The sequence below is a fragment of the Suricata suricatta genome, chromosome 14, assembly GCF_006229205.1.
Source record: "Suricata suricatta isolate VVHF042 chromosome 14, meerkat_22Aug2017_6uvM2_HiC, whole genome shotgun sequence".
Classification (NCBI taxonomy): Eukaryota; Metazoa; Chordata; class Mammalia; order Carnivora; family Herpestidae; genus Suricata; species Suricata suricatta.
The window spans coordinates 68,286,547-68,348,199 of record NC_043713.1 but is presented as its reverse complement, the minus strand read 5'-3'; the positions used below and the strand labels follow the sequence as shown (position 1 = coordinate 68,348,199).

At 50.0% G+C, this 61,653-nt stretch overlaps 2 protein-coding genes and 1 pseudogene across 4 annotated transcripts; all 3 read left to right on the top strand.

Annotated features, from left to right (window-relative positions):
• The first annotated feature begins 1,652 nt into the window (after positions 1-1,652).
• Positions 1,653-15,940, top strand: PES1 (pescadillo ribosomal biogenesis factor 1). The gene is made up of 15 exons (XM_029922526.1): positions 1,653-1,756; positions 4,217-4,296; positions 5,086-5,239; positions 6,427-6,536; positions 8,840-9,011; positions 9,096-9,185; positions 11,712-11,828; positions 11,945-12,019; positions 12,243-12,329; positions 12,466-12,596; positions 12,970-13,095; positions 13,215-13,399; positions 13,861-14,024; positions 14,163-14,324; positions 15,442-15,940. Exons 1-15 carry the CDS (start codon positions 1,733-1,735, stop codon positions 15,523-15,525), a joined length of 1,761 nt encoding a protein of 586 aa, XP_029778386.1. The 5' UTR covers positions 1,653-1,732; the 3' UTR covers positions 15,526-15,940.
• A 1,850-nt stretch (positions 15,941-17,790) lies between these two features.
• On the top strand, positions 17,791-33,145 carry GAL3ST1 (galactose-3-O-sulfotransferase 1). 3 transcript variants are annotated; one of them, XM_029922880.1, is made up of 4 exons: positions 17,791-17,935; positions 25,282-25,454; positions 30,790-30,929; positions 31,717-33,145. In XM_029922880.1, exons 3-4 carry the CDS (start codon positions 30,799-30,801, stop codon positions 32,858-32,860), a joined length of 1,275 nt encoding a protein of 424 aa, XP_029778740.1. In that variant the 5' UTR covers positions 17,791-17,935; positions 25,282-25,454; positions 30,790-30,798; the 3' UTR covers positions 32,861-33,145. The 3 variants fall into 3 exon arrangements, with proteins under 3 accessions (XP_029778740.1, XP_029778741.1, XP_029778738.1); XM_029922881.1 differs by lacking the exon at positions 25,282-25,454; XM_029922878.1 differs by lacking the exons at positions 17,791-17,935; positions 25,282-25,454 and having other exon boundaries at positions 30,773-30,929; positions 31,720-33,145.
• A 5,293-nt stretch (positions 33,146-38,438) lies between these two features.
• Positions 38,439-61,653, top strand: part of LOC115277474 — a 35,779-nt pseudogene continuing 12,564 nt past the window's right edge.

The window sequence follows — 61,653 nt, the reverse complement described above, 5'->3', positions numbered from 1 at the left end:
GGAGGGGACATCTGTACACCCCTATTCAGCAAAAAGTTACAGAAGATACGACCTTCCACCCTCAGCAACCTTAAAGATTTTAGGGTCAAGATTATTCAGGGGGCAGGGATGATGCAGAGAACAAAGGCAAAACAAAAAATTTAAATTTCTTTATACCTTACAGCCCACTGACAAGTACTTGGACAGGCAGAGTGACTGTTTTCCAGGAACTCAACTGCCTCTATGTTAATACTTTGCTAGAGGCAAAAGGCAACCTTATCTTAACATTAGTCTGATCTCCAGGATCCTGTAAGTCTTCTTTAACATATAAAAATCTCCATGGAAACTGCATTTTTCTCTACCCCCCATACATGTTAGCAATCATCCTCCAAGCATATGGCCCACTGATATACATCTGAAGGGTCTCATGACTAAGGGTTTACTAGACTGTAGTAAATGATCTTAATAGCATAAGGTCCTAGAAACCCTGCATCCAAATTCCTTAGAGACTTACACTATCCCTAACTGCCTCCCAACTTGAAAGTATATAATCAGTCAGTCACTCCTCACAAACCCAGTGCAGCTCTTTCTGCCCACCGGTCCTGTCCCTGTGCTTTAATAAAACCATCTATTTACACCAGACATCTCAAGAATTCTTTCTTGACTGTTGGCTCCCAGATCCCAATATTTCATATCACACACCACCTTCAGGATATTTGTATAAACCTTGTAATTATCCCTTGAGGAACACATACGGAAGACATGTACAATTTAAAAGCTTAAATGTGGGGCGCCTGGGTGGCTCAGTCGGTTGAACTCCGACTTCGGCTCAGGTCATATTCTCACAGTTCGTGGGTTCGAGCCCCGCATCGGGCTCTATACTGACAGCTCAGAGCCTGGAGACTGCTTCTGATTCTGTGTGTCCCTCTCTCTCTGACCCTGCCCTGCTCATGATTTGTCTCTGTCTCTCAAAAATAAATAAATGTTAAAAAAAAAAGTTAAAAAAAAAAAGTTCAACGTCCTGAATGTACATTTAAAATACCACGAGTTCCATTAACTACCTTGGCCTTTTGTCATTTTTCAATCCACCGCTAAGGCTCAGTATATATGAGTGGCTTCTCGAGTCACTATACTTCTGTGAGGAAAAGAGTAAGCTTTTCATCTACTTTATCCCCACTAAAAGCCAAAGAACCAAAAGGAAAAGCCACACAGGCCAGCGGGAAACAGAGCACAGCTTCACTGAGCGCCCCTGGCGGCCGCTTTTCCACCACTGAAGCCAAATTCCCAAGTTCCCGCGACGCCTAGCAACCGTTACCGGGACAACGCCACTCCCGCTCGCGCAACTCAGAGTGTAGCTGTCCTTGGCATCCCAGAAGGTACTGCGCTCTGCCACTGCTGAGTCTTCCGCCTCCCTCCATCCCAACATGCAACGCAGCTCATGAGGTCAAGCGACTGTCATCGGGATGGTTATGGAAATGCCTGAAAATCTTCTTCGCTTAAAGATTAAAACTGTCTATGATTGGTCCGCATATGGAAAAAACTCTAAAAGAGGTCTCAGTGAATTTTTTCAGACAGTTTAGTAATAAATTTCGGAGAGGAAAATAAAATAATTCCCCAGACTTGCTCAGGCACCTTATCGGGCAGCCCGCGCAGACTCGCAGGGTAGGGGCCTCGGGGCCCTAGGCTGGGCACGTGCGGGAGGAAGTGGCGGTGTCTGCCCACGGGGCGCTCGTAGGCCCTTCAGCGTGGAGTCATGGGAGGCCTGGAGAAAAAGAAGGTAAGTGGGGCGTCTGATCCGGCGGGGTGCCCTGGGGGAGGGGGAGCGAGAGGGAGACGCGGCGGGAGGTGGAGGCGACGCACCCCGGGGACTGCTCCTTTCCCGGCCTCAGCCCCTCATGCTTACGGAAACGGCTGGGATCAACTCGATGAGGAGCCACGAGAAGGGGCCCGAGGATGGGCGAGGAAGGCTATTTGTCCGATTAAGTTCGGGAAAGAACCTTGGAGTAGGGCTGTAAAAGAAAGTTGGGGTTGCCAAGAAAGCTTCATCCCAAATGCAACCCTGGTCGAAGGACAACTATTTACTGACACAGTAATAAACATTATGTAAGGCTTACCGAATGGTAAATTTATCATTTCCAGAACTTGTCATTTCCCTTTTTTGTTGAACTTGCCCTGGACACTGGAGAGGGAAACGTAAACAATTGGATGTGGACACCACAAAAAACGATCACAAATTGTTAAATGTGATGTAAAAGATAAGGGTAGAGAGTAGAAAAAGCTACTTTAGTTAGTGTTGTCTTGGAAGGTCTCTCTTCTATTCAACACGTAGGTCGCAATCAGAAAGTTCAGAAGATCTCACTTGGGTTTTGGGCCACCGGAGTGCTTAGGGATCAGAGGTGGCAGGGGAAACTCAGTGCCAAGACCCTTAGGTGGGAAAAGCTTTCTGTGTGTGAGGAATTAAGACATCAAGATGGCTTGGAGTATAGTAAACTAAGGGAATAATGGCATTTGGTGAGGTCGAGGTTAGACAGGGGCCAGATGTACAAAGCCTGTAGCCACAGTGAGGAGCTTGGATTTTATTCCAAGTGCAGTACGACTCAGGTAAAGGGAAAGTACCATGATACAGTTTTTCAAGGATTTCTTGTTGCCGAATGGAGAATCACCTTAGTGGCATGAAATGATGGGGGAAGGGATGAAGGTGAGGTATATGTAGTCTTGTGTTTTCTTCAGATTGAAAGTTTTTGTTGCCTGTTTATGTTTGACTCAACACACTGTTGAACAACCAGTAAGTGTTTGTGTTTAGAATTACAAAGATTTAAGATGGAAAATCTTCCATTGGCAGATATGTAAAAACTATCACGATAGTTTTTAAAGCTGGGTTTCACAACTATTTTGAGCCAGATAATGCTTTGTTGTGCACCTATCCTGTGCATTGTTGGATGTTTAGTATCATCCTGACCTCTTACACACTAGATGCCAGTGGCACTCAACAACCCAAAAAGCTTAATTTCCTTACCTCTATCCCACACACACCCAGGGGGTAAAATCACCACAGTTGAGAACTACTTACCACTTGCTATTTAAAAGGATAAGCATAATGACAGACCTGTATGTAAATCAATGGAAAACACTTTTAGTGAAGACTCAACTCTCCAAGACAGTCTGAAGCTCATCTTTGTATCCCCAGTGGACAATGACCAGGAAGAATAAATGAAGGTGTGTTTTATGATGGGTGATCATAAACCTCTTGAGGGGCTACAGGTTTATCTATGTAGAGCTGGACCTGGCCATCAGGTCCCTGCTGTCTCACCGCAGAGGATGATCTTGTTTGGAAAGGACATGTTTGGTACTCTTTATCAGGAATACAGAGATATGAGCATGAGGCAGCATCTTGGCACTACAGACATCCACATGGTTGCATCAGACGGTATGCTCCATGGGGGCAGGTAGAGACCAGGCCTTTTTTGTTTTCCTTGCCCCCATAGCATCTCACTTAATACTTGGAACACAGTAGAAGTCCTTTTATTTTCTGTTAAATTGATGAATGGTGGAGGGGAGAGACTTTGGCTTAGAGCATGCATTTTCAACCAGATATCACCCCCAAGGGAACAAAAATTAGTTGGAAGGGATCTTAGATATTCCAGTGGTTTGTGGCTCTCTAAAAGACCACTTTGAACAGATCTTTGGTATGTCTATAGTATTAACATTTTGTGGGGCTGCAAGAGGGGATGGTTAAGGGGAGAAGCAGTCTAAAAAGGCTTCTGGTGGTAGGAATTGGTTATAATGAAAACGTTGAGAAAACTGGCTTAGTGGATTAGGCACCGAGGCTCAGGACTCAGATCTGTGTTTGAATCCCAGCCCTTAAAAATCTATGTGACTTGGACACATGCCTTGGTTGTTGTGAGGGTTAAATGAAATAATGTGTGGAACTAACTAATCAATCAAAATAGCCAATACTTAGAGCCACTATTAAGTGCTTGGAATAGCACCTGATCCATAGCAACCTCATAGTCACCAGCCTCATGCAGATATGTGTGTCCTTTATGCTGATTACCACAAGGACAGTGCAGGAGGACTTGTTCAGGTGGATGGACTCCCTCCCTATAGCATTTCCTGTCCCAGAAGCCTCTCGGCTACTTACGCACAGTATTAGTTGCCCCTAGCACGAGGCATGCCCAGAGATTGATGTCATCACTGCAATCATTGCTAATGGTCACTTGTTTTTTCTCTCCCATAGTATGAACGAGGCTCCGCCACCAACTACATCACCCGAAACAAAGCCCGAAAGAAGCTGCAGCTGAGCCTGGCTGACTTCAGGTGAGGTTGGAGGGCAGTGGCATTGGGGGGGGGGGCACTAGAGGGGCCCCTGGGGCTGCCTGAGCAGTGAATCACACTCAGTGATGGTGAAAACTCAGCCACATCCCTGTCTTCCCTGTGCCACCACAAACTGTATCCAGAATTCCGACATTTTTCATCTTTCTTATCCTCTTTGTCATCTGACTTTGCTTCAGTGAGCTGTGCCTTGCCAGGTGTGGTCTCTGGGGAAGCTGGAGAATGGGTTTTGCCACCCTGAGTCATCAGAATGGGTCCACAGGTACAAGGCATTGCAACTCTCTGGCTGGGTCTTTGTCACCCAACCCGTCGTTCTGGCAGAAGAGACCCCTGATCCTGGAGCTAGGGGTCTCAACTCCTCCTACAGTCAAATCCATATCTTTCCACAGCCTGTGGGCCCTGCCACATGGCCCACTTTTAGTCACCCAGCACTTTTCACTTTTACAGCCTCTGTCCTTCCCGGGATGCCTTTCCCTCCACCTTTTATGTGGCTAAAGTGTGGGTTTCTTAGCGAGGCCTTTACTGACTCCCTTTGCGAAAAGGGATACCTGCCATCTGGCCCCTTTCAGCATTCTGATTGTTCCCTTTCTGGTGCTTGTGACAGTCTACACGTTAGGTGGTTTTTGGGGAACTTGGCTTGTGAGATCCTGCACTAGGATGTGAAATTCTCCAAGGGCAAGGTCCCCATTTTCCTTGTTCACTGCTGTTTTGCTGGCCTGGTGTGGCCAGTGTGTGGTACATTAACTGACAGAAGGAATGATTTTTATCTTCCAGGCGACTGTGCATCCTGAAGGGCATTTATCCCCATGAACCCAAACACAAGAAGAAGGTTAACAAGGGCTCCACGGCGGCCCGAACTTTTTACCTTCTCAAAGACATCAAATTCCTCCTCCATGAACCCATTGTCAACAAGTTTCGGGAATACAAGGTGAGGCCTGGCCTCTAGGGTCTTGATGGGGTCCATTGCTGCTCTGTGACCCACGAATTGTGACCTTGGGCAGATTGTGTAATCTCTCTGAGCAAGCGAGTGGAAGGGTGAAGTAATTCTCCCTCAAAGGAATGTCTTGAGGATTAACCAGATGAAATCACATGTGGAAATTATTTGCACAGAACCTGGCAAATGATTAATGCTTTACCAGTTGTACCTTTCCCCTGGTTCTTTTGGAGGAATAAATTTATTGCTTTTGAAGCAAAGGTGGTACTATTTCAGGGCTTTTTGGTGTATTCTTCTCTGCCCAAAGAAACTGCTCCTTTTCTAATTCTTTCTGGAATTGCTCCTAGAAGACCAACCTTTTCCTTCCACATAGAAGCTGTTAAATGCTTAAATACCACAGGGAAAGTAGAAGCCTCATAGACCAAATGCAGATAATTGAGAGTAGACTGCTGTTACTGAAGCCTTCACTGAGCTGCAGGGCCAGGCCCAGGCCCTGTGCTCGGAGGGGCGAGGCGCCACCTGGTGACCACAGGAGACTGGCCAGCACCTGCTGCTGGCCCCCTGTCCAAGTGCACTGAAGCTCACTGCATTGGAGGTGGACCTCTGGTGGGAAATGGCTGTCTTGGAGCTGCTGTTCACGACCCCAGCAGAGGCAGCCTTAGAGCCTCTGAAAGCACCAAGGGCAGGCCTGATCAAAAGTGCTTATAAGGAAGAAATCAGGTGACTTGGAGGATTCTGGGCCCATGACTGGCCTCAGCTGCACTTTCCTGTGTGACCTAGCCCCATACGTAGATCCCTGGCTTGTTTCATGCCCATGCAGACTGGTGCTGAGAATGAAGGCCAGCCTTCCTGACCCTGAGCTGCTTTGCTGGCAGGTCACTTGGCCTCAGTTGGAAAATAGAGCTGAAAACATGTTTTCACGTAAACGTGTGGAGTCAACACATCTAAGTGGTTATCTCTGGTCATCCCATTACCTCATCATCAGTGTGGGTCAGTTCTGATGTTTTTTGGAGTTTGCTGTTTTATACATACGGGGCTGGAAGGATCAAAAAGCACAGTCTGACAGCTGTGGTCAGCTTCAGAAGGCCTTAAGAGTCCTCCTGCCCCATGCAGCCGTCTTCAGTGGGAGAGGGGTCTCCAGGAGCCTTTGGCCCCAGCGTCAGTGATCTTCTCTCACCCAGGTGTTCGTCCGGAAGCTCCGGAAGGCCTATGGGAAGAGTGAGTGGAACACTGTAGAGCGGCTGAAGGACAACAAGCCAGACTACAAACTTGACCACATTGTCAAGGAGCGGTGAGTTGGGGACACGGTCCTAACACCGGGATTAAGACCAGGACCCTGCTTACATTGTTGGCATCCTTTGGAGGAAGCAGACCCAAAAAAAACCCCAAACCAAATAAATTGCCATAATGATCTCAAGTCATAGCGAGAGGCATGTGGGATGCTAACCCTGTAAAGGGACCTGGGGAACATATGTTACTTACAGGCTTGTCAGATAGGTCTGGGGGGCAGACATTTCAGCCAGCCAAGGAAAGCCTGGTCAAAGCAGGGGAAACAGTAGGTGCAAAGGCCCTGTTGTGATTGAGAGCCAGAGTTTTGGGAGTGCTCACCAGGCACATGGTCACACCTGGCAGACGTGACTGGGTGCCTCTGATCTTAGGTGTTTCTTGCCCGACCTTCTCAGCAATCCTACTCCTCCATTGGCTAAGTCATTGGTTCTTAATCAAGCAGTTTTGGCCCCCAGGAGACATTTGGCAATGTCTGGAGACACTTGTTCTTATGACTCAGACCTGGGCTTGGGGGGGTGAGGGGCAGGCAAGGAATCCTACTGATTTTTAAAGGAAAAAGGCCAGGGATGCTGCTAAACAGGACAGTCTCCACCACACAGAACAACCAAATAGTGGTCAGGTTCAGAAACTTTGGGCTAGTGAATGTCCATTTTCTCTTGAGGGCTGATGGCCTGGGAACACTTAGTTCCAGGCTGGATGGACTTGGCTCATCGAGTCAGGCCAGCCATGGGCTAGCATGGGAAGAGCCCTGGCCTCAGAGCCCAGTATGTGTTTTCACCATAGCTCTGCAGCCTGCAGGCTGGGTGGCCTGAGAACAGTTCCTGCTCCAAGCAAGCTCTCCTCTCAGAGAGAGGCGGTAGCTCCTGCCCCGCCTGTGACGCACAGCTGTGGTGTGGAGCAGACTTAAAAGTACCCACACACGAAAGCAAGTGTCTGGATTCATGCTCACACCAGGTGTCTGTGTGGTTGTGGTGTTCCAAGTCTGTGTTCCCCTCAGTCTCCTTAGCCAACCCTTAAAAAAAAAAAAGGCGGGTAGCTCAGGTGCTGTTTCTACAGAGGCCCAGGGGTGGTGGGTTTGTCCATGAGGTGTAGGGAGAGGAAAACTTTGAGGCACCAGAGGGGACCAGTTGAGATTCCCACCTACACACAAGAAAACCAGATGCCTCTCTTCCTGTTGTCTTTGGAGAGGCCCCTGCAGCCTTTTTTCCTACCTTGCTATCGTTTGGAGACTGGCAGTTCCTCCTGATGCGTTGCCGGGAGTGTTGCCCTGCAAGGACCCTGGCCACTCCGGTCTCCTGGCTTCAGAGTCCCTTTTTGAAGCAGCAGAACCCTTTCTGCAAAAGAAAGCTTTCTGTAAGGCAGTTAGGGTGCCGGAGGCTCTGACAGCCACTTTGGCTGGGGGAGGGAGACCTGAGGCCCTGTCTGTCCACTTGTCCCCAAGCATTTCCAGTGAACTACAAGAGCCCAGTTTTAAACCAGTAGTCTGCTCCAACAAGGTCATTTTCCACATGATATCACTGGGGTTGGGTGAGGCAAAGTGACCCATTCTGGGTCACAGTTGAGACGAATCCAGGTGTCCTCTCCATGACACAGGCCCCCATCCCTCAGTAGGGTGGATGCGGTAGTGGGTCCTACCAAGGATGGCTCGTTCTCCTTAGCTTCCTAATTTACCACAGGATTCCTGGAAGCACTTTCTTGCTCTGGCTTTTCCTGGCCCAGGACTGAAAAAATTCCAGCATTTTTATCACCTGATTCTAATTGGTTCTGCAAAGTTAGAAGTCTGGGTGGTGAGGCACACGACATAACCCACTCTAGGGACCTGTGGCTGGGCGAAGCCATAAATGCTGCTGATGCGGGCAGGCCCCCACCCTCCACCTTGGTCTACTAGGTCAGCCTCACATTTTTCTGCTTTCTGTTTTGGACGTCCAGTTACATTTGCTTTGAACTACAGTTTCCACCTGGAAAAAGAGAGCCACTGACTCGGTCTACCCTCTGGCCACAAATAGAAATGGGTCCAGGCTGAGTCTCTGGTAAGCAGTGGGTGTCTTCAGAACCTCCACTGGGATTTTTCTGATTCTCAGAGCTAAATGGGCATGTCCTCATCCCATGGTTTCTTCCAAGGCTATGGGAAAGCTGGCACTGCCAGGCCCCTGGGCATTGCCCAACTTTGTGGTCAGGAGATGGGAGTGGCAAGGCCTGATTGGGAATGTGGCTCTAGGGTGACCTACAGGGTTGCAAAGGAGTTCAGGGTCCTCCTTGGAACCCAGGCTGACCAAGCCTGTGGGCACTGTCCTCTTGGCCATGCAGGTACCCCACGTTCATAGACGCTCTGCGGGACCTGGACGACGCCCTCTCCATGTGCTTCCTCTTCTCCACCTTCCCACGGACTGGCAAGTGCCACGTGCAGACCATTCAGCTGTGCCGCCGGCTCACTGTGGAGTTTATGCACTATGTCATTGCTGCCCGTGCCCTGCGCAAGGTGAGCCCAGGACTTCCTGGGTGAGGGGGACGGCTCTACTCCCTCCTCTGCCTCCGCTTTTCACCATACTGTCCCCTCCCCAAGGTCTTCCTGTCCATCAAAGGCATTTACTACCAGGCCGAGGTGCTGGGGCAGCCCATCGTGTGGATCACACCTTATGCCTTCTCCCATGACGTGAGTATGCCCACGGGGATGGCAGGGGCCTGTCCTGGGTCATTGTTCCTTTTCTGGCTCCTAGACAAAGATAAGGGCTTGGGCAGGATGGGGGTTTTGTTGTCCTGCATGGTCCAGCATGTGCTGGGTTCCTGCGTGTGGCCGGGGGTAGGATATGGGTTGAGGAGTGTCCTGCACAGCATCATAGTAAGAGCTGGAGCTAGCCTTTCTCCAGCATCTCCCAGCTGGGTGACCTTGGACGTGTTCCTACACCTATCTGTGCCTCCATTAATGATGTGCTTTCACTTTCTAAGCTTTGTCCTGAGAATTTAAGGGAAAAAATCTTTCAGAGTGCTTGGTGTCTGGCCCTTTGGGGTTGCTAAGTGACCAGTGAGCAGCTGCCAAGGCTTGAACAGTAGCCGAGCACAGCCCTGCCCTCAGACTCGTGGGGTCAGCATCTCACTTTGGCGCTAGTGGCTGCCAGACCTTGCTCATCTCCTCAGCTTCCCCCGACTCCTACCCAAGGCTGGGGGGACTAGGTGAGATGGAGGAGGATGAGTATATGAGAAGCTTTTAGCACATGGCACTACTTATTTATCTTGGTTTAGACGGGGAATTTTTGGCAGGGATCCACAGAGAAATCCTGGTTTTGCCTTCTCGTGGGGCAGCATCAGCCTCTAGTCTCCTACACAGTCTCGGCCAGCCTCTCCCTCTGCCTCACTTGTCACCATGTGGGCCTGCATTTGGCCCAGTTTCCTGCCTGTGCCTTGAGCAGCAAATGCACCAGCCTTGCTGGACAGTGTTTTTGCTGACCAGGTTGTCAGGGGCTCCAGAGTGAGCTGGGGGTCTGGACCCTCCCATTTATTCTGGGCTGGCAGGGGTCCAAAGCCAGAACCCACTCCGACTGCAGGGCAGTGATGTGTGGGGGCAGGCTGCAGTCTGTGGTTAAGGGGCAGCGTGGCCCTAAGCAGCCCCCACTCCTCACTCTCCGAGGCAGGTGTGTGTGCCACAGCCTGTGGCCCTTCCCTCTTTCCTGTTCCTTCCCTCTTCTCCTTCCTTCCTGTCTTCTGCCGTGCTTCCTTCCTCGCTGGCCCTCTCTTCTTCCTTCTCTCTGATGTCCCACCCCCGTGCTGCTCAGACCGGTCTTTGTATGTCCTCTGGGTAGTGAATAGGGCCCTGTGGAGGCCAACCTCCACACAGCTGACCCTGGGGGAAGGGAACAGGCTGCCCATTCCTCCTTCCTCCCTGGCCAGCTCACTGCTACTACTTCCTCTTAGCAGGAGAATGGGGGACTGGTCCTGGGTCATAGCTGAGGCTCTTGTTGTGTCCTCTTTCCTTGAGCAGCCAATGCTGGGCTCTTCAAAGTATGACCCAAGCAGGCAGTAGCGGGGGATGGGAAGGGGGTTGGAGGTACCTCACTCAGCACTGTGCAGTGCAGAATGAAGCTGGTCCTCAGCTGCTTCTCTAGCAGATGCTCTTGGAAGGACAGAGGTGTACGTAGGGGGCAGGTGGGGTACCTCTTGGTCTCTGCATCCTCACACTCACACTGCCCATTGATAGAATAGAGAAACAGTTCAGTCATGGGCACGGCTAGCATAAAAAGGGATGTTGTGATCACTGTGAATTTTGACACTGCTCGGCATACACTGCCATCCAGATCCCAGAGGTCAACAGGGATGGGCTAGCCTGCCGGGTTGTGGGGGGCAGTGCTGCTCAAGAGACGATGCTCTTTGCCTCTCAGATCCTTCCCCTGGCAAGGGCAGAGATGAGACCTTTGATGTTCCCTGCCTACTGGGTTGGCAGCTCTCAAGGGTAGCTATGTGCCTTTGCCCCAAGCAAGCAGCTTTCTTCCCGCCATTTCTCCAGAGCTTCTGGGGGCCGAGCCAGGCAGCTGTTCCACCCTCTCTTGGGTCCTTACGTTGTGCCTTTGTCTCTGGCTTGGGGCTGGGGCTGAGTCGCTGAATTGAGCATCCATCCCTCCTGCCAAGGCTTGAGGATGCTGAGTTCCATCCACCCAGGGTGACATACTGCTTGCTGCAGGGCTGCCTCTCCCCACTGGGGCTGGGCTCTGGGAGACTAGCAGGCTAGGCCTGGAGAGAAGACATTTAATGAAGATTATGGGATGACTGATGGAGAAGAATGAGCTCTGACCAGACTGGCCCTGAAGGCCACCTCTGTGACTGAAGTCTGGTCTGAGCTGGGATTTATAGGATGAGTGGGGAGCTTGGGCAGGGACAGGGGAGCTCCATCCAGTCCTGGGAGCAGCATGACAGAGCTTTCCATTTTCTCCCTTTCATCTCCCCCTTTCTGGCTCAGGGATCTGGACTGACCTCAGGATGCCCCTAACCTTTGGGACCCCTGTCCAGAGCCTCAGCCAAAATGCTCCTGGGTAGGACATGCCACATGGCCCATTCTCATGGAACAGAGCTCTGAAGGCAGGGCTACCACGGGGAAGCCTTGGGCAGGCTGGAGTCCCCTGCCCCGTGTGGGTTGTCAGTGTTGTCTTTCCCCTGTACCTGCACTGCCAATGGTCTTCTGTACCCCCAGCACCCAACAGATGTTGACTACAGGGTCATGGCCACCTTCACTGAGTTCTACACCACTCTTCTGGGCTTCGTCAACTTCCGCCTCTACCAGTCGATCAACCTGCACTACCCGCCCAAGGTAGGGTCCCAGCCCGGCTCTTTGTCAGTGTGCAGCAGGGGCCATGGCCCTTCTCTCCCTACGCGGATGCAGGGGTTATGACATCTTCTCCTTCTGACCTTCCCACTGCCTCACAGCTGGAGGGTCAGGTCCATGCAGAGGTGAAGAGCAATGAGGACACCTACGCATTGGATTCCGAGACCTCTATGGAGGTGAGAGGGGCTTCTAGAGCACTGGCCCTGCGTCTCCTCAGAAGGGTGGGTCCTGGCCTGGGGATGGGTCTGTGCATGGCTAGGTAAGTGGGCTCAGGGCTTGCCCTTGGAACCCAAGCCCACTGATGTCCAAGAACTGTTGATGCTCCCCCTTCCCCACCGTGACCATGCACCTAGACAACATCTCCCACCTGCAAGCAGCAGTTCTGCTTCTTTCCTATAGAAACTGGCGGCCCTCAGTGCCAGTCTGGCCCGCATGGTGGTCCCTGTGGAGGAGGAGCCTGAGGTGGATGAGTTTCCTGCTGATGGGGTGAGGACTGTGTGCCGGGCTGGTGGGGGGCATTGGGACTGAGGGACCTAGATGGAAGCTGGGGAACACATCCGCCCTCTGCCCTCCAGTGTGGGTGTGGGCAGGCCTGATGGTACCACGGCCCCTTTTGTGGCAGGAGATGACGGCCCAGGAGGAGGACCGCAGGAAGGAGCTGGAGGCGCAGGAAAAGCACAAGAAGCTCTTTGAGGGCCTAAAGTTCTTCCTGAACCGTGAGGTGCCCCGCGAGGCCCTGGCTTTCGTCATCAGGTGGGAGGCTGATGGCACTGGCTCTGCCACACTCTGGGCTGCATCCTATCCTGGACGCCCAGCGGGAACATCAGGGTGGTGTCAGCATCTACCCCTTAGGGTGCTTGCATGCATTCACCAGAGTGGGTGTGAAGAGTGCTCGGCTCGCTCTGGAGCACATGGCAGGCACTCGTCAGATGGCGACTGGCACCACTTTCTCATGCCCTTAGGGCAGGCCTCCACTGGGCTGGCGCTGGATGTGTTGGCCTAACGACAGGGGTGATCCTGATGTGGGGTGGGGACAGGTGTGTCCTAGAGGGTGTTTGTGGGCCAGTGAGTCCCAGGGCAGCCACTTCATACTGAATACTCTTGGGGGCTCCTCCTGTGCCTGTAGGAGTTTTGGAGGGGATGTGTCCTGGGACAAGTCTCTGTGCATTGGGGCCACGTATGATGTCACAGACTCTTGCATCACCCACCAGATCATCGACCGGCCTGGGCAGCAGACACCTGTTATCGGCAGGTAAGCCCCCAAGACTCTCATCTTCTTCCCCCTGTTTGGGTTTCTGGGTGCAGAGGTCTGTCTCAGGTGCGGATGCAGTGGGGCTTCGGGTTGCTTCCATGGCCTGTCTCTGCCACCAGGTGCTACGTGCAGCCCCAGTGGGTGTTTGACTGTGTGAATGCCCGGCTCCTCCTCCCCGTGGCGGACTACTTCCCAGGAGTGCAGTTGCCTCCACACCTCTCACCCTTCGTATCAGAGAAGGAAGGAGATTACGTCCCTCCTGAGAAGCTGAAGCTGCTCGCCCTGCAGCGGGGAGAGCACCCAGGTGCGCGGGCTAGGCGATGGGTGGATGGGTTCCTTCAGGCTGGCTTTGGCCTCCTTGGCCCCACCTGGTTGTTTCTCTTCTTGGCTACAACGATGGCAAGCTCCTGAGAATGGGCAGCAGGGGCACAAAGCCGTTTAAAGTCTACTTTGGGAGTAAAGCTTAGGAGAAGGGAACATTTGTGCTCTAGGAGCAGTTGTTACTTGATTTTCAGAGGAATTGAGCAGGAGTGGTCTGGAAGTTGTCATTGGTATTTATGTAGCAGATGGCTAAGCTCAGGAGGAGGCACCTCAAGTTTCCTCTGAAGGTGTTTGGGGCTGTGGGGAGAGTTCCAGAAGGAGCCGCTGTTGGGACAGCCCTGTACGATCTTAAGAACGTCTTCATGGCTAAGGAATGTGGTGCCTGGCCCCAGTTCTCAGCCTACAAGGAGAAGAGCAGGCTCATAAGTAATTGGTTATTTATAGGAAATATGGATGAATCTGAAGAGGAGGATGAGGAGGAAGAGAATGATGGTGATGGTGATGAAGGGGGAGAAAATGAAGAGGAGGAGGAAGATGTGGAGGCTGGTTCAGAGAAGGAAGAAGAGGCCCAACTGACAGCCCTGGAGGAAGAGAGGATGGAGGGGAAGGTACTGGGAAGCTGACTGGGGTGCAGCCGAGGACGCACCTCCACTGGCCATCTTTGGTGCCAGCCCTAGGCCAGAAGGGCAAGAGCCAGGGGATTGGTGGGGGTGGGGCATCCACAAGCATTGACCCTGTGTCTCCAGAAGCCCAGAGTGATGGCAGGCACTGTGAAGCTAGAGGACAAGCAGCGGCTGGCCCAGGAGGAGGAGAATGAAGCCAAGCGCCTGGCCATCATGATGATGAAGAAGCGGGAGAAGTACCTTTATAATAAGATCATGTTTGGCAAGAGGCGAAAAGTCCGAGAGGTGAGTCCCTGCCACCTGCCTGAGACTCCAGATGTGGCCACCCATGTGGCTGCACGTGTGAACTCTGGGGCCAGCTGGCTCTCCTCTGTGCCAGTTCAATGCGATTTCATAGCCTTTTTCTGAGGTTGCCTGCCTGGCCTGGCCTAGCTCCTGTGCCTCCACCCAGGCCTGTGTGGGCATCTTACTGTCAACGTCTTGGGCTTTCTTCAGGGCTTCAGTCTCTTTCTTACAGCCAGCCGTTTCTGAGTCTCCTGGGCTCTGGGGGCAGAGGTGACCCGGCAGACTCAGCCCGCTTTCACAAAGGACCACGTAACAGACACGCATGAAGCAGGAGGGACTGTGGGAGGCTTTAAATTTCTGTTTTGTCCCTTCTGGTTCACAAAGCCATATATATTCATTGTAAAAAAAAAAAAATTTTTTTTTTTTAAGTTCAAGTTCTTTGCACATCAGAACTCTGTAATGGGTGGTGTGGAAGTGGCTCACAGCCCTGCCTTTGGAGTGACCTGTAGTAAGAGCACCCCACTTTCTTTTGTGTGTGATAACAGGTTATTTTGGAGCCATCACGCTACCTACAGGTTGTCATGCAGTGTGTTTTTCATTTAACCATACAGTGAATTTCTTGCCATGACTTCATACAAGTAAGATTAGAATGTTTTTCATTTTTAGGCATTTTTAGGAAACACCCTTGAGCACATCCCTTTGAAGTTTCTGCAGGGCAAATTCTTAGGCATGTCATTGCCAGGCTGAAAGGCCTGTGTGTGTTTTGTAGTAGGTATTGCCAAATGGTCTCCAGGGGAAAAGACTACTGTTCCAGGCTGACACCTCCCCAGCAGCCTGGCAGAGGTTTGATTGGCACTCAGCTTTCCCAAGGAGAAGGGTAATTGGGGCAGTTGCCTCTGGCTATAGGAACGTGGATTCCTACTAGCTCTGAACCTATGACATACCGAGTCATAAAAGCAAAGGTAAAGGCATGTCTGATGACCTGAGGTGGTTCAAATAATTGTTTTTCCTTCTGGTAATTTGCTTCTGGTAATTTAGTTTTTGTGGGAGCTCTGCTTTTAAGGGATGGCCTTGAGTACTGTATAATCACAGCTTGATCCCCCCTTCCTCCTCACAGGCCACCAAATTGGCAGAGAAGCGGAAAGCCCACGACGAGGCTGTGAAGTCTCAGAAGAAAGCCAAGAAGTCCAGGCCCGTGTGAGTGGCGGCAGCCTCTTGACGGACGAGACCCGCTCCTGGCAGCTGGACTTGGCACAGGCAGGACAGAGGACCCAGGCTTGGTGGCAGACCAGTCTTTTCTCTTTTCATCCCCTTCCTCCCCCTGCTGGACCTGGCTTCCTCTCAAGCTCTCTGGCTGGAGCCCCAGCCTCCCTTGGATGGAGCTCCCTGCTAGTGGCTGGGCAGAGGAGAGGCCTTTGTGCCCAGCCCAACTTGATGCTCCCAGGAATCCGTGACATGGGGGGCAGGGGCCTGACCAGCCCCTCACCAGCTGCTCCCTGTTCCCTGACTTTCTGCAGTGCACCCCTCCCCCCATGGTTGGACTGGTGATTTTCCTGCTGCTGTGGTGGGGTGAGGGTGGAGAAGCATTTGTTATTAAACAGTTGGTTTTGAAACGATTTGAATTGTGTCCATGAGCCTTCTTGGGTTAGAGAAGGGCCACCTAGTGAAGTGGAGTCTACCCTTTGTTCACATTCCAGCCAGGTACTGTTCCACTGGAAACATTGCTTCCTTGTGTGTAAATTAGGGGCAGAAATTCTGGAGCCTCTCTGGGGAGCCAGGGGTGCTGTTGGTGAGGAGGGTTCAGTGATAATGTTATGCAGACTTAGTGTCAGGTGTCTACAAACTAAGGTGCTCTGTAAGTACCAATTGTGATGGTCATAGCTTTCTGTTGGAGTAAGACCAGAAGGTGAACGCCAGTGGCTAAAGGATCTGTGGGGCTTCGGTTGAGTTACCCAGCTTTACCTTGTAGGCTCGTGGGCAGAACTACCCAGTAACCCCCAACGTGGCATTGCCACCAGTCTGACTTGTGACCCTTGCTGGGGCGTCCTTACAGCTTCCCACTTGACCCTGACAGTGCCCTTGCTGAGGCCTGGAGAGACATGACATGCCTTTGCGTAGACTGCCAGTGCCCCACAGCAGAGCCAGGTCCAGAAACCAAGGCTCAGGAAGGTCACTCAACCCCTCCCAGATCAGGCAGGGAGTCTCCAAAGAGCCTCCTTGGGGCTGAGGGCTATCAGGAGCTGGAGCCAGGGTGGTGGAGTGTGGGTTTGGAACGAGGCTTCATGTTCACCCATGAACCTGTGCCCAGGCTCTCTAGAAGTGTTTTGGGCAGTGGTTGCAGACCCACCCTGTGCAGGGGGAAGACCAGAGTTTGGCAGGCTCTGGCAGAAGGACCAGAGAACCCAGGACCCCCGTCTTGGCTGGGCCTTGCTATGGGTAGAGAGGGTTATGATCTACTCTGGCATGCTGACAGGGCTAGGGGGAGATGTGCCTCCAGAGGCAGGGATGGCATCAGGGCCTCTAGAGCCAGAGCCTGCTGCCCTAGGGAAGGAATGCCTTGGATCTGCCTGGGTGCATGTGCATCCCAGGATCATGGCAAGAGTGCCCGAGCAGGGCTGGCAAGCAAGCCCATCAGATATGGAAAAATCCCTGGCAGCCATGATGATGTGGAATTTTCCCCATTCCAGAGTCGCCCAGTAATGGTGGGGGCAGTGGGGCTCTGACGTGGCCCATGCCCCACTGAGTGGTCAGCTGGTTTGCACTGCCCACAGCTGGAGCTTCGCATTTCCATCTCAGGAGGGCATTACTTCCCATCCTTGTTCCTCCTCTGAGGTGAGGAGGGAAGCCACGAACTGAAAAAAGGTGGATCAGGGATGGGGCACCTGCAGCCTAATGGTGGAGAGGGTTGGTCAGCTGAGACCTCCTAGTGCCATGACTGGTTGGAGACAGGTGCCTTGTCTGAGCTTCCCTCATGGGATTCTGGCACGACCCCCACCCCCCTCATCCACATTTTGGACCCCCCAAAATAGGTCCCCAGCTTGCACTGACTCTTGGAGCAGGAGCCCATACCTCACATTGGATCTTCAGGGCTTCAGAACCCCCAATTAAAGTTCAGCAACTAGTCTAGCCATCTCCCTTTTCCCAAGGGCTGGGCTGCCCTCATCACCACCACCACGCCACCCCGTTTCCCAGGCACCCTCGAATCCCCTTCCGGGGCTGGGAGCTCAGCCCAGCCTCAGGGTCCGGCGGTGGGACAATGGCCCCGTTGGCGCTTCCAAGACAAACGCGCCTTGTTGAGCCGGCGGCGGGGGCGCCGCGCAGCGCTCGGGGACGCTGAATGCGGCTTCTGTGCGTTCCGGGCGGGCGCGGAGGGGCCAGGAGGGGGCCGGGACCAGGGCGCCTATTGGCCGCAGCACCGGGGGACGGGCCAGGCGGCCGCACCTGGCCGGAGTAAGTGCGGCAGAGGTGGCGGCGGCGGCGGAGGCGGGAGCATGGTCCAGGCCCGGTGGAGTCGGGGGCCCGGGCGGGTACGCCCCGCCGCCTAGTAAGCTCCCGGGCGGTGCGGCCCGGGACGAACCAGCCACGCCAAGCCCGTGGAGAACGGGGCCAAGGTATGTTCTGGGGGCCCAGCACCCACCGCCAGCTTGTGCCCTGCCTGGGGTCTCGACCAGCACTACCCAAACCTCCAAACAGGGACTGCAGTCAGACTCAGAGCTGAGTGGTTCTGGGGGAGTGCTGCACTACTGCTCCAGAGTCCCAGTGTCCCTGCTGGCTGACAGAGGGTGGGCAGGTGGGGGCAGGGAGAGGGCAGGTTGGTGTGAGCCCTGCCCTTGGTTTTCTTCCTTATAGACCCCTGTCCAGGGTTTTCCCAGTTCTTGGATGTGGGGTGGGTGGAGCTGGAGCTCGGGCTGGAGCTGGAAGCCCATTAATGATTAATCTTGAACACAGCAGCCTGAGCTCTGGAGGAGGAAGGGCAGGGATCTCCTTTGTTCCCACCAGTGCGCTCCAGAAGGGGTAGGGTGCATCCCACCAGGGGCTAGGGGCCAGGGGAAGCGATGGGTCCCCTCTGCTTGGGGTGGGCCCTGTCCTATACCACAGAGGGGGCAAGGCCACCAAAGAGAGGCATGTGGGAGTAGGACAAGCCCTGATATCCAGGAAGGGCCTGCAGGAAATCAGCCAGTTGAGTTTCCAGGATCGGTGCCCAGGAGGGGGTCCAGCTTGGTTTGTCCCCTCAGTATCAAGCTAGCACTTTGGTCACAGCACAGAGCAAGACTGTGGTCTCTTCCCAGTGGGGCCCATCTCTCCACCTGTCTTGAGCAGGAGAGGTGATGATCACACATCTAGCTGCAGTAACCCACACCTGTGGTGGGGAGGGAGAGAGGGCCACAGGCCTGACACCTGATCGCCTGGGTTGCCAAGGTGACAGGTGCCATGAAAATCCTCAGGAGGGCTGTCTAGTTGGGAGAATCCAACCTCTTCCTTTACCAAGGGGTGTAACTTGAGGTCCAGAGAGGGGAAGGCCATGGGCAGGTCTGGGCCAGAGCAGCCCCAATACTGTTGCACTGTATTATGCCCTCCAAACGAGACATTGCTACCATCCCCATTATCCTTATAGAGAAACTGAGGCTCAAGGCAATTCAATGACTTGCCCAAGGTCACATAGTTCAAAGGTGGCTGAGTTGACTACAGATCACGGGAGCCCTGTCCCAGCCCACATCTCAGGACCAAAGTCCTGCTCAAGGACCTCTCTGCTGCTCTGGGGTCCTAAGCTCTTGGATCTGCCTGTGCTGCCCCACACCCCTAGCTCAGGACCCCTCCCCCCGCCTTGCCTTCCTAGATCCCAGCTCTGCCTGACACTCAGAGGGTGGGCAGGCTGCTACCCTGGGAGCAGAGACAACAGAGCCCTGTTCCCAGCTGCCACCTCGGGCTGCTTCATTCCCTGCTTCTTCCTCAGGCAGAGCCCTGCCTGAAGGAAGCTCCCTGTGGACAAAGAAGCCTGCCTGCTTCCCACTTATCCCCTTGTCCAATGGACATGGGCCTGCTGTTTGAGAGCATGGGTCAGATGCCCTCTTGTCACCCAGCAAGAAAAGAGTGTATCCCTGACAGTCCCCGCTCTGACTCTACAGGACTGAGTGTGTCACCCAGGGGAGAGGCAGTGACGAACCTGGGAGAATGAGACACGGTGTGATTCCAGGCATGGTAGCAGGCTTGGGAGGACTTCTTGCTTCGCTTTCAGTGAGGAATATGAAGAACAACCCCTTTTATGAGCCCTAGTCTACTCCAGACAGGAAGGGCAGGATTGAGCAGAGGTGCCCACGGGAATCAGTGGGCTGGGGGCTGGAGGAATCACAGGTGAGGAGTGATGGTTGGAAAGAACTGGCATCCCAGACAATACCTTCTTTCCCACCTGCCAGTTCCAGGTGGCTTGGGCACTCCCAGGCCTGGTCCCAACAGTGTCCTGACTTGTCATGGGACTTTAGGCAAGTCTTTTCCTATCTATGTCTCAGTTTCCCCCATTGTGAAATCTGGGGGTTAGGGAACTTGGGTTTGGAGCATGGGAAGTATGGGTGTTCGGATGAGGTGGGTAGCCTCCCGGAAGTCTGCACTGGTGGGTTCTGTTTTTCCTGCCAAGTGGGTCTAGAAGGGTCATGATAATCTGAGCTATGAGCAGAGAGCTCTGCATGCCTCATCTCATTTGATCCTCACAGCAAGCCCTTGAGAGGGTCAAAGTATTCCCATTTTTAAGAGGTGAGGCTCAGAGAGGGGAAGTCACCTACCCAAGATTGCCCAGCTGGAGAGTGAAGGAGCCAGAATTCATCGCCAGAGCATCTCAGCCTCTCCAGGAAAGGAGAGGAGAGGCAGGTGGGCGGATCTAGGGCATGGTGCATAGCAAGTGCTCAGCACTTTTGAAAAACCTTTATATTGTTGCATATTTTTATGCAAACAAGTGCATGACATTCCTTTAAAAAACATTACAGTTGGGGTGCCTGGGTGGCTCATTCAGTTGACGTCCAACTTCGGCTCAGGTCGTGATCTTGCAGTTCCTGAGGTCAAGTCCCGAGTCAGGCTCACTGCTGTCAACCCAGAGCCCACTTTGTATCCTCTGTCCCACCCCCTCTGCCCCTCCCCTGTTCATGCTTTCTCTCTCTCTCAAAGGTAAAAAATAAATAAAAACATTTCAGTCATACTAAAAGGTTCAGAGAATGATATTACCAACCTCCACATACTCACCTCTGGTGTTCTCAGTAATTTTGGTGCCAATAAAAGAATGACTGACTTCTTGGTTAACCTAACTCTGAAGCTACTTTGAGGCAACTCAAATCTGGTGGTGATTTTGCCCAGACAAGGCAGTGTAACAGGAAGAATTTGCCTGTAGTTCTGACTTTGCCCATTTAGCCCCTCACAAGTTTCTGAGTCTCAGTTTTTCCACCTGTCATGTGAGCTAGCAGGCGACACCGGGAAACCTGTCGAGGTCCCAGGTATGGTTGCCATTTGAAACGGTAAAGACAGGTGACCCTGCAAGATCAAAAAGTGCTTTCTGAGTCATCAAAGAACATTGCCCTTTTTTCAGATTCCAGACCTGGCACCCAGCTGGCAGCCATTCCTCCAGCCAAGGGGGCAGTAGGAGCAAGATGTCAGGAGCAAGAGCTGACAGTTTGGAGGGGGGATCCTTCAAGCCAACAAGTTGGAATTCCGCTGAAGTGACTAGATGAATCTACCCATCTCTATCCCAGCACTCCACTCCAGAGGGACAGAGTGAGGAAGCTTCTGGGTCTTAGCAAGTCACTGCCACAGGACCCCTGGGTGGAGGGACAGCCTCTCCCATCTGCATCTTTAACTATGCAGCCCACATTTCCCGGATTCTCTGTCCCAGACCCCTGCTGCCTTTTCGCCATTTTAGGACACTGAGGCTCAGAGAGGGCTATGGTCACACAGCAAGGTCGGGTATGGTTCACACTAGCCACTTCTCCCTCCTTCTTCAGCCAACCAGACGAGGTTTTCAAAATAGAAATATCTTTATTTTTCATTGTATTTGTTTCCCAAAGTAATATAGATTCTTTGTAAAACAAAATTATATATGTGTGTATATATTTTTTCACTTCATTATATATTGTGGGCATCATTTAAATGAGCACATGATAAACCATGGGGTTAACTGCACATAGTGTTTTTAACCATCCCTATCATTGGACATTTAACTTGTTTCTCTCCTCTTTCTAAACTTTTGCACCCATCTCAGATCTGTTAGATGATCTTCTGTGAATAAATTACCACAGATGGCATTGCTGGGTCTAAGGATGGACACTTTTAGAACTGTAATAGTTGCTGTCAAACATGCAGTCCGAGCACTGTAGGGAGAGTCTTTTTGCTCCACTTTTAAAGTGTCCTGCCAATGAGATTCCCTTCCAGCTACAAGAGACAAGCCTAGGACACCCTCGCCTGTTCACCTTCTCTGCCAGAGCCCTGTTCCTATGCACACTTAGTAAACGGCATTGAATGGTTTACGGGGAGCGGTGTTCCACAGAATGTTCTCCAGGGAGTGGCTTTAGAGGCAACCTTTATCTTTATCTCCTTGGGGGGCTCTTTCCTTCCCTAGTCTCTTAAGCTCAGGCCTCTTCACCTTCCTCACCTTTTCTTTGATGATCCCATCTGCTCCTCCGACCTCAGTTCCCACCTCTGTGCCCATGACACCCAGCCTCTTTCTCCTGAGATCTCCCTCTTGTGCTCCAGGCAAGAGATCCTATTGCTCTCTGCACATTGTACAAGCATCCCCCACACCCCCCAAGCTTAACTTGTCCTAGATTGAAACTGAAAATTGAAGCCCAACTCTTATAGTAATACCGCTCTCTTATCTCCCCCCCACTTAGGGACTAGCTCCACCCCCAGCCAGCCAGTCACCCCCACAGGAGTTCTTCCCTCTCCTCCTCTAAACCCTGTCATTCACCAAATGTTGTCTATTCCATGGCCTACAGATGGTTTCAGTTCATTCCCAGTATTTTCCTCGGTCCAGGTCATTTCATACCTGGATAGCTATAACAACCACTGTCAAGGTCTGCTGGCTTCTCCCAGTCCTTCCCCACCCCTACTGTACATTTTCCATCCAGCAGCCTGATGGGAATCCCTTCTCCTTACTCCTCTGCTGAAGACCTTCCCAAGATTCCCCATTGCCCACAGGATCCAGACAAGATTCCTGAGCATGCCTCCTAAAGTCTTGCGTCTCCTGCCTGCCCCTGCCCCCTTTCTGACTGTGCTGCTAGTCTCCCCTGCATACCCAACCTCTGACATACACACATACTGGACAGGCCACCAAGCTGAACATTTGTTAGTTTCTCAGTTCCCCTGGGTCTTTGCACATGCTTTTCTGTCTGCCTCCTGGCTTATTCTAGAGTAACAAGTGCATTAGTTAATGCTAGCTTCTGTGACAAGCCCCAAGTTCCAAAAGGCTTAACACAATGGCAGTTTAGTTGTCATTTTGAAATGGGTGTTGTGAGAGTGGTCAAGTGGAAACCAGGCTCCTCCCATCTCATGGCCCCACCCACTTCCAGATCCTTAAACACCTCCTCATTCATCCAGCGTATTGGAAAGGAGACCGCAGAGAAGGTCCGCCCACTTAACATCAACAGCTATTATTCTGCTCACATTCCATTGGCCAGAATTCAGTCACATGAGGACACCGAACTGCAAGGGAGGATGGGAAATGTAGTCCATCCATGTACTCCAGGAGAACAGGGAACTAACTGCCTTTGGAAATTGGAAAATACGCAGCAGCTTCTGCTACCAGGGCCCTGTAAGCCCAGGAAGTCTCCCTGACAATGCTTTGCCTGCTCTCCAGGCTGGGTCAGGTGTTTGTGTTCCAGCAAGACCCCCCAATGTGTCCCCCATCACCTGCAGCTGTCTGCTCCTCTCACCCCCAGGACTATGAGCCCAGAGCTCTGGCACAGGACAGCATGAACCCCAGCGCTGGGCACTGTGCAGGTGCTCCCTAAGTATCTGTGGAAAAGATCAATTTAAATCTCATTCTGTTACTACAAAAAAAAAAAAAAAAGACATCCACAATCTATTGATATATGGGAGGGGGGCAGGGAGGAAATTAAAAACAAAATGTGCTTCTCCAAAGAGACCCTTCTATCATCTGTGGATTAATATAGACAAAAAAATGTGGGGAGGCTTGTGCTAAAGTTTAAAAGCAGTGACCTCCTTTCATGGTCTTCTTTCCATTTTTCTGTAATTGTCTGAATTTTTTTTTCAGTGAGCCTGTACTGCTTTTATAATTAAAAAATTTTTTGCCAGGGATTGGGGGGAGAACTGGCCAGAGATGGCATCACTGTCAATACTGAGAAGAGAAGCTTCTGGCAGGGCTGGAAGCATAGGTTCTGCTATCAGCATTCCTACTCTTCTAGGAAGCTTTCTAAGCTTTCCTTCATGTGGCTCTTCTTTACCCGCCTTCTCATCCCACCCATGACCTCACCTTTGGTTCAGGAGCCTGAGCTCCACTCTCACCTGCCTGAGGTCCTTAACCTTATATGATACTGGGCTTGTCACATCTGGTCCTTGAGCCTCAGCTGCCTCCTCTATAAACTAGAGATGGTAACAGGACCTCCCAGTGGCAAGGTTTAGGAGGGTGTGTAATGCATGGGAAGTCCTGGATACCAGACTAGTCAAGAGTCCACATCATAAACCACTTTTCTGCTATTTGATGCCAGCTCTGCCCTGACTCACACCCATACATTTATTCATCTGTCTTCAGACTAGCTCAGTCCAGAACAGATAAAACAACTCTACTCAGTGCCCTGGAACAATCCAGCACACAGAGATAAGGACTCTCAGCCTCCCCTGTGGCTGTTTAGCCTCTGGTATTTTATGGGTACCTGAGGGCTACTCCCAGGCTATGTCGGGCTCTGGGGGAAAGAGCAAAATGTCAGAGCAGTGTCAGATGCCTGCTCTTCCCTGCGAGGAACTGGCAGCTGCTCAACTTATGACAGTGCTCAGTGAGAGATAAATGATTGTCACAATAATGATTACTATTAGCTGATAGTGACACCTTGGTCCCTAGAGCCCCATGCCTGAAGGAAGGATGTGAAGTGCTTTTCTGGGCATCCTCTGTTCATTGGCAAGGCTGAATCCAGACCTGAAGACAGACTTGAACCCAGCTAAGAGCAAGGTGCAAGAAATTTTAGTGCCTGGGCTGAGTCTGAGGGCCACTGGGGATTAGGAGAAGGGCCCCTAGAACTGCCCCTTCCTGCCAAGACTTTGGGAAGTATTGGCATCTGCAGTCAACCCAAATCACTCAAAGCTGGTCCATGGTGTCCCGTGCCCCCATCCCTCACGCAGGACAGGCAGGATCCATACTGCCTCTTTGATGAAGGACTTGGAGCTAAGAGGTGAAATCTTATTAGATTCCTTCTCCCAGAGCTGGTCAGGTTCTCTGCTTCCAGGAGGTCTCCCAGGCTGAATTACTTGCTCTCTGGGCTCCCAAAGATTTTAGACAAACCTTGGTCTCTGGTTGTGTCTCAGAATCTTGAAGCCTTGCAATTTGGCAAGTCCACATTTGGACTCTGGCTCCGATTGCCGCCTGCTAATTTGTGACCTTGGACAGATGAGTTCACCTCTGAGCCTTGGTTTCTTCACCTTGAGAGTAGGCTAATCACGGTGCTTCCTGCAGAGGGCAGGGGTGCAACTTAAATGAGGTGTAGTTCAAGGAGCAAATAGCCTCTCTGCCCCACTTGCCTCCCTGGCCCTCCCATGGCCTTTGAGCCTGTCCCAGACTCTCTGCAGGGCTCTGCGGCTGCTTGCGTCCTTTGTCCAAGGACACCCGAGACCTTGCTGAGTCCTTGGATGAAGGAGCTGCCTGGCTGCTGAGTCCTAGAGACGGTCAGGGACCACCCAGAAGGTGCTCCTGGCAAAGGGCCAAGGCAGCACCTGCAGGGTACAGACACATGCCACCTGCTATCCCTAGGGAGGGAGCACATGAATATTCATACCCGCTGGCGCATGAGGGAGCCAGCCAGAATACTGCTGGGTGTCATTGGAGCGTTCCTGTTTCCCGGTGACCGGTGACCGCAGAGGCAGCCTGAGAGTCAGACGTGGCTCAGACAGGGAGAGGAGAGGGGATGCCAGCTACGGCCTGAGGTGAGTGTGTCTTCCTCCACTCCTGCCTTTGGGTCCCTGGCGGAGCAGGACACCTGGAATCAAGGCCTGCCTAGTAGTGATGCTATAGCCCATCCTGGGCTCTGTTTCCCTATGTGCATGCTGTAGGGATGAGTCCCATTTCTCCTTTATTCTCTAAAGAGTGCTGGTCCAACCAAACAGGAGGATTTCTGGGCCTGGCCGGGAGCCAGCTGTCGGCACAGATGGAGGGTGATGTGGCTAGGGTAATCAAGAAGGACAGGAATTGATGGGGTGGACTAGGGAGGGGGTGCCATCTACCCTGAGTGCCTGGAGGCAGAGGAAGAGAGACCCAGATTCTAGTTCTGTCTCTGCTATGGCTGTGCTGTGTGACCTTGAGGGTGGCCCTGCCCTCTCTGACCCTTAGCATCTCTGCTATGCGTCTTCCAGATTGGAGGCTGTGAGGCTTGGGTCACACTGAAATTGTACCTGGTACCCCATAGCCTTGGGCCTGGGGCTTTCAGCTGACTGCAAGCCTCTGTCATGGGCCACTAGGCAAACATCTTGAAGCGGCTGTGACTGGGACCCGGGAGGGTAATAATAATAATGATGATAATAATAGTGATGGCAGCTCCTGTCCAGGGAGTGTCTGCTCTGTGCCAGCCCTGTGCTGGGCACTTTCCTTGTGGGACGCTATCTGCAGAGCACCTGGTGACGGAGAGTTGGTGTCATCATTTTGGAGGAGAAATTGAGACTTAGAGAGGGACACAGGCTTGCCTAGGGCACACAGAAAGGAAGCCACAGAAGTGGGTTTCCAACCCAGGACCCTGGCCCCAAGGTGCTGGCTCCAGGTGCCTCTCGTGTATGACTTACACACACATGTGCTCTGAAGGTCGGGAGTTGGCGGCGGGTGGGGGGGCGGGGCAGGGTTCATTCATCAAACATTTACCAGGTGCCAGGCTCCAAGAGTTCAGGGATGAGTTACCTTCAGGCTTGCGTGCAGCTGGGCACAGAAGGAATCTCTCCTCCCATAACCCTGAGCCTGTGAACTAGGACCGGGCCCTGGTCAATAGTGATAATAATAATTAATAAGGATCGATCTCCAGTTGTGTACATGCGTTCTCTCATTCAAATCTTAGTCGCATGACCATTTCCTTTCTGCCAGGCTCCTGGCTGCCAGCCAGCCCTTTCTGGGCCTCAGTCTATCCAGGGACTCTGCATGTGACTACCAAGGGACCTGTTTGCCCTGATCTTGCTGTTGTGTGTCCATTGTACACGTGAGGAGACTAAGACTCTGAGAGGGTGAGAGACATGCCCAAGTTCACAGAGGCCAGGCAGAAGGGAACCACTAGCCTCGAGTGCTTCAGGCTGACACAGTAGGGACCAGCCACCAAGACCCCCTGTCTCTCCACTCTTCATCCTGGCTGTCCTGGCCCAGCCCACAGAGGCCAGGGCCTGTTGTACTGCTGGGAAAGAGCCCCCATTAGCCACACTTTGGCCTCCTGCAATGGATCTTCTGGTTGCACACACACTTTCTGCAGGCTTGGGACTGGGCCTGGGACATGCCAGGCAGGGGCTGTTGTGGACAGAGCTGGGCGCTGCATATTGGAGGCCGGCAGACTTGGACTTCAATCTCAGCCCTGCCTCCTGCCATGCCTGGGCAAGTCACATCACCTCCTGGAGCCCCAGTGGGGTGACAGTGGGATCTGCCTGGCAGGGTAGCTGAGCAGAATTCGTGAGATGCTCTAGAGAAGCCCCTGTCCAGGGGCTGCCTCATAGCAGGGGCTCAAAGGTGAAACCTGAAGGCTGGCATAGTTTGAGGAAGCCCAAGTGATGGAGTGAACGAGTGAATGAGTGAAGCAGTGATGGGAGGGTTGGGGGCGCTGTTCTGGGTCAGGCCAGGTAGAACCTGATTGGTGGCTCTGGGAAGCTGGTCTGCCCCCTGCTGCTGGGCCTCCACTCCAGAGCCTGTGCCTTCAGCTTCCAGATTTCCAGAAAGTGACATGGTGAGTGGGGCTTCTAGGGCAGGGGTGGATCTGGGGAGGGCAAGAATTTTACCCTTCCCTGTTTTAAAGTCAGAGAACCTGAGGCCTAGGGCCCCACTCAGGGTTTGGGCCCAAATCTGAAGCTCTGGCCTGGCCTCGGGTTCTGCCCTGTTCCCCACCAACCACCTCCTCACTGGGGCCCTCAGGGGGCAGGAGGCCAATTGGGGCACTTGATGCAGGGGACCAGTTTGTGCTTGGAGGGTGGGGATGGGGTGGGCAGCCACTTCTTGTTCAGGGGAGCCACCCTGACAGAGACCAGGAGGGTCCCCAGGACCCCAGGAGGGGAACAGCTAACACTCTTTGAGAGAGATCTATGTGCTAATTGTTTTGCCTACTTCCATCTCTGGAAGAGCCAGTCAGGGGGTCTATCAGCTTCCCAATTTCACAGATGAGAAACTGAGGCTCCACAGGGTTCCTGTGATTGAAACACAGGCCGGGGGCTTCCAGAACCTGGGGTCAGCACCTCCCCCTCCAGGACCAGACTGTCTAGCCACCTTACCCCACCTGGCAGGCTTTATAACCTATTATTTAAATATACTAAATACATTTTATTGCCTTTTATTTAAAAATACACACTCCCTTTTGGGGCGCCTGGGTGACTCAGTAGGCTAAGTCACCTGGTTTTGGTTTTGGTTCAGGTCATGGTCTCATGGTTTATGGAGTCAACCCCCACCCCTCAATCACTGGTTGCCTGCTTGGGATTTCCTCTCTCCCTCTCTTTCAGCCCCTCCCCTGCACAATCGTGCTCTCCCTCTCAAAATAAACTTTAAAAAATACACACTTTTTTTAAAAAAAGTAATTGTTACAGAACTGCATAATATTGAAAAATATTCTATTATATACTTCTTTCCAAGCTATGCAGAGGATCCTCCTATGCAGAGGATACTACTGTTTAAATTTAGAATACTGCCCTCTGTTGTTTCTGCACCTGGATGTTTATTTACCTATATAGACACATGGATGTAGGGGCATAAAGTTCTGGAATTTTTTTTTCACATTAATAGAGCATGTGCTTTTTTTTCCCTATAGTTAAAAAAATTTATTTGAGAGAGAGAGAGAGAGAGAGAGGGAGTGGGGAAGAATCTCAAGCAGGCCTTGTGCTGTCAGTGCAGAGTCCATCTTGGGGTTCAATCTCACAGACCATGAGATCATGACCTGAGCTGCGATCAAAAGTCATGATCAAAAGTCAGTCGCTTAGCTGACTGAGCCACCCAGGCACTGCAGACCAGGATATGGTTTTGAGCCAGTCCACTTAGCTCTGCCTTGTTTCGTTATTTGGTACAGGTGACTCCAACTGGGAACAGGCCTTGGTTTGTGTAACAGTCTCCCCTCCCCCCGCCGTGGACACAGATTATTTCTAGTTTTTAAAATTTCTGACTAAGCTTCCATGAACACCGTTACATGTGTTACTTGCCCAAGTGTTTCTGTCAAATAGTTGGAATTTGGAGAGCTTATACCTTCCTCCTTTGCCCCCTAGAAACATTCTCTCCCGTTCTCTTTAACTCCTGACCTGTCCACCTTGCCCACCTAAGAGTGAACAGGGATATGTCATTGTCTTGAGGGGGACCAAATTCTCTCTTGCAGTTTCTTCCTCTGCAGCTTGTTTCTTCATGTCCTTTCCAGTGATAAGAAATTTCTAGATAAGCAGAAGACTCGGGGATGGGTACTGGCTGGTGGGGTGGGCCTGGAGTGCTCCTTCTCTGAGAAGGGTTACTGGGTACCTCGGGTAGCTTTCCCAGAGGGAAGTGTGGGGTCCTCCTCCAGGCGGGTTTTTTAGCCTCGGCCCGCAGGGAGGTGGGGACGTGCCATGCATGTGATCACAGGGCAGCACGCATGACTTCTTGTGGCCTCAGGGGCCCAAGGCCCCCATGCAGCTTGTATCAGAACAGGAGTGGAAAGTTTTGTGCCCTGGTCTTACAGCTAAAGGGAGGTAGGAAGGCACCCTGAGCCACAGCTGTCTCCGGGACTCCCATCCCTGAGCATCCACTACCCCCATTACAGTTCATGCCTCCATCCTCTGCTGTTAGGGTTGCCACAGTGAGACCAAGAGACTAGACTGAAAAGTTTCCCCAAACCCCCCAAAAACAAAAAACAGGACACCCAGCTAAATTTAGTTTTCAGATAGACATTGAGTAATTTTTATGTCCTCTATAATATTAAAATTAAATTTTATTCATTGTTTACCTGAAATTCAGAATTCCCCAGGCAAACCTGCCTACTGGAAATTAGAGAGGAGGTAGGCATATGGACAGAGGCCTCACTGTGTGACTCGAACCCTCTCCTTCCTCGCCCTGAGCCTCAGTTTCTCTATCTGCCTGCCCTACAGAGGCAGGGACATAAAGGCCAGTGAAGAGAGATGAGAAGCCTCAATCCTTCAGTAAGCAGCTGGGAAGGGTGGCACAGAGAACAGGTGGGACTGGTTAGGTCCTTTGAAAGGTGAGACATCAGGCTCGGGGAGGCCCTTGGTCCCAGGTCTGGGGGAACAGGTCTTCTCCATTTTAGAAAATGATTTCATTGTGAAGCCAAAAAATGTATACAAAGTAAACTGATGAACACCCAGGTATCCACCCTACCCCTCAGATTAAAAATTTAAATCAAGGGGTCCCTGGGTGGCTCAGTCAGTTAAGCATCCAACTTCAACTCAGGTCATGATTTTGTAGGTCATGAGTTCAAGTCCTGCATCAGGTGAGCTCGAGCCCTGCTTTGGGCTCTGCACTGACAGTGTGGAGCCCATGTGGGATTCTCTCTCTCTGCCCCTTTCTTGCTCGTGCCCTCTCTCTCTCAAAAATAAATAAAAAATAATTGATTAATTAATCAATTAAACTTTTACTTTATTAAAATATTTTAATGTTTATTTAATTTTGAGAGAGAGACAGAGACAGAGCAGGATTGGCGAAGGGGCAGAGAGAGAGGGAGACAGAATCCAAAGCGGGCTCCAGGCTCTGAGCTGTCATCACAGAGCCTGATGCACGGCTCAAACCCACAAACTGGGAGATCGTGACCTGAGCCGAGGTCAGATGCTTAACCATCTGAGCCACCCAGGCACCCCTCAATTTAAAAAAATTTAAAAGCAATCCAGGCAGTAGAACCTTCTCCCTTCTCCCTGTCCCATTCCCCAGTCTCTGCTTTGGCTTTGCCCACCGTCTCTGTCTGCAACACTGTGTCTGTATGGACCTTTCTGGGGGGCCACAGAGCTGGCAAAGGCCAGTCCCGATGTCAAAGGCTGCCCCTCAACCCAGCCGTGCCTGGGGCAGCAGTGGAGGCTTCCTGGGGCTGTCCTCCTAATGCTTTCCCTGCTCTGTGTTCCCTCACAGGTGTCTGAGATGCCACTGCCACAGAAGAAGCGCTGGGTGTCCATGGCCAAGGGGCTGGTGCTGGGAGCACTCTTCACTAGCTTCCTGCTGCTGCTGTACTCCTATGCTGTCCCTCCACTGCACGCCGGCCTGGCCTCCATGTGAGTGGCTCTCCTGGAGGGGGGAGGTTAGGGTAAGGGGGCACCCTGTGCCCTGCACCATGCTATGCTGGGCAGGAATTGTACTGAGGGCAGAGCTCCCTGTGTGATCCGGGGCCTCAGTGTCCTCATCTGTGAAGTGCGCATAGAGCAGGAGAATCAAATAACACTGTGTATGGGGCAGGGATTATCATCTGAGGTTGCAATGGGGCTGGGAGGTGGGCATGACTTGTCCAAGAGAACTCAACTGGCACAGGGCCCAAACTCAGACTGGGGTCTGTCTGCCTCCAAGCCTGGCTCCTAGCAGTGAGGCTCTCCCACCCTCTCATGGGGCTGCTCAGCCCAGGCCTGGAATGCCTTGTGCTCTTAGTTGGTGGTATTAAGTTGAACTGGAGGAAATTATCGATTATTGACTATTTCTGGTCAAAAACTGACCTACAAAATATGATGTGGTCCAATGTAATGCTAGTTCATGATAAATATAGGATGTGGTGGCCATGAATGAGACAAGAACCAGCAAGCTTGACCTCACACCAACACCACAAATGGGGCCTGTTATTTTCCCCATTTCACAGATGAGGAAAGTGAGGCCAAGGAGACCAAACCACCCACCCACCCACACATCACAGCCTGTACACAGGCCTGTCTGGTCCCTGGCCTACCTCTCCTACTACCACCCTCCTCAATAACCCTGACCTTTAGACACCAGCGGAGGGGGGGGGGGGCGCTGGTGTCTCAGTCCTGAGGGCCCCAGCTGACTCTGAGGCTCTTTCCACCATTGCATCCACAGCAGGACCCCAGAGGGTGCAGCACCCTGCTCCCCGGCCCCTGGTGAACCAGAGGCGCCCACCCCTGCCAACGGTTCTGCAGGAGGGTGCCAGCCTCGTCGTGACATCGTGTTCATGAAGACACATAAGACGGCCAGCAGCACGCTGCTCAACATCCTGTTCCGCTTTGGCCAGAAGCACGGGCTCAAGTTCGCCTTCCCCAACGGCCGTAACGACTTCCACTATCCGGCCTTCTTCGCCCGCAGCCTGGTGCAGGACTATCGGCCGGGGGCCTGCTTCAACATCATCTGCAACCACATGCGCTTCCACTACGACGAGGTCCGAGGCCTGGTGCCGCCCAACGCCACCTTCATCACGGTGCTCCGCGACCCTGCCCGCCTCTTCGAGTCCTCCTTCCACTACTTCGGCTCCGTGGTGCCCTTCACGTGGAAGCTCTCAGGCCGCGACAAGCTGGCCGAGTTCCTGCAGGACCCAGACCGCTACTATGACCCCAATGGCTACAACGCCCACTACCTCCGCAACCTGCTCTTCTTCGACCTGGGCTACGACAGCGGCCTGGACCCCGGCAACCCGCAGGTGCAGGAGCACATCCTGGAGGTGGAGCGCCGCTTCCACCTGGTGCTCCTGCAGGAGTACTTCGATGAGTCCCTGGTGCTGCTCAAGGACCTGCTGTGCTGGGAGCTGGAGGACGTACTCTACTTCAAGCTCAATGCCCGCCGCGCCTCGGCCGTGCCGCGCCTCTCCGGGGAGCTGTACCAGCGCGCCACGGCCTGGAACGTGCTGGACGCCCGCCTCTACCGCCACTTCAACGCCAGCTTCTGGCGCAAGGTGGAGGCGTTCGGGCGGGAGCGCATGGCCCGCGAGGTGGCCGCCTTGCGGAGCGCCAACGAGCGCATGCGGCACATCTGCATCGACGGGGGCCGAGCCGTGGATGCTGCCGCCATCCAGGACTCGGCCATGCAACCTTGGCAGCCGCTAGGCGCCAAGTCCATTCTTGGCTACAACCTCAAAAAGAGCATTGGGCGGCGGCACGCGGAGCTTTGCCGTCGCATGCTCACCCCTGAGATCCAGTACCTGATGGACCTTGGCGTTAATTTGTGGGTCACTAAGCTCTGGAAGCTCATCCGGGACTTTCTCAAGTGGTGACATCCTGCCCACCAGCAGCCCCCTCTTCCGGCTGGATCGCTGAGGAGGGGCCGGGCAGGGGCCTGCTGGCCATCCCTGCGCCCTCCTGGTGCCACCCCAGCTCTGGGGGTAAGGTGGGGCTGCTGCAGGGCCTGTGCACACAGGGCCCAAGATCAGTATTTGAATAATTATAGCTTTTTTAAAAGTTAAATCCCCTCCCTTCCAAAAAAGAATGTTCTATTTCCTGCCTCCTCTTAAAGGGGAGACTTCAGAAGTAAAGGAATTTGATGTTGTGTTTTTTGTTAATCAGCCTCAGTGGTACTGACTGGTGGGGCCCTGGGTGGGAGATGACTGAGGATGGGAGGACCGGCAAGAGAGCATGGCGGTACCTGAGTGTGTCTGGGGGACAGAGCCCAGTGGCGTGGAGGGGTTTGTCCACCTGTTACATGCTGAAGCCCTGAGTGGTTGAAGGGCTCCCATGAGTTACCAAACCTGGAAGATCGTGTGTGCATGCGTGTGACCATCCTGGGGCTGTCCCAGTCACTTACTCCAGTTGAACACTGGTTATGTGCCCAGCACTAGGCTAAGTGGGTCATCTCAATTCATCTTCATCAAAACTCAGCAATGTGGGAACTGTTATTTTCTCATGCCTGAGATGAGGAAGGGAGCTCAGAGAGGGAAAGTCATTGTCCAAGATCACACAGCAAGTAAGTGGTAGGACTGGAGCAGAGACTGGAAAGGATGGAGTGTGCAGCCAGATTTGAGATAGAGTCCAAGTGTGTGTGTGTGTGTGTGTGTGTGTGTGTGTGTGTGTGTATGACAGGGAGTACTTGGTGTAGCACTGAGCAGCAGGCCCCTGGCCCAGGCTGAGGGTTGCTTTGTGTGATCTCATTAATCCTCACAATCACTCTTTGCAGTAGGCACAGTTACCATCCCATATTACAGATGTGGGAATTGACATTCTGAGAGAGAGCAGAGGGGACTTGCCTGAGATCTTGTGGCCAGTACACATCAGACTCAAAACTAAACCTTCTCCATGGGACCCCAGACACCTTGCTTCGGTGCTTGTTCACTCTGTCCCTGCTTACCCCATCTCTCCACTGACCACTCCAGGCTGTCTCACCATCTGCTTGTACTCCACCCTACCCAGGCTCCGGGTTTCCCCCTTCCACCCTGGGGTTCAGTTTAATTAATCCAAAAAAATTTCAGCATTTATCAGATAGCTGCTGAGCCCACCAGCCCTGAGCTGGCCCTGAGCATACAAGTCAGCAAGTTGAGCCCTGCCCTCCTGGAGCTCATGTCCAGAGACAAAGATAGAGGCCAAGCAATCAAGTCATATTAGGTATGACCAACCAAGGTGGGGATACATCAGTTCTAACCATCTGTCTCCCTCGGCCTCCCCAGGGGAACAAAGGTCCTTTCTGGGGCACAGGACTCTTAGATCTCTAACTAGGAGCCAGCAGCCAGACACGAAAGGCAGAAACCACAGCCAACTGACTTTATTGGAGACCTGTCTGTACCAGGCCCCAAGCTGCGTGCTTGCACACCTTATCTGAATATCTACAGCATCCCAGCTTTATAAACCAAAGCCCAGAGAGGTTAAGTGACCTACCCAGGGTCACACATTAGTGCCAGCACCACATTTCAAGGCCAGATTAGTCAGCTCTTATCTTAACCCTTCCCTGAGTTTGAGTCACTCTTTCTCCTGGGAGTGAGTTTCTGGTCCGAGCAGGCTGGGAAGAAGTTAGGGTGACTAACTGTCTCAATTTCCTGGGACTGTCCCAGTTTTTGCACCAAAAGGTCTCACATCCCAAGAAACTCCTCAGTTCTGTGCAACCAGGATGGATGGTCAGGATGGATGGACAGTTTTTACCCCACCGGCTTCCTGGAGCCACTGTCTGTAACTTCTTAATGTTTCTTTGTAGCAAGCAATAAGCACATTTTTGAAGGCTTTAATTCATATGGAGAGAATTAAGCAGAAGCAAGCAAGCAAGCAAGCGAGCTAAAATATTATTGACTCCAAATTCATGAGATAATCCCTCTCCCTTTTTAGTAATCAAAAAGAGATGTGACTTAGTGCAATATGATAGTATCTTGGGTTTGTGGAACCCCATAATTTTATCTCTTTGGACCCTTAAGGGCCTAAAAATGCCAATAATAATATTATATGTAATGAAATTATTTATTATTAATATTGGCACTTCTAAGCCCTTAGGGATCCAAGGAGAATAAATCTGGCAAATAGTAGATGCCAAGAATATAAATTGCCCAATTAGCATTTACTATCTGCCTGGTTTGTTTTAAAAACATTATAGTTATTAACTCATTTATTAACATAATTAATATTTTAACAATAAGTAGTTGCCTGGTACTGAGTGAGCACTTTGCGCTAAACGGAAACATGGACAATTTATTCTCTTGAGGAGGCAGCCAAGACACAGAGAAGCTGAGTAACAAGCCCCAGGGGCCCCCAGCCAGGCGGCCACAGAGGCAGGATGCAAACCCAGGTCAATCAGACACCAAGGCCAGTGCTTGCAGCCTCTAGACCTTCAGTGCCATTCCAGCTGGCCACCTCAGCCTCAGGACCGAGGTTTTTTTCCATGGTTGAAAATGTATGAGGTCTCTGAGGGGCTCGCCAGCTTGGAACTTGCAGGAGACAGCCTGCTCTTGCCAAACCTGGCAGCAGAGGGTGCCATGGTGCCAAATTTGGTCTTAGCCAGTCAAGACATTCCCAGCCAGTGGGGGTTGGGGGCACCCATGGTTAGGGCTGGACCTACCAGAGAAAGCCAGGGCGAGGGTTATGGCTGTCCCCTGGGAGAAATTCAGTGGAACTACCTGTTCCTCTCTGCTATGGGATGAATTGTATCCCCTAAAAAGATATGTTGAAGTCCTAACCCCCCAGTTACCTGTGACTGATCTTATTTGGAAATAAGGTCTTTGTACATGTAATCAAGTTAAGATGAAGTCATTAGGGTGGGGGCTAACCCAATATGGCCATGGCCGGTGTCCTTACAAGAAGTGGCAATGTCGTGTGAAGATACAGACACAGAGTGACAATGCCATGTGAAGACAGGCAGAGATTGGCATGATGCAATTATAAGCCAAGGGCTGATGGTGACCTCCAGAAGCTAAGAAGAGGCAATGAAGGATTCTACCCAGAGTCTCAGAGGGAACAAGGCCCTGCTGACACCTTGATTTCGGACTTCCAGCCTGCAGAAGTGTGCAAGAATAAATTTCTGTTGTTTTAAGCCATCAGTTTGTGGTACTTTGTTACAGCAGCCTTGGGACACAAACACACTGTCTGTGCCCGGGGCCCTGTTCTGGGTCAGGCCTCCATCGGTCACCTGGACTCCCTCCCGGGCTCCCTCCCCCAGGCTTGCCCCTGTGACCCACCCCTCACCTGCAGCCAGAGGCCATCCTCTGCTCTAAGCCGTCCGTGGTCCCCCTTACCCTTGGGGAGAAGCCACAGGATCTTCGTTTGTCTTATCACCGTCAGCCTCTAGCGCTGTGCTCCACTGCCTGGCACACAATTGGTTTTCAGTAAATGTTGAAAGAGGAAAGAAAGAAAGGACATAGGGAGAAAGGAAAGAAGGAAGGAAGGAAGAGAGGAAAGAAGGAAAGGAGGGAGGTAGAAGAGAAGACGCAGGAAAGGGAGGGCAGGGAGTGCCTGGATGGCTCAGTTGGTTGTCTGACTGTGGCTCAGGTCATGATCTCACAGTTTTGTGAGTTCAAGCCCTGCTTCAGGTGGGCTCTGCTCCAATCTCTTCACTCTCTCTCCCTGTCTCTCTGCCCCTTGCTCACATTAGTCCCCAAGGGGACTGACGTCTGCCTCATTTCTTTGGTTAGCCTCCCTTTACACCTGCCTCCCATCTTTGGTCTCACTTCCCCACTGTCCTACTTGGTTTTCCAGGACCACTTAGTCTAAAATAAACTCCCTGCACTGGGGCCCTTGTCTCAGGGTCTGCCTTTGGGCCAACAAGACTAAGACAAGTACCTACTGTGTGCAAAGCCCCCTGCACACAGCATGAGCTTGTTACCTGATCAAAGTAGGTTCACTCCTTGGTGAGCTACAGGAAGAAACTATTCCAGGTGGCCTTGCTTCTCAAAGTTATCTTTATTTGCAGTAAATAAGAAGATCACAGGGAATAATTTCCAAAGCGGTGACTCCCTGAACAGGAGTAAGTAGGCTCTTTTTACTAGGGTTTGGGATGAATATTCAGAAAGAGATTTTAACATTATAGTGAAGCTGTCGCTCACTTATTCACCTGCTTAGGCATGGTCCTCAAATGTTTCTTTTCCTGTTCCAGAAATTTGTCAGTTAGCTTCCAAAAGATAAAACTGAGAGTGAGGCAGAAGCTTCTAGGAATTTCCCAAGTTCAGGGAGTTCAAGGGGTCTTGCCAGTAACAATCTCCTGTGTCTTTGTCTTGGGTTCTGGCTTTCTGCTTGTCTGTGGGGTGTGGAGGCAGACTATAGCCAGGAGTGTCCCTATCACCCCTCACCCAAAGGTCAGGTTATACAGCCACCTGCTGGGTCTGGCGCTGGGAAGTCTCTCCTCACCTCTGAAGCCAGGTGCCCTAACAGCTGCATGAATCATGGGCGGTTGCTCCTGACACATCGGGTGGTAGAGGGAGCCTGGGACAATTTGACACACAATGACAGTGGGTTCCAGGCCCTTGCTGAGGGGGGAGCAGAGGCCAACCTGGCTCAAGGAGGCATCTGATGGGACCATAGGAGTAGAGGGTGGGGACCTGAGGCAGGTGGATGGCAGCCCCTGTGTATGTGTGTGACAACAGATGGTGTCACTTCCAACACGCCCACACTAACACAGTGGGGAAAGTATCACTGTCCTCATTTTACAAATGACTTTTTGAACCCAGGGCAGCAAATCTAGGGGTCAGGGCCTCAGGCAACTAGCAAAGAACGGGCCCTACAAGTAACCTTGAGGTCAAGAATAGAGGCCCAGCAGGAAGGGGCTGGCTTTCTGGGAATGGGTAGGCACGGCAGGGCTGCCACTGGGGAAAAGACAGGAGGCCTGGAGGAGGCCTCAGAGCAGGACCTGAACCCCAGACCAGAGAGTGAGATGCCATCCTGGCCACTGTGGGCAGCATGAGTGGACAAGTGGGTGACTGGATTACAGGAGAAGACCCTAGGCCAGGTAAGTCGGGAGAGAGCCCTACACAGGCCTCAGTTCCTCCCTCTGTCTCAGAAAAGGCAGCACCCAAGGCCCCTGAAGTCACTCTGAGCTCTGCAGCTCTGGGGTTCTTCCCAACTCTGAGAGTCTTGGTGGCCAGAGGTCACACCAGCGCTATCCAATAGAAATAGAACACAAATCACAAACGCAAGCCACATGTGTCATTTCCAATTTTCTAGTAGCCACGTTCAAAAAAGTAAAAGGAAACAAGTGACATAAATTTAATGATAGATTCTATTTAACATGATACAGTCAAATTATTATCATTTCAATATGTAATCAATATAAAAAATACTACTGAGATTTTTCTTAGGGGGTGGAGTACCAAGTCATTGGAATCCTGTGTGTATTTTGTGTTTTGAGCCAGATTTCAGTTCGGACCAGCCGCATCAAGTGGCTCATATTGGATGGAACAGGTAAGGGCTGCTGGCCCCATGAGGGGAGGCTGGCTTGGCAGGTCGTGACCTCAGCTATGACTAGGAAGCAGGAGCAGGCATGAGTTTTCCTCTCTAGACTGTGAGGAGTATCTCATAGAATCCTTAGGGTCCTTCCCTTGTTGCTAATGGCGAGCATGGGCTCCAGAAAGATTCACAGTTTCATGAACACAGAGGGAGTGACTGGGCAGTGGAGGTCACGAGTCCTGCCCTCAAAGTGTTCCGTCAGAAAGAGGACATATCCCTTCCAGGCCAGGAATAAATTCTATTACAAGACAGCTGGGGTCAAGAATAGAGTCCAGATCTCAGCTGAGCAAATCAAGTCACTAGTTTAAGCCTCAGTTTCCTCACCTGGGGAATGGGTATAATATTAGTATCATGTCAGGGTTAATTTGGTGCTTAGTCCAGAGCCAAACAATCCTTGGTGTCCTTGAAGATAAAGGTTAACACCTTGTTTGGGGTGAGGGACCCAGAGAAAGTCCTTTGAACCCTCTTCTGGAGGCTGAGGAAACTGAGACCCAGAGAGAGAGGAAACGACCCAATCAAGGTCACACTGGAGCTGCTGACTCCTTGTCCAGTGCTCTTTCCTCTGACAGATTCATCACTATTGAAGTTTGGATTTGGCCCACAGTCAGCAAACAACTCTTGGGCCTGCCTATGAAAGATCCTCTGCCAGGCTACGTCGAACTACCCTTCACTCAGGCCTGGACGATGGGCTCTGGGCCAGATGCGGGATTTGCCTCTCAACTCTGTCCTTTGCTGGCTGTGTGATGCCAGGCAAATTGCATGACCTCTCTGAGCCTCAGATTCCATGTAGCTTACCCTCCCACCAGAACCTGCTCTGAATATGGAGACCAGGGGTCTAAAGAGGGTCCCTCCCCGCCCCTATAGGCCTGAGAGAAGAGTCAGGCATATAACCCCAAACTGCATTTAATCCACATTTAATCCTTTCTGAAGCTTTGGGCAACTGGCTCATTACCATCCCATTTCCCAGAGGGAGACAGCTAACTGCCTGACTTGATCCAAGCCTTGGCTCCTCCAGCCCGAATGGGTCCTCTCCTGAGGGCAGGTGAGATCTGTAGGCCTCAAGGGACCTTTGCCCACTCTGTCCCTCCTGGGACAATATCCAGGATGAGCTATCTGTCCTGCCCAGCCCTGCTGACTACTTCCTCCTACTCTGGCTCAAAGTGAGGATTGAGGGTGGAGTGGGATGAGATCAAGGGTAAAAAGAAGAGTGTATTGGATATCTATTGGGGTATCTATATCTGTTACAACAAATTACTCCAAAACATAGCCATTTATTTAAAACAACCATAAACATTTCTTATCTCCCAGTGTCTGTGGCCAGGAATTTCGGAGCTGGCTTCTTCTGGCTCAGGGTGTCCCCTGAAGTCACCGTTGAGATGTCAGCCGGAACTGCAGTTGTCCAAAGGGTCAAACCCCATCATTTCTGCCATATCCTCTTGGTTACACAGATCAGCCCTGCTTAGTGTCAGAGGGGGCTAAACAAGGCCATGAAAACCGGGAGGTGTGGATCATTGGGGACCATTTTGAAGGTGGCTACTGCAAGGAGTAATAATAATTACTGCTATCTTTTGCGAATTTATTCTGTGCCAGGCACTGAGTAAGATGATTTTTGTTTATTATTGTGTTTTGTTGTTTTGTTTTGTTTTTGTTTTTGCACAACAACCCAGTGAGGGAGGTACTATTATCAGCCCCATTTTGCATTGGAGGTAACTGGTTCAGAGAGGTTAAACCACCTGACTAAAGTCACTCAGCCAGCAAGTGGCAAAGCCAGGTCAGTCTGATGTTAGAGGCCAGTTGTTTAACATCCTCCCAGAGAAAGAGTTTGGGGGAAGGATAGGGCAGAGGTTTGCTCTTGAGATAAACATTGGAATCCCAGGAATCTGAATGCACAGACAGGAAACCCCTTGTCCATGGCCCTGAGAATGTGGTGGAAGTTCCCACACTCAGACTTCTTCTCCATAAGGTAGGGCTGGAATCACTTTTGGCCACGGTGAGGAAACCAATGTAAGCCATGTTGATGATGACACATACCCCAACTATTGCTGAGTACACAGGAATCACATCCCTGAATGGACAGAGCACGTAGAATACTTAACATGTGATGAACAGCTTTTGTAAATCTGTGAAGGCAACTTGCCTCTGATAGTATAGTTTATACCAGTTATGATACTTTCTCAACACAAAACCTTTGCTCAGATAGTTCCCTCTACCCACAATGCCCCTCAGACCACAACCAAATCAGAAACGAATCCTGCCTGGAGTCCTAAAGACCCAGTCTAATCCTGTCTATGCCTCTTACCAGCTGGGTGGAACCCAGGACAGGTGACACCCTACAATTGGGCCTCAGTTTCCTCGTCTGTTCATGAGAAACTAGACTCTCTCTTCTGCCCACCAGGCCCATGTGAGGTCAGTGCAGAGATCAATGCTGGGGCCCTGGAGATCAAGTGAAACCACTCGGTTCTCATCAGCCAGGGACCCTTAGCGGAAGTGCTGTGGAAGTGGGAGTGGGAGTCCAGAGAAACAGTGAGTCTATGAGAGAGCCAGGGAATGGCGCCAGCAGCCGGGGTGGGCCCTGGGGCAAAGGTCTGGGTTGCCAGCCTACAGTGACTGCTAAGTAGGACCTGATTTCCATTTGTTTCTAACCTCCACTGTTTTTCTGATTATAAGATCAGGGCATGCCTATCATGGAAAATCTGCAAAGTGTAGATAAGGAGAAGCACCATGAGAGTTATAGAAATAACCTGTGATCCCACCATCACCATGAGATAAGTTTACATATAATTATTTTTTCACTCAGTCGAGCTCCTGCATTATATACTGTTTTGTTCACTGATAATTTCAGGAACCTGTCTCCAAGTCAATAAAAAATTTCTTCTTCCCAGGGCACCTGCATGGTTCACTCAGTAAACATCTAACTCTTGATTTCAGCTCAGGTCATGATCTCAGGGTTTGTGAAATCGAGTCCTGCATCGGGCTCTGTGCCTGCCAGCGTGGAGCCTGCTTGGGATTCTCTCTCGCTCTGCACCCTTCCCTCCTCCTCTCTCTAAAAATTTAAATCTCAAAAAAAATTTATTTAAAAAATATTGAGAGAGAGAGAGAGAGAGAGAGAGAGCGCCCGCATGCACACAAGTGGGGGAGGGGCAGAGAAAGGAGGAATCCAAAGCAGGCTCCAGGCTCTGAACAGTCAGCACAGAGCCTGACTTGGGGCTCGAACTCATGAACTGTGAGATCATGAACTGAGCCAAAGTTAGACGCTTAACTGACTGAGGACTCGGGCACACCCCCCAATTTTTTTTTAAATCTTAAAAAAAATTTTTCTTATCTAGTGTAGTTGTAAGGCTGCAGAAAGTTCCAGGGGACTGACTCTATGTGATTGATTTAAATGCTCCTTTCCTGCAGTCTGACTTTCTCAGTTGGACAGTGCTGGCTCATCTGCTCCATGAGCCGCTTGAATTATAAATCTGAGGACTGAAGAGTGGCTGGCAGTGGTGAAGTGCTCTATTGTTACATTATTTTTTTAAAAACTTAATTATACAAGGGATATCTGAACATCAGCTCCAAGGTCTTTGTACCTTATTGTAAAAAATCCAAACCTTACTGTAACATTGAAGCATTCTGAGCCCCCAAAAGTAACTGTTGTCACCAGTTTCTGTGTATCCTGCACACTTTTTTCAATACATTTCCATGCATACACAGAAATATGAATATATATATAAAATATTATATAGAATATATATAGAATAGGGGCCCTTGGGTGGCTTCATTGGTTAAGTGTCAGATTTCAGCTCAGGTCATGATCTCGTGGTTCATGAGTTCAAGCCCCATGCTGGGCTCTGTGCTGACAGCTTGGAACTGGAGCCCACCTATAAACTGTGTTTCCCTCTCTCTCTGCCCCTCCCCGCTCACACTGTATCTCTCTTTCTAAAAAAAGAATAAATAAATAAATAAAATTTTAAAAAATTTAAAGAATATATATAGAATCTAAACAATAATAAAATAGAAATACCTAGAACACATGATTTAATATATTATAAGAATTATTCTGCAACTTGCTCTTTTCATTAGACAATATGTCTGGCTTGCAGATTTGTCCATTTGAGAATGTTTTAATACACCTTGTCCTTTTTTTAAATTTTTTAAATGTTTTTTATTTATTTTTGAGAGACAGGGAGAGACAGCACAAGCAGGGGAGGGTCAGAGAGAGAGGGAGACACAGAATCTGAGGCAGGCTCCAGGCTCTGAGCTAGCTGTCAGCACAGAGCCCAACGCCGGGCTGGAACTCATGAACTGTGAGATCATGACCTGAGCTGAAGTTGGATGCTTAACCAACCAAGCCACCCAGGCGCTCCACCTTGTCCTTTTTAATGGTTGTATAGTATTTCACAGGGTAGAGGAGCCAGCATTTACATAATCAGCCCACTAGGGGTGGACATTCAGGTTGTTTCCAATTTTTCATGATTACAGACTCTTCAGTGTGGAAAACCTACACATTTCCCTTACACAAATGCATGAGTGTTTTTCCCAGGTGGATTTTCAGAGGTGGGGCCACTGGGTCATGGGCTGCCTTAATTGAGAGGTAAGGATACTGCACTCTAACAGAGAAGGAAATGGCTCAAAGTCACAGGTTGGTGACAGTGTGGAGATGTGACCTTTGGGGTTATCCTCCTTATGTATTTTTTTTAAGTTTATTTATTTATTTTGAGAGGGAGAGAGAATGTGTGCATGTACAAGTAGGAGAGGGGCAGAGAGAGAGGGAGACAGAGGATCCCAAGCAAGCTCTGCACTACTGTCAACCCAGAATTCAGTGCGGGTCTGGATCATGTGAACCATGAGATTATGACCTGATCCAAAATCAAGAGTCAGGCCCTTAACCCTCTGAGCTATCCAGGTACTCTTCTCCTTATGTATTTTGAGTCATTCACAGGCTGACCCAGTAGTTCTCAAAGTGTGGTCCTGGAACCCTGAAGGGTTCCCAAGACCCTTTCAGGGGCCTTCAAGGACTAAACTATTTTCATAATGACACCTCGATGTTATTTGCCTTTTTCACTCTCATCCTCTCATGTGTATACACCAGTTTCCCAGAGGCTACATGATGTGTGATGACATTATTGGTCTGAATCTAAGGGTTTCTTTTATCACTGATGAGATAAGAATTTTTCTTTATGCTAATTGATATTTTAATTTTTTTGTTTTTGTTTATTGCCTCCTGGTATCTCTTGCCTATTTTCCAGGAAAGTATTTTTGTTATTGATTTATAACTGCTCTTTACATATTAAGTGCACTGACCTTTTCTGTCATATGTGTGGCATTTCCCCCAGTTTGTAGTTTTCCTGCTATCTTTGACTTTTGACTTTGTGTTATGTTGTTACACTCAGAGGGCTTTTCCTTTGATTTCTCTATTACTTTTATGTTTCAGTAGTTCATACCTATGGTAGGATACATTAGATGTTTTCTTCTGCTTTTTTTTTTGTTGTTGTTGTTTATTTTGAGAGAGAGAGAGAGAGAGAGAGAGAGAGCACATGAGCACAGAGGAGGGGCAGAGAGAGAGAGAGAGAGAGAGAGAGAGAATCCCAAGCAGACTCCAAACTGTCAGCAAGAAGCCCAATGTGGGGTTTGAACTCATGAACCATGAGATGGTGACAGGAGCCACAATCAAGAGTCAGATGCTTAACCAACTGTGCCACCCAGGTGACCCTACCTCTGCTTTCTTCTACTTTGTTCCTGCAAAAACATTCCTTTGTTTGTGGACCTCCATTGGCTATCTCAGAGCAGCTTGAGGAAGAACTGACACAAGCGTGCCCCCAGTTCTGTGGGTGCTAGAGCTGTAGATGCTGAGGGGAGAGGCTGACTGGAAGTTCAGGCTCTAAGGGAAAGGAAGCCCAGGTCAGAGATAGCCTCTCCTCAGCTTTGGGTTCCATGAGGTGTTAGTCTGAGTCCCTACTAAGATGACCAAGGGACCAACACCTGGACAGATGAGGGCAGCGTGCTGGGTCTAGAGGGGCATCCCTGGGGGGCAGGAACTAGTCAACACAGGTGCATATGCTAATCCCCTAGCCTAGACTACAGTCTCTTGGCTTCTTCCCCTAGAGGCACCAGAAGCATGCCAGGGAGAGAAAATGGTATGCCCTCGGCTTGGCCTCTCTTGTCTCTTTCAAGCCTTCCTGAGATCCCACAGGTTCCCCTCTCCTCATCCCACAGACAACTAGAAGCAGGAGCTGCCGAAGTTCATCAGCCCTGACCAGCTGCCCGTGGAGTTTGGGGGGGATCATGACTGACCTGATGGCAACCCCAAGGGTCTGACCCTGACCAAGGTGTCCAAAGAATGGGGAGGGATGGCTGTGGTCTCATGCTCACTCACCAGCCCTCACCCACAGATCAACTATGGGGGTGAGGTGCCCAAGAGCTACTCCCTACAGGACCAGGTGAGGATGCAGTATGGGCACAGGGGGCTTGTGGCCCGATGCTCCTTCATGCAGGTAGAGAATGAAATCCTGTTTCTGGGCTGTGTGCTCAGGTAGGGATGGCAGCCACTTCACAGCTGGGAGGAGTCCGGAGCCCAAGCAGGTGGTCATTAGTGGAACTCTGTTTCTTGCAGATGGCAGTCACATTAGATGGGGTGGACATTGGCTTTAGAGTTTTCCTGAAGACGAAGATGGGTGAGCAGCAGCAGGCAGGGGAGATGGTGGAGGTATTACCCTCTGGCACTACCATGCCCACTTGGTACCTGAGGACGGGAGCCTCACCTGCCTCAAGACTGGCTTCAGTCAGTATTGGCAGCAAACAGCTCCTCTAGGAACTCTCTAGGAGCTAGGGGACGGAAGGCAGGCTCCTCAATGTGTTTCCAGACTTTGTCAGGTGGGGGCCCCTGGCTCCGGCAGACACAGTGTATAGCTGGCTTCAGGCTCTCAGGTACAACAATGGCTCCCTGGTCTGGGTCCTGGCACAAGGATTTACACCATGGAGGATGAGGTCCTGGGTGGGCACCCTATCTGAATGTCTATCCCTCAATGCAGCTGAGGTTTGATAACACTTACAGCCTAGTTCATTCCAACAAATGTGGAGGTACTGCTCACTGACCAAATGTCTGAGGAGAAGATGGAGAGATTTTGGGCAAGCCTTGTGGCTCCCCCAGCCTCCCCTTTGATCTCTGGGTCCACAATGCATTCACAGCCCTCCCTGGCCAGATCTCCTCCAACCTCCCCAGGGATGGGAATCCCACAACAGCTGCTCCCAGCCTATCTGTCACAGTGGGTCTGTGTCTTAGGAGCTGCTGGGACCGTGTCCCAGTGGTGGCCAGACAGCCACAGTGAAGCAACCAAAACACTCTATCCTCCTGGATAGATCCTCTGACCTCCAGCTCAGTGAAAACTCTAGGCTCTTTTCTATGAACCAATACCAAGTCATGAGTTACTCTTCTAAAACTTGAGGTATAGTAAGACCAACAGATCTGGTAACAATTGCCATTGAAAAGATCATTTATTACTCACAGTTCCCAAGAGGAGGAGATGGAGATGCCAAGCCACAGAGAGCACATAGAGAACTGGAGAAATGGGAGGTCAGGGTTATCATGAGGTGGAAGGAGAGGGGAACTGGGCAGGAGTTTTTGTTATGGTTTTCCCTGGAAGGAATGAGTGAAGCAGGGTAATCAGGTTTAGGATTAGCTAGTTTGCATAACGTCGCTCTGGGCCATAGGGGCTGCCCCAGGCTATGTGGTACTGGGATGATCAGGGCAGGGGAATTGTGTGGCCCTAAGTGCTAGAGCCAGCACTGGAGGTGACTGGAGTGTGGGCTCTGTATTTGTTGGTTGGCATTTGAAAAGTGCAATCCTGAGTGAGTTGTTTGCTATCTCTAGGAACTGGCTACCCCTGGGAGAGGCTGTTCCTCCAGGGTCAACAAGGCCCCAGATGTCAGAGCATCAGAATATAGAAAATAGAAGACAAAGTTAATACAGTTAATACAAACGACGAGGCAATACAGCAATCACCACTCTGAATTGGAATTCAACCTCAGGGGCACCTGAGTGACTCAGTCGGTTGAGCGTCGGACTTTTCAGGTCATGATCTCATGGTTCCTGAGTTCAGGCCCCACATAGGGCTCACTGCTGTCAACCTGTCAGTGTAGAGGCCGCTTCAGACCCTCTGTCTCTCTCTCTTTGCCCTTCCCCCACTGGCACCCTGCCCAAAATATATAAATATTTAAAAAAAGAAATTCAACCTTAGAGCTTTCCCCATCTAGAAAGAAATTTTGACTCTTAATTGTGTCTTCCACACATAAACTTTCCATTCCAGTGTTAGGGCATCTGAGAATGTGTTTACTGTCTGGTTCTCCAGCTAAACTCTCCATTAAGATTGATTTTATTTTATTTTAAGTTTACTTATTTATTTTGAGACAGCACAAGAGCACAATAGGGGAGGGGCAGAGAGAGGGAGATAGAGAATCCCAAGCAGCGCACAGCATGACAGAGGGCTCAGACTCACCAACTGCGAGATCATGACCAGAGCCAAATTTGGATGCTTAACTAACTGATTGAGCCACCCAGGTGCCCCTTCATTAAGATTTTAGACTCGGCCTCTGACGGAGCTGATGTCAGGCCCCACAGCCCCACTAGGTTAGATCTCAACAGAAATGCTGCATAGGCATTCCACTACTCACACACATTGTCCCAGCTTGCTGTCACTATGGTAGCCAGCCAAACTACGTCCTTCATTGGCCACTTGGCTGGAACTGTGCAAATATGGAAACCTGGGCATTCAACAGTTCTTTCTTAGTCACCCCACTTAGGTTCTAGGGCTCATTGCCTTCAGTTTTAAGAGCTCACCATAATCCATCCCGACCCAAAAATTTGTCCCAGAATTTTGATAGCAAGTTTGCTCAACTGATTCCCAAATCCATTGTCTGGTTCCTACCATCCTCCATGATTCTACCATGTTATCTTGCACGATGGCAGCAAGGAGCTAGGGCTGGCAGGGAGGGGAGGTGGTTGAGGGAGGTTAGCTGGAGAAGTGCCATGTGGGTTGCAGCCCAGTGGGTGAGGGGAGGACCCTGGGGAGTCAAGGCAAGGATAGAGGGGTTTCCCTGCCTTGGGCCCATGATCTGCCACATCTCACTCATCACTCACCCCATCTGCTTCTAGCATCTGCCCTTGCTACAGTCTTCTTGAAACATGGTCTGAAGGCTAGAGCCATTGACCAGATAATGGACATGTCCACAGCTGTCCCCACCCGTCACCTCTCCCACTGTCCCCCACCCACAGTTTCCACTCCAGGCTCACCCTCCCCTGCCCCAAATCTCTGTCTTTTTTCATGTTGTTCCCTCACCTAGAAAACCTGACTTTCTCCCACTGTACGAATTTTCTCTCCAGCAGGCAGTGCTGAGTCAGAGTGAGGGCATGTGCTTAGTGAGTAATTTATACCTGTGAGATTCTCTTTTTATCATACGGTCTGGGAGCTTTGACAACTGCATACAGTCCCATAACCTCTGCCACAGTCAGGACACATAGCAGCTCCATCACCTCCAAAATTCCCTTCTGCTCTCCCTTTGATGAGGTTTTGGAGGGGTGTAGGTCTGGAGTTGTTGGCCAAGAAGGAATTCTTGAGACCTCTTTGGTGCAAATAGGTGATTTTTATTAAAGGACAGGGACAAGATGGACCCCTGGGCAGAAAGAGCTTCACTGGGGTTGTGAGGAGTGACTGCTTATAAAATATGGAGCTGAGAGAGGTAAAGGCAAAAGGGAGGCCTCTAAAAGGACTTTCATATGCTAAAGAGGACTCATAAGATAATGGAGGCCTTGTTATTGCCCAGGTAAGGTTTTCCCTCTAGTAAGACATTAACATTAACACAGTAGGGAGTTGGGGCACCCGGTTGGCTCAGTCAGTTCAGGTCCGGATCTCATGGTTCAAGTTTGAGCCCTGCCTTGGGCTCCAGCTAGAGTTTCAGTCTCACATCAGACTCTCTGCCCTGCATAGGGCTCTGCATGCTGGCAGTGCCTGCTTGGGATTCTCTTCCTTTCTCTCTGTCCCTCCCCAACTTGTTCTCTTCCTCTCTAAATAAATAAACCAACAAACTTAAAAAAGAGAAAGACAGTAGGGAGTTGCTGGAGAAATGTTATACTCTGTATTTGCCTCAAGTATAAGTCAACGTGTAGCAGGTTATAAAGAAATTTAATTTTACCTACCTTTTCCTCGTCTTTGTTCCCCACAACACTGTGGAGGGGAGGAGGGTGATGTTGGGGCTCCGGGAAATAGGAAATGAAGTCTAGGTTTCTGGAGATTAGGCTATTGATAAGATTGCCTTTTTCTTGTAATTTACTAAAACATTTGTAAACCAATGGAGACTCAGGTCCTGCGTGACTGTGCTCTCCATCCGTTAACCATTTGTTTTTTCCTCCTCCTAGCTTTAGGGCAACCTGGAGTGCCTGAGGAACGTCACATACATCCTGTGGGGCAGGGGAGATGGGGGCTGTGTTTGCCAGCTTGTGCTTTGCCCTCAGCTTGCCTTACTTCCCTCATCACCTTTGTCGCCACCCCCTCCCCCACCCCAGCCCTGACAACAGCTGTAATGCTGCAGTTGACTTTTCCAAAATGTCATTTAATGGCATCCTGCAGTAGGTGGCCTTTTGGATCTGGCTTTCTTCACTCAGCATACTGCCCCCGAGATTCATCTGTGTTGTTGCACATGTTTGGTTACTTTTTGTGGCTGAGTAATATTCCATTGTGTCGATGCACCACAGAGTGTTTATCCATTCCCCAGTTGAAAGCTAGCTGCATTGCTTCGAGTTTAGAGCAATGACTAATGAAGCTGCTATGTGTGTTAGGGGAGAGATTGTTGTGCGATCCTGTTTTTGTTGCTCCAGGGTAAATTTTCAGGGGTGAGATCACTGCTGAGATGTTGGGAGGGGTATGTTTAATGTTGTAGGAAACAGGCCAACTGTTTTGCACTGTTGTTGCATTCCCACCAGAGAGTTTGAGTGCTCCATTTGCTCCACATCCCTGCCGTGGTATTACCAGTTATTCTGGTGTTAGCTACTGTAATAAGCATGTGGTTATGTTTCTGTGATTTTAATTTACATCACTAATGACTAGTGATGTTAAGCACCTTTTAAAAATAGGGCATAATCTGTGAGATAAGCAGACACAAGTTGAAGTCCTGTTTCTGGCACTTACCTAACCTTAACCAGGTCTCTCTGAGGCTCCGTTTCCTCACTGGCAAATGGGGAAGTCGACAGTACCTACCTTGGAGTGGCTGCTATGAGGAGAAATGAGATCCACAGGAACAGAGAGCGAGTTCGTGGGGAACAGCAACTGCTAAGCGGTGCTGATAACAAGTGTTAGAGACCCATTCGCACTTGTTCCTTGCCCAGGCACTTCATGTCACCTGCTGTGCTCTCCCTGGCTGCCTCAAAGGTCCCTCTGTCATTTACCCCAGCTCTGATCTCCCAGTGCACTCTGGGTCTGGCGCCTTCCACCATCTCCCCTGAGTTGGCTGCTGGCATCCTGTTGTGACCAACTCTGACCCTAATCTCTTGCACGTAGGCCTCAGTGACCCCCTTATGTCTGCCCCTGAATTTGACTTTCCCACTTACCGTGTTTCTGGACTTTCTTCTCTTAATTTGGCCAGTAGCTCAGAACACCTGCTCTCCTCAGGTCATTAGAGAGCTGTCCCCCATTCCCCCCTTGGCCAGGGACCCCCTTGGTCAGATCCAGACCACGTGTCTTATGTTCTCTGTGGTCCGTGTCCAGCCTGTGCTGGTTCAGTGCCCATGGACTTCCACTGCCATTAGCTTGTGAACTTACACGTCTTTTCATGGACTCTTTGCTCAGGGTGGTGAGTGCCTCTCCAGACCTGGGAGAGTCATCCATAGTAAATGATCTCGCATCCACTCCAGTTTAGCAAACATCATGCAGTGGTAACGCAGGCTACAGCCACCCACTTGGGCCCTGGGTGCTGGGCGTTAGGCCTGCAAACTATCTCCAGCTCTCAGAATATCCCCCATTCTGAGGGTCAGTGCAATCTTGGCCATGTGGCAGTGACTCTGACAGCAGCCCCCTTATGCAGTGCACGTCCCTCCCTGCTGTCCTGGCCAGGCCTGGGATTGTCCACTCACCCCAGGCCTCCAGGACCCCACCACCCTGCAGCCATTTGAGAAGCTGCTAATGTACCTTAAGGGCAGAGAGGGAAGGAAGCCTGGAGGTCCTCACTCTGGGAGCACAGATGGCCCTTGGCCAAGACCTTGGTGGGCTCCTGGCCTGAAGAACCTATTGTACATAGCTGAGGAGTCGTCAGTACATGCGGGAGCTACCCACAGTTTCCACCGAGAGTCTCCAGCACTGGGCCAGTGTATGGCGCAGAGCCGTTGCGTACTGAATGAATGAATGATGCCAAGTTCCTCCTCCTCTGCTGTGTGAAGGGCTCTGATGAATTGCTAGGATGCTCTGCTAAGAGGCTTCTCCTCTGCACCACAACCCAGGGGCTGTCACACCGCCGTCTCCTGGGCCTGGGCTTCAGGCTGTCAGCCAAAGGCAGCCTCTGTGAGCAGAAGCCCCTCATGTCCTGCAGCCTGAACTCAGCAGGCAGTGCATGTCAGACCAGCCGCACCACCAGAGCAGGCCTAGGGGCTGCGCCTTCCCGAGTTCAGGCTTCAGAAAACTAGTCCTTGGACTGGGAAGACTTTGGTGTGGCTCAGCTCACAGGGCTCTTCCAAGGCCTTGATGCTCATTCTACAGCTCCTGCCTCTTCCAACGGGTCGCTCCTCAGCCTTTTGTCTCTCTTTCTCCCTCCTCAACCCTGCCTTAAAACTGGGCTTAACTTTCTATTCCAAAGACCCTTTCTTCCTGTCTCTCTGTGCCTTCCCACTGAGCATGTCCTGTCCAGAGGAGATGGCCAGGCCCCCTGGGGCCCACGTGCTGATACTTCCCAGCTGGGACACCTGGGGTTGGGGGCAGGCAGGGACTCCAGAATCCTGAGCTCTTTGTCTGTGCTTCTGCCTTGAAAAAAAAAAGTTGTTTTCCTCAAAATGAAAAACAAAATTTTTAAATGTTTGTTTATTTTTGAGAGAGACAGAGAGTGAGTGGAGGAGGGGCAGAGAGAGAGGGAGATATAGAATTTGAAGCAGCCGCCAGGCTCTGGGCTGTTCAGCACAGAGCCCAATGCTTCACGGACTCCGAGATCATCACTGGAGCCAAAGTTAGCCACTTACCCGACTGAGCCACCCCGGCGTCTGTATGTTCCTCAAAATTTAAGCATAGAATTGTCATATGACCCCCCAATTCCACTCCTAGATAGATACCCACAAGACTTGAAAAGCAGGGGTTCGGGGCCCCTGGGTGGCTCAGTTGGTTAAGCATCCCACCTTGGTTCAGGTCACAATCTCATGGTTCGTGAGTTCGAGCCCGATATCGGGATCTGTGCTGACAGCTCAGAGCCTGGAGCCTGCTTGGATTCTGTGTCTCCCCCTCTCTCTGCCTCTCCCTGGTCATGCTCTTTCTTTCTCTCAAAAATAAATAAACATTAAAAAAAATTTAATGGGGGTTCTCCTTTGGGGTTGATGAAATGTTTTAGAACTAAGAAGAGGTAGTGGTTGCACAACACTTTGACAAATAATGCCACTGAATAGTACACCTTAAAATGGTTAATTTTATGGTATGCAAATTTTACCTCAATAAGAAATTTTTTAAAAATAACATTTGTGCTGGCATCTGGTTGGCTCAGTAGGTAGAGCATGCGACTCTTGGTTCTTGGGGTTGTGAATTTGGGCCCCACATTGGGAGAGAGTTTTCTTAAAAAAATAATAAACAAAAAACATATAATAACATTTGAGAATTCTTTCATCCCAAATATATAAGTAATACACCTGCAAAGAAATAAAATCCATGGGGAGATATGAGTTGGCCACACAGTCATGGAAAAATAAAGAACTACATGAAGAACAGAAGGGCTGACCAACTTTACAAAGTCAGACTTTAAAAAAAATTTTTTTTATGTTTTTTTAAATTTATTTTTGAGAGACAGAAAGAGACAACGTGAGCAGGGGAGGGTCAGAGAGAGAGGGAGGTACAGAATCTGCAGCAGGCTCCAGGCTCTGAGCTAGCTGTCAGCACAGAGCCCGATGCGGGGTTCGAACTCACAAACTTTGAGATCATGACCTGAGCCAAAGTCGGACACTCAACCTACTGAGCCACCCAGGCGCCCCAAGCCAGACTCTATAAATAGGTGGGAAGGGGGTCAAAAAGGGGCCACACGCAATAACCAAGAAGAGGGATGTGTCAATAATATGTTCTAAGACTATGCAGTCCAGAGCAGTGGTAATCGGCCATGATTTAAATTTAAATAACTAAAATTAAAAAATTCAGTTCTTCATTTCATTCACCATATCTCCAGGACTCAGTAGCCACATGCAGTTAGTGGCTGCTGACAAAGACTTTCTCCTTGACCAAGTTCAGCATGGCTTCTAGCTGCTTGTGCCTGTGTCCCTAAGATTGCCCCACTCCCCTTAAAATGCCCACCCACAAAGCTTGCAATTATTCCTCCTTTCTCTATCCCTTTGAGATGTAAATCATCTACCACCCAAAACTATCATGTCAAGGACGTGAAAGCCATCTCTTTGAAATTCAAGAAGATGACTTTTGCCCCTGCTCCCAGTTCCTGTGAGAGGGTAAAAGCCTAAGTCTGGGGGTGAGTGAATGGGAGAGAGGATGCTTACTCCAGCTAGCACCACTGCCTCCCTAAAAATACAAGAATTTTGGGGCACCTGGGTGGTTCAGTCACTTAAGCATCCGACTTCAGCTCAGGTCATAATCTCACGGTTTGTGAGTTCAAGCCCTGCCATTGGATCCTGTGCTGACAGCTTGGAGCCTGGAGCCTGCTTCAGATTCTCTCTCTCACTCTCTCTCTTTCTCTCTCTCTGTCTCTGCCTCTTCCCCACTCACAGTCTCTCTAAAAAACAAACAAACAAACCAAGAATTTTGTTTGCCTTAACTAGTTAGTGTCTGGCTTTGTTTCTCTTTGGCACTACCAAGTTAGACAGCTTGGACATAGGACATGTCCATCATTGGGGAAAATTCTGTTGGGCAGTGCTATATAACACAATGACATCATGAAATCTTCCCAAGAGGGGGCCACCTGAGCCAAACTGATCCTTTATCTCCTAGGAGAAGATACCTCCAAATAGTTCAACCAATGAGGCAGAATATTCAAAAAACAAATCAGACCAATGATTCATAATAACAGAGAAACATAAAAAGCCATTTTGGGGGAAGGAAGGGCACTTTAAGCTGTAAACAAACAAGCAAACCATGTGTAAAAGGTGTGAACTTTAAGTCTGATTGAGGTGCCAAGTAAAGTTTATAGACAGTCAGTTCAGTCTGGCTTTAATCACCTTGGAAGAAAACCCCAAATTCCATGCTCCCCTAATTCAGTTCATTGGCCCGTAAGTCCTAATTATAACACCAAGAAGTATCTAGTGATAATTTTACATTTTCACCTGGGCCTATTCAAATTACAATCCGAACAAAATGATTAAAGAGTAACATCAAAACTCAGCAGAGATGTCAAAGTATGGAGCCGTAACCCTGTGGGTATGCCATAGGAAGGTATGAAAGCAAGTTTAGAAAAAAACAATAAACAAATTAAGTTCAAATGGGATGTTCAGGAACAAGCTTAAGAATTATAGTACCAATTTTGAGAATCACTGGATTTCTGTTTTGGCTGTTCAAAATATTTGAAGTACTCAAAACTACCACTTGTAATGAATTGGGAATTTACAGGTAGAGTATAACTCCCACAGACCAGGCACTTAGTAACATTCAACCTTCATATTCCCCAGGCAAGTTTGCCAACAGGCCCTGGTTTGGAACAGAGGTGAGACTCTGACCTGTCCCTGGTCACTGTTTTCTCTCTGTTTCCTCTCCCACATCCACCATGAATTTATGCAATAGCCTCCTGACCAGTTTCCTGCTCTGAACATCTGCTATGTCATTCTTTACCTGGGCCCAGGGTTACCTTCCTGTCACAGGGGGAATCACATCAATTTCTGCCTCTAAAGCTATCACTTTCTTTTCCTTCCTTCCTTCCTTCCTTCCTTCCTTCCTTCCTTCCTTCCTTCCTTCCTTCCTTCCTCCCTCCCTCCCTCCCTTTTCTTTTTCTTTCTTTCTTTCTTTCTTTCTTTCTTTCTTTCTTTCTTTCTTCCTTCCTTCCTTCCTTCCTTCCTTCCTTCCTTCCTTCCTTCCTTTTTTTCTTTCCTTCTTTCTTTCTTGAGAGTAGGACAGAGGGAGGGAGAGAGAGAATTTTTTAAAATATTTATTTACTTACTTGGGGGAGAAAGCTAGCGGGGGAGGGACAGAGAGGGGAGGACAGATGATCCAAAGTGGGCTCTGTGTTGACAGACTGATAGCAGTGAGCCTGATGTGGGGCTCAAACTCACAACTTGCAAGATCATGACAAGAGCCAACAAAGTTGGATGCGCAACCAATTGAGCCACCCAGGTGCCCTGGGAGAGAGAAAACCTTGGGCTCCTTGCTCAGCACATAGCTTGGTGTAGCCAAAATCAAAAGCCACCCAGGCATCCCTCTGAAACCTTCAAAGTCTCCCCACCAATGACAAGGCATGGTCCAAAGTCCCCAGCATGGCCTGAAGTTCCTTCATGACCTGACCTCCATCTTTTTTGAAGTCCCTGCCCTCATAGCCCCTCTCCCCTCTCTTACTTCTATGAGTTTCTTCACCTCTACCTAGACTGTCTTCCTCCTGTTCCCACCTTAGAGGCCCAGCCCAAAGACCATCTCCTCTGGGGGACATTCCAGGACTCCCCTAGTGCAGTGTTCTTGCTTATGCCTTTACTGAAACACTCTATCTTCAGTGAGCCAAGACAGGTAGTGGTTCAAGATCCAGGCCTTGAGTACAGACAAATAAGGGTTCAAATCCTAGCATGGGGTCTTACTACCCTCTTGTGTGCTGCACATTGTAAATGAGCATATGGGTATAATAGTGAACACAACAAATATGGTCTATGCCTTCATGGGGCTGACAGTTAAGGGGGTGAGTCAGATAGTAGAACCAAGCAGTGTCTAAAGAGAACAATCATCTGGAATAGAGGAGCACGGTTCTGTTTGAACATTTTACTGGGGATCAGAGAAGTTGAGGCAGCACTAATGAGGCAATGCAGGAAGAGGAAGTAAGGGAAGAGTGTTCAAGTTGAGAGAATGGCATGTGCAGAGGCCCTATGGCAGGAGAGAGCACAAAGGAGACAGAGAGAGCTCTATACACTCCCTACCTGATGTTCTGTGGCTTGGGAAGGGCAAGAGACCTCCTGATTTTGTGGGGGAAGAAAGATAGAAATTCAGTTGTGGTCCCAGACCCTTAACCCATGTTTTTCCTCCCTGGTCCCAGGTATTTAGTGTTGTTGGTCAGGCTCCCACTGTCCACCCTTCTCCCTCCCAGACCCTTGTGGCTACTTCCCTTCCTATAGTTAGAGAGTAGAGGAGGTGTGGCCACACCAGGCCCCACCTTTTCCTGGGGTCACCCTAGGCTGGTGGTGGGAGCCAACAAAACTTTCCCCCAGCTGCCATAAAGCCCAATCTCCACTTCCCAGGCAGGCTCAGCCATGAAGCCACATCTGCCCTGGGCATCTGTATCAGGTAGACACCCCCCCAAACTCTGCCCCTAGGGTCACCCAGGCCCCATCCTGCATATTTGGAGGGACATTCAGTGGCATTTGTCTGGCCACCAAGTCTGCAGGATATAACTGATTTAGCCATGATGTGGGGGCAGAGCAGTTAGGGGCTCCTTCAAAGAATGATCCCACTCCAACAACAGAGGTGCCGTTCACCCCCACAGAACTCCCTTCAGTTGGCAGGTTTTAGACTTGAATTAAGACTGCAAGCAGGTCACTTACAGCCCCTGAGAGATGCCAGGAGTTTCCAGAGCACCCAGAAGGTGGGAGGCAGAGGTAGTGCAGTGAGTGGGCAGGAGGTGTGGGATTTGGGTTACATTCCATGATGATACCATCATTGTGGTTCAGCTTCTCAACCCATGGGTCAGGGGGACCAAGGGAAGGAGCTTGAGAAGGCAGAGGTAGACAGGCACACCATGGAAGAGGGGAGTGATCTGTCCCTCAAAGCACTGGCACCCAGATGGTTAGAATGAAAGTCCTCCAGGGCATCTCAGTGGCTCAGTGGGTTAAGTGTTTGACTCTTGATTTCAGTTCAGATCATGATCTCACAGTTCATGGGTTCCAGCCCCATGTCTGGCTCTGTGCTGTCAATGTGGAGCCTGCTTGGGATTCTTTCTTCCCTTCCCATGCTTGCTCTCTTTCTCTCAAAGTAAATAAATAAACTTACATATATAATATGTATATGAATATATATATGAAAATTATTTTTTAAAAAAAGAATGAAAGTGCTCCACAGCCAGCCAGTAGCTGCGTTTGAGGAGGTGACATAGTGCTACAGGGTCAGGGGGAGGACATCTGCCTTGTGTTAGCATGACAAGACCTGAGGGTATCCTGGAAGCACGAAGCTTGGCAGGCAGGACACGGCATGGGTGAGGAGTGCCTGGACCTGCACCAGCCTGCCTGGCTTTGCTGCTCGCTGGCTCTGGGACTTCGGAGGCTCCTTGAGCTTCAGTTTCCTGGTCCCTAAGGGAGGTAATAACACTGCCAATCTCAGAATGTGCCAGGACGACTAAATGAACTAACCTGTACTGTGTAAGCAACCACTAACCACTGGCGGTAGTTGGTTAGGACTGTCCTAATACAGTCCTGGCGACACCATTTATTCTCTCACAGTTCTGGAGACTGCAAGTCCAAGATCAAAGTGTCGGCAGGTTTCCTTCCTTCTGAGGGCTGTGCAGGGGAATCTGCTCCCTCATCTCCCCTGGCTTCTGAAGGTTTGCCGACAATCTTCGGCATTTCTTGGCTTGTAGAAGCATCACCCCAATCTCTGCGTTCACCCTCACATGGTATTCTCCCCATGGGCATGTCAGTATCCAAATCTCCCCTCTTGTTAAGGACACCGGTAACAGTGAAATAGGGGCCCATCTTTCTTCAGTATGACCTCATCTAAGCTAATTACATGTGCAATGACCCTGTTTCCAGGTAAGGCCATGTTCTGAGATACTGAGGATTAGGGCTTCAATACATGACTTGGGGAGGGGACCCAATTCAATCCAAAACACCACATGAGCATTTGAAATGTGGTTGGTCAGAGTTGAAATGAAATACTACATGGTAAGCTGAAATACTAAATACACACTTGAGTTTTTTGCACAAAAAAACCCCAAGATATCTCACTATTAATTTTAATGAGATAATTTATCTCTTTTATGAATAATACTGATATGTGACAAAATGATAATACTTTGGATACCTCGTATTAAATAAAGCATTATTAAAATGAGATTTTTTTAAACATGGCTGCTAGAGAATTTAAAGTTACCTATGTTGGGGTGCCCGGGTGGCTCAGTTGGTTAAGGGTCCCACTCCTGACTTTGGCTCAGGTCATGATCTCATGGTGGGTGAGACTGAGTCCCGTGGACTCCACACTGGGTGTGGACCCTGCTTAAGACTCCCTCACTCTCTGTGTCTCTTCCCCCAACCCCTCTCTCTCTCAAATAAAAAAATAAATAAAGTTACCTATGTGGCTTTCGTTATTTATCTGCTGGACAGCACTGAACTAATATTTACAAAGCCCTTAGAACAGGCCTGGCCCAAAGGAAATACCTATAAGTGTTGTTAAATAAAGGCTTCTGTTTGGAGGTAACTTGTTACTTGTGACATTTAAAAAATAGGACTTTTCCCACTTCTCAGAGACAGGGAAAAGTTGGGACCACATTTCTTGCCTGGCCTTCCTTTTATAGAATGGATTTTGTTGTATATTTCTGGAAGCATATGACATATAGAATGTGGTCTCGGGGCGCCTGGGTGCCTCAGCTGGCTAAGTGTCCGACTTTGGCTCAGGTCATGATCTCACAGTTCATGGGTTTGAGCCCCGCATCGGGTTCTATGCTGGCAGCTCAAAGCCTGGAGCCTGTTTCAGATTCTGTGTCTCCCTTTCTCTCTCTGCCCCTCCCCTGCTCCTGCTCTGTCTCTCTCTGTCTCAAAAATAAATAAACCAAAAAAAAAAAATGTGGTCTCATCTTTGCCAAATTGTTCCATGGTATTATTTTCTGTGTCATTATAAACTCTTCATCAGCCACATTAAGTACTATGGTTTCTGGAAAAATTGTTTCCAATTTTCCTATTAACAATGTGCACACAACTTTAAGCTGGAAATCCCTTTCTGCTAGTTAGGATTATTACTGGACAAAGTGGTAAACTATCAAAGGATCCAATGCCAGGTAGTTTTCTAGAAAAGCTGAATTAATTTCCAGTCCTGCTGGCAATGTATCCATATCTCCATTTCACCAGCTTCTTTCTTTCTTTGTTATTATTTTTTTTAATGTTTATTTATTTTTGAGACCAACAGACAGACAGACAGAGCGTGAGTAGGGAAGGGGCAGAGAGAGAGGGAGACACAGAATCCAAAGCAGGCTCTAGGCTCTGAGCTGTCAACACAGACCCTGATGTGGGGCTCAAACTCACAAACTGTGTGGTCATGAAGTGAGCTGTAGTCCGGTGCTTAACCGACTGAGCCACCCACGTGGCCCCAGCTTCTTCCTTTATTATCAGATTATTTTTAAAAATGTGTGTGGGGGCACCTGGGTGGCTCAGCCAGTTAAGCGTCTGACTTCGGCTCAGGTCATGGTCTCAGAGTCCATGGGTTTGAGCCCTGTGTCAGGCTAGTTAATCCTAACTAGCCTGCTTTGGATTCTGTGTCTCCTTCTCTCTCTCTCTCTGCCCCTCCTCCACTCGTGCTCTGTCTTTCTCTCAAAAATGAATAAATATTAAAAAATTTTTTTAAAAATGAGTGTGTGTGTATGGTTTGGTTTGTTCTGTTTTGAGGCCAATTTAGTGGGGGAGGGAGTATCTTATTGCTTGTATACCCATTTCTTTGATGACCTGGAATTTGAGCATTTATCCGTTTGATTATTTCCCCTGTGCATTTCCTCTTCTGATAGTGTGTTGAGTCCTTTGTCCATTTCTTAATGCCTTACTATTTTTCTTATTAATTTACATGCATTCTTTATAAAGATATCAATTTTTGTACATTTTATTTTTTACAAATTCCCATTAGCAAATGCTGACTTAGTTGTGTGTCTTGTTTAACAGATTTTTGCATTTTTATGTAATCACATTACATAAAAATTGTCCCCTTTGTGATTTTTATCATTGCTTTTAAATTTAAAAAAATTAATGTTCATTTATTACTTTGAGGGAGAGACAATGCAAGCAGGGGAGGGGCAGAGAAAGAGGAAGACACAGAATCCAGAGCAGGCTCCCAGGCAGCAGAGAGCCCAACACAAGGCTTGAACCCATCAACCATGAGATCATGAACTGAGCCATAGCAGCTGCTTAACCAACTGAGCCACCCTGGCACTCCTGCCATTGGTTTTAAACAAAGATCATGTCCTTCCAGAGATGGGCTGTCAGTTTCACCTTTTTTTAGCTTTTTACATTTTTTTTATTTGAGGGGGAAGGAGGGACAGAAGGAGAGAAAGAATCCTAAGCAGGCTCCATGCTCAGTGCAGAGCCTGCCACAGGGCTTGATCTCACGGCCCTGAAATCATGACTTGAGCCAAAATCAAGTCAGACGCTCTACTGACTAAGCCACCCTGGCACCCTACAATTTAAAAAAAAAAATAATAAGATTTTTAATCTCTCTAGAACAGTGCTGTCCAAATGAAATACAACGCAAGTCACAAATGTAAGGCACACATGCAATTGAAATTTTTCTGGTAGCCACATTTTTTAAAAAGTAAAAAGAATAGAGCACAGAGGATTTTTAGTGAAAGTAGTAAAACTATTCTGTATGATACCACAATGGTGAATATATTTCTCTACACATTTGTCCAAACCCACAGAATACATACACCACCAGAAGTAAGCCCTAATGTAAACGACAGACTTTGGGTGATACTGATGTGTCAGTATAGGTTTATCAGTTGTTACAAATGTCCCGCCCTGGTGAGGGCTGTCCAGCGTGGTGGAGGCTGTGTGCGTGGGGTGGGAGGAACAAAATGTGAGATGTCTCCATACTTCCTGCTCAGCTTTGCTGTGAATCCAAAACTGCCCTAAAAAATCAAGCTTATTCATTTTTTAAAATTCTAAATTATAAACCATTTAAAAAGAAACAGGTGAAATCAATTTTAATAATAAATCTTATTTATCCCAATATTTCAAAAAAAAACAATTGCAACATATAATCAATATAAGAAATTAATGAATGAAATCTTTCAGTCCAGGGGTATTAAGTCTTTGAAATTTGATGTGTATCTTTTAAAGTTACAGCACATCTCTATTTTCGTGCTAGTGACAAGCCACGGTCCCAAACCTCAACAGCCACCTGTGGCTCATGGCAACCAGATTGGTCAGTTCAGGTCTAGAACTTGCTTCAACCTCGAGGGAGGGCAGAGTGGGAGAGGTTCCGGTGGCCTGATTTACCTCCTGCTTTACCTTCCACCTGCTCCTCTCTTGAAAATTCCTGCCCAGCCAAGTTGTTTTCTCACCTTTTCCAGTGACCTCAGCCTGGTTCCTGGATGCTGTCCTGGCCACCTGTGTCAGCAGCCCACCACCCTTGGCTTCCCGACTCCTCCATCACGCCACCCAGGGCTTCCAGCCACCCACTACCACCTCCCATTCCCCAGCCTTTAGGCTGTAGATCTTACCCAGGAGCCACCAGCATCAGAATTTCAGCCTCTGCAGTTCCCTGCTCTGGTGAAGGCATCAATAATAATAATGATGATGATGAAACAACATTCCTAACATTGCACGCTGACTGAGGGTGCAATGCCAGGCTAACCCATAGCGGATCATCTTATCTAATCCTCCTGACCATCTTGAAGGCTGGAACCATTTTGCCCATAAAGGTTTCTATCAGCTGGTGAGCACAGACAGGGCCCAGGCTGTGTTCAAGGCCAGGGGAGGGAGGTTGGGGGCCTCAGGGCAGAATGTCCTGGGATCACCTAGAGGGTTGAGCCAGGTTTATAAAAGGCTCCCTATTGCTGGAAAGATCTGTTCCCTAGAACTTGCCCACATGTCTTTTATGCCCGCCGCCGCCCTTCCCCTATCACGCAG

Coding starts and splice junctions, on each gene's coding strand:
- PES1 (XM_029922526.1), top strand. CDS start 1,733: ATGGGAGGCCTGGAGAAAAAGAAG. Junction 1,757..4,216: donor GAGGCCTGGAGAAAAAGAAG/GTAAGTGGGGCG, acceptor TCTCTCCCATAG/TATGAACGAGGCTCCGCCAC. Junction 14,025..14,162: donor AAGAGAGGATGGAGGGGAAG/GTACTGGGAAGC, acceptor CTGTGTCTCCAG/AAGCCCAGAGTGATGGCAGG.
- GAL3ST1 (XM_029922881.1), top strand. CDS start 30,799: ATGCCACTGCCACAGAAGAAGCGCTGGGTGTCCATGGCCAAGGGGCTG. Junction 30,930..31,716: donor CACGCCGGCCTGGCCTCCAT/GTGAGTGGCTCT, acceptor TTGCATCCACAG/CAGGACCCCAGAGGGTGCAG.